At 40.3% G+C, this 72089-nt stretch overlaps 1 protein-coding gene across 1 annotated transcript; it reads left to right on the top strand.

Annotated features, from left to right (window-relative positions):
- The first annotated feature begins 13131 nt into the window (after positions 1–13131).
- LOC103478348 (eukaryotic translation initiation factor 3 subunit H) lies at positions 13132–47197 on the top strand. Its single transcript, XM_008432112.1, has 6 exons — positions 13132–13304; positions 21320–21419; positions 24726–24875; positions 39450–39570; positions 46324–46456; positions 46929–47197. The coding sequence occupies exons 1-6, from the start codon at positions 13148–13150 to the stop codon at positions 47021–47023; spliced, it is 756 nt and encodes a 251-aa protein (XP_008430334.1). The 5' UTR covers positions 13132–13147; the 3' UTR covers positions 47024–47197.
- The last annotated feature ends 24892 nt before the right edge of the window (positions 47198–72089 follow it).

The following is a 72089-nucleotide window of genomic DNA, read 5'->3' as shown; positions in this document are numbered from 1 at the left end:
TGTTGTTATAACATTGTAACATGATGCAAAGCTCAAAACAGTCGATTTTACATAATACTGCTCCTTTAAAAAAAGAAAATTTGTTAATCTGCTGTATTTTCGTATTGTTCAAAGAAGAGTTTAAGTATTGCACCTTTTCTGTCTTAATGTGAACTATCCTCTGTTAAAGTTGAGTGCAGTAGATCAGCTGTGGATTAAATTCACCAAAGTTAGGAGAGGAAGCCTGTTTGTTCCTCCGACTGAGGGGCCGCCAATCCGGCTCCCTTCACTAGGAACAAGCCTATTTTAAGGATTTGTGGCAGAACCGGAGTCCTTTCTGTGAATCCTGTCGAACCAGGGAGAAGAAGCCTTTCAGTGGCTCCCTCTGTGCGTAGGAAACTGTCAGTAGAAGAGCAGGAAAACAGTGGGAGGAGAGAGCATGGGTATACTCGATCCATCCCTCTGGCCATAAATTGAAAGTCTCTCGGCCTGCTGTCAGTCAGATCACCCCGATAGTATTTGTTTTGGTACTCGTAGTCTCTTGCTTGTCTTTATTTTTTTGCGGCCAAAACCTTGTAACAAACTCCCATTTTATGACATGAAAACATCACATAGTTTGTATTCAGTCAATCTTGAAGCTGTGAAAACTACATAGAACATTATCAGCTGTGCTACACTTGTCTTAAGAAGCTACTCTCGTAAACTAAGACTGACTTGTGTTCTCCGTTCCTGTCTCGAAGGAGGAAAGAGTTGTAGCAGGAAGTATTTGACTTAATTTGCTTCACTTGGCTTGCCTTGCTTGACATCGCTCGCTCTGAGACTGCTACACATTGTGCCGTGTACGCTGGAGCATAATGTCAGCTCTCACGACTAAACATATCGTAAGATGAAATATTGACAGGGACATCAAGTAAAATTTGTCTGCCTTTTTGTCCCTTCAAAATAGACGAACCGCAATACGTAGAGAACGTGACAGCATTTTCCTTTCCTCATCGTCTCCGGTTATAAAAACAAAACCGAGTGACAAGTGGGGCTGTCAACAGTGCATATGGTTAACTTGTCAGTGTTGCACGCACAAAAAAGCCGCCTTATGAAGCTCCCATTCTCTCTTTGTTGCATCCCTGAGAGTTTTGTGTGTCTGCTTGTGGTGCTGTGTGTATGTGTATGTGCATGCAAAAGAAAGAAAGAAAGAAAGGCAGCCCTCCACAAGGCTTGCTTAACTAAGATTAATTGCACCTAATCCACTGTTCCAGGTGGAACATGGACCCCGGTGGGGTACGCTGGCGCAAACACCCAAATAGACACGCACAACCCATTACAGCCGCTCCGCGGAAAATTAGCCCCGCGACTCTGCCGACACGCCGGACCAGACCGCGACTCGAAAGCACCATTTACTTCCCGACAAGTTGCTCACATTTATCACTGCTCTCCTGCTCTAGACAGATGAAGGAATGCGTGGACAAAAACGCCGTGGCAGGAGGACAAGCTATCTGCCCAGCTCACATCAGCACCAGCTGGCTCTGACAAAACGCAGAGCGAAGGCGTCTGTCCTCCTTTTTCTCCAGAGAGGGAAAAAGACTGCGTGTGAGACATTGGGATCCATGCTGTGGTTTCTGCAGCGACACACTGTAGAATTTCGCAATTAGCAGTCTATGATGAAGTCATTAAAAGATACAGTAATAAGACCTATATGCTTTGATATGTGAATTGATTTTATTGGTCTTTATTAGCTCTTTTTGTACCCATTACAGCTCTATGTTCTGTCTTCTCCTCGTCTTATTCTCAAGTTGGCTTGAGCTTTAGGTTTAATTACTCTGGTGGCCTTTTGGGTACAATTTTCACCCTGTCAAATGTTCTAAACTCACTGACCAAAAGTAAGGCTAGCTACTTGGACAGAAGTTTGGATTTGGGTAAAACGAAAGCAGAGCACAATGGGTTTAAACCATTTGATCTGTATGGAAGTGGTACTCCTGTTGGTGTCATACAGTCAGGCACAACGGCCAGCGAAGGTCACCAGATATGGAGGATATCGGTCCCACTTAATTTCAAGTACTCACCGATATTGAAAACAACAAAATGTTAGCTTTCTTCTCTCAGTTACACCATCCACAAGGCACTAAGATCAGCTTTTTGACTCTCCAGTGAGCCCTTCAGAGAGTTTGATGGTAGGCACATTGTGGGCTGGCATCGGGGCAGGTGGTGATTTGTCCTGGCATGTGGGGGTTACAGCTGTCACAACGGGCAAAGGGGTCTAACACACACAGCCATCCGTCATTCTGATGGAGTATGATGGTCTGCATGTGTGAAGGACATCCAAACTTGGTTGTTAACAATTAACACAGCTGGCCTTTTTTCTTTTTTCCCCTTTTTTGTGGATTTAGCCAGTTATTACTTATGTTAGTTATGTTTGGTGGCTGTTTTGTTTCTTACTGATACAGACATATATGTGGACTGGACTATGGCTAGTGTTTCTCTTTTGGTTTTTACCTCTCACAGCTGTAAAAGCTGTCGCTATACCTAGAAGCCACTATTAGACTTTCTATCTTCTAAACCCGACCTGCTCTGTCAACCCCTCATCACCCACTATTCAGGGCTTTCTGTATCTCGAAGGAGACCTTTTCCTCAGACAGGCAAGAACGTACTATAAAGGTAGTGCTTCTGTTCCGAGGTGCTCTAAAGAAGTCTGATCGCTTTCCTGGTGTTTATGACCGTTTGACACAAAGGATGGATCTAAAACCCCAGAATACATGAGCACAGAGCCACTTTAGAGGCTGTGAAAAATTCTCTTGCAGGAAAAAAAAAAGGCCTTTTGTACTTGCATTTATGTGAGTGTAAGGAAGCTATTCTGGTCATCTGAAAGTAAAGATATTTTTTCTCGATGGGGACATGGAAACAGATTCAGAACACATCAATAGAATACTTTACATCTAGTTTATATAGGTAGCAATTGAGCTTGAAGTGTTTCTTCAGCTCACAGCCTAAGTAGCATATTGTTTTGTGCCACTGGGACAGAGGGAACGCAACCAAGCAAATGTGGCTTAAGATGGAAATTGGCAACCCGTGGAATTATTGTGTCTATCGTGGCTGAAATAATACCTCAAGATGTTAGCGTGTTTGTCTTTTAATGGAGAATGTGTGTTCTGTCCTCATTCCTATTTACCGAGGCCACTTCCTCTTCGCTTTGGAAGCCAGTCGGCATTCGGGTCACAAACGCAGGCTTTTCTTTGTGAATGAATTATGTTGACCCTGAAGCGCACAGATTATCAATGAGCACTCTGAGGTGTAGGACTCTACAGATTAACGGGTGTTTGTAACGGATTCAGCAGCATTTAAACTCAAAAAGCCGCAAGTTTAAATAAGGAAGAGGAAACGGCACTGAAACAAGGTAGTTTCAAACATTTTATATGTTTGTTCGCTGTTGTAAGCAGTAGCAGTCAGCATAGTGTTTTAATTTATCTAAACATGAACGAAGAAAAGTCACAAATATATTTATAGAATGCTTGGCACTTCCCAGGGAGGCCTTTTAAAGGGGAGAAAAAAAAACAAAACAAGCGGAAGTAAACGCATAGATGGTAAAAGCCACTCTGTTTTCACCTTACAAAACAGATGGGAGTCTGATGACTTTAGGAAATAGAGTGCAGCGTCAAAGTGTGGCTTCAGCTGTGCTGAATGAATGGGTCAAGAGTTTAGACTCATTAAATTAGAGGTGATGTGCCGAGTCCTGAGAGTAAGATAGAAGGAGAAAAATAAGAGCTGCCGTGGGACTACACCGTTCTTCACTTAGCAGAACACTGGTAGAATGAGATGTCTTTAAATTGTAATGCGCCTAAACATTTGTTTTGTTATTCTTTTTTTTTGGCTTTAAAGTATTAATAAAGATCTACCATGTGCATGATCTGCTCTAAGCCTCTGAGCTTCTCAAACACACAATTCCAGCCCGGAAAACAGAATCGGTCTTTTCAGTTTCCTGAAACGGCTTGTTCTTTTGCTGTCGGAGGGTTTGTTAACATACAAGGCAGCGCTGCGATATTAACCCGATTGCAAGATGCTGCCACGTATAGAGATTTCTGTTCATTTGGACCAAAGGGAGTTTATATGTGGCGTAGTTGCGATATAATCAAGCATAAGGAATCATTACAGAGTAGAATACTCAGTAGAATACAGAACCCTGGCTGATTTAGATTTAAAATTATTTTTTTGTATATTGTTAATACCTTTCTCAATGGTTAGTGGAAAAATCTTTATTGGCATCGGTGACCAAACTTTATGGGAGATTTGATGATGTCTGCAAATTGAGAGTACCGGGTGACTGACTTTTTTAAAAATAATAAGCCTTCAAATATTATAACATTTTATGTGCAACATGCAATAATTTAATAAAACCAAGATGGTGGTTGGACTTTTCTGTAAAACTAATTCATTTTACGTCCAAACAAAAAGAAAGAAATCATTCTGTTGATCTCAAAAATATCTTCAGTGCAGCAGCAGGACTTAGAAATGAATCATCCTTCCATTTCTAAGATAATTACAATCTCCATGAGTTTCCAAACAAAGGTTTTACAAATAGCCCAAGTGTCTTTTCTTGAGTGAGCGAGTGAAGAATGTGTCCAGGTTCGTTCAGAGATGGTACACATGCCTAGAGTAGTCATACAATTGCCCATGTTTGTGAAGATGAATTTGACAATGTTCTTCCTGTTTTGGGGGTTTACTGGTCGGCAATACAAAAATCCACTCTATTTTGATCAGCAAACGCACCATGCACACTCTGGGTGTGTAGTTTCAAAGGCAACAGCACATAAAGTTAGCTGAGTCCAGTAGCTGTAAGGTGTACCTAATAAAGTGTCCAATGAATGTGCATACCAGCTCCCTTTCACATCATACTTTTACAGCACAATCTGTCATTTTATCCTGTGCAGGAGAGTCAACGTAGAAACAAGCTGTATGGTGTAAATATGAAAACTTCACTACATTTTTTTTAATGGATCAGTATAACACAACCGATGATCTTTAATCATCAAATCCTTTTTTTACAGGCTGAGCATCAGTTCAGCACTGGTTATTTGAAATCCCCATATTTAAATTAGACGACAGTGGCTGAGATCTTAAAGCACATTGCCAGTGTTGCGACCGCTGTGATGACAGAAGGGGGAATGGAGAGAGAGAGAGAAAGAGAGAGGAGGAGGGGGGGGGAACCAGGCAAATAAGGGATCAAAATAAACAAAATTCTAATTATTTTTAATTCAAGTCTGGTTGGCCCATCTGTCCCCCTTCTCAGCTGTTGATTTTCGGTTTCCCGCCCCACTCACTACATTCAGAAAATAAAAGCGGGAAACAGAGGGCGAAGAAAACAGATCTAAAAGTTTCATACTGTTCTACTGCTCATCTGCTCCACTCGACCTCGGTGGATATCAACTCCGGGCCGCGCTCGCGTGCGTGCGTTCATTTGTGCGTCTATGTATTAAACTGCTCAATGCTTTCCAGGCGAGGCCCCCGTCAGCTCTGTCAAGGTGGCGATTAGAATGTGTTGAGACACGCAGTTATGTGTATCCTCGCATTCAGACCCGAGCGCACACCAGAACACTTCTCGCCGCCTGCACACGGTCGCTGTGGCCTGCAGCAGCTTGCGAGGTCCATCTCAGTTCACCTCATGTGTCATTGAGTATTACAGCACAAACTGTGTGGTGCGCTCATGCCAGTGGTGCCGCGGTTGATTATAACTGTTAACATTACTACCCAGGGTGAGAGGTTTTGCTTCTGGCTAATAACGGCCGCCACCGCAGACACGGACAGCGCGCGCATGCAGCAGAGGCCATTTTCAGGCCGCACGCATCAAACCTGCCCTCTTTCCAGCGTGTTGTCATGGTTTTACATGCTCCCCTTTGAACACTTGCTCTATTTGTCTCTGTCACATGTAAGCACACCAGTCCTGCTCATTTCGCCGTCTCCCACACACACGCGCGTACAATCAGATGGCACTAGGGGAATGGGCAGACTCATTCCCAGTCTGGCCTCGGGACCCAGATTGATTGATTGGAGAGGCAGCGGGGCAGCAGAAATGAATGAGGAAAAGCAAACGGCGACGCATTCTCGCACCTCCTCCTCGCCTTGACGATATTGTTAAATTGACTGTTCTCGACCTAATGCTGCCGTCGTCGACAGAATATTGCCACCTGCCCTCATAATGCATGAGTGAAAGTGTCATTTTGAGTGTTTTGAAAAATACTATGAAGGTTGTCTAATCCTGCCCCGCATTGTGAGACCCAATACTTTGTTGTCACAAAGATGCCCTGTCGTAATGTTTTCAAATTCAGTTACTGCATATACAATGGCTGCTTGGCTATGACTTTAACAGAAGCACATTATAAATGGTAATGATTTTCAAGAGCATTATTTGTTTTTGTGACTAATTGCTGTGACATACAATTACCAAAGCGTTTAATAGTTCTAATCGTCCTTGTTATTCCTTTCAACATAGTGCCGCAAAATATCACGATAAAACTGAAATCCATATCATCCACACTTATTAGTAAGTAGTCTATAGAAATTGTCAATACATAAAAAAAATACAATAAAACTACGTGGTGTGTTAACCCACAATTACAGCTGGACGCTATTAGAAAATAATTTGATTGTAAGAAGAATATTGGTAAAATATCAGTTGTCATAAATCTATATTTTCATCAACCCTCTTTCCCCAGTTTTGGGCATTTTGGGATTTTCTGTACCTTGGTACCAGTACCCTTCCCATGTCTACACGCTTCCATCTCCACTTTGTGCAGAATTTTTGTTTACTTTGATTCTCCAAAACAATGATTCAAATAAATTTGTAGATTAAACCATTTTTGTAACTTTAAATATGAACAATGCCTTTAAAAGTAAACATTAACTAACATCTATTGCATGGCTACTGCAACCTCTAAAGGAGTTTTTAACGTTTCTGTATTCTTTTCAGGATTTTTTTTTTATATATCGCGCTAAAGATAATCTTCCTTTGGACATTTGTCATGTCACTCCACAGACTGAGATCTCTACTGGCTTTTCAACTTCAATATATCATGAGGTACACAAGTGTATGTCTGAGAATCTTTTTCTACTTTTTTCTTCACCTATAATTCATGGTTTATGAACAAACAAGGTAGTGATCCTGTGGCATTTACTAGGCTCTCTGCTTTGTATTAGATCTTAGGTGGATGAGCTGGCTGACTGCCAATAGCCTGTGTCTCCTCGGCCAACCAAATCTAAGTTCAGCTATCAGGCTGAAAGTCATTTGATTGTCTGCATGCCTTTTTGTTTATTTTTTTCCCCCCTGACCTGAGTACAGTGTGTAGTGGTTTGTTTGAAAGCTTGTCTGTCTGCTTGAGTGTCTTGTGAAAGCTGTAGGGAGAATTCAACACGGTATAAAATTAGGATTCTCTGAGCAGAATTCATGAATATTTTAACCAACTGGCCTGCACTGAGTATCATCAACTTATTGACATGTCGCGGGCAAATAATTGCCTCAGGTACCGGGTCTGGTTCCAATCTGCCGGGGTCTTTGTCTGCCGAGTCGGCCTGTTCTCCCTCCGCTTTTCAGCACACTCGCTGGTTTAATTGGTTCTAGCACACTTGTAGAAACCGAATGTGACCATCATACCAGGAGGAAGCGCAATTTACAACATTCGTCACATAATACACTGGACCGCCGTGCACTTTTGAACCCTCGAATATTTAGCGACGAGCTAGTTTGAGGTTATGTGACCACCGATGGACCTCCAGATGTATTTGGATGCCGCCAAACTAGAACACCGGCAACTTGAGCGTAGAGCAACAATTGGTTCTTTAAACCATTCTTGCATGTTTGCTGTTATATGGCAGAATGGATTGTTTTGGGGAAAGTAAGCTCTCCTTCCATGAAATTCAAACCTCTTTTATACTTATTAAACACTCAACATAAAACTGCAAATAGGAGCCTCTAACTAAATAGCCTGTCCAGAACAAGGGGGAAAACACAACTCGAGACGAGACAGAACTTGATGTTTTACACAATGCTCTTTATTTTGCCTACTTTAAATCCCAGTGAAACATTTTCAATATTCCAACATGAATGGCAAGATTGAACATAGTGTGACAGCAACTTTCCAACAAGACGTGGGCAGAGTAAAATTAAAAACGGTGTGGAGTGGGACTCAGCAGATGCTGCAGAGTTTTGCTCATAAAATTTGGATTGCATTAGCTGTTATAAAGGTCAAAACACACTGTGGTTTTAAATTGGTTTTATCCTCTGAGCATCACTACTGCATGAGAAACTACCTATGGCTGAAGTCCAGAGAGCTTTTCCATTTCTGCACACTTAACCTCACCCTTTCTAATGTGCATTGATGGGAAGAAATCATATGCATGACACCCGGTTTGTTTTTATTTATTTATTTATTTTTTTTCTTTTTAATTACCCCAACACGCCGTCAAGCAGCGGAGTCAGCTAATCCTTACTGAAGTTGACCATTATGAGACCCAGGCCCATCTCATTTGGTGGTTCAGAGGCAAAACATCCTCTTTGTTGCACACTGACAGGAAGAAGACATCTGTGTTCCTCTTAAGTGTTTTGAAAATAAGGCTACAGTTTCTATAAAAATAGTTGTACTTGGTCAGGAACAGTATTTAGGTTGGGTGTATGTGCCACAGTAGCCATCTTAAAAATGGAAGTGCCCCAGATTTCACTGCAAAGTCTTGCCCTGAGGCACCCCGGTGCTCCTGTCAGCCTATTCTGTTTGATCCTATTGCTGTGCCCTCCCCAGGTGGGGAGCAAACACAAACCCAGCTTTACACTAGGTGTAATAGGCTGTGTATTTTATCAGCCTCGTTCACCTTCTTCCATTGATATGCAATTCATTTAGGATGCCCATCTGTTCTTTTTTGTTTCTCTCTTTTTTCCCCTCTTTCAGCTAACCACACCGGACTGGCCAGCATGGGACCGCCATTGGTACCTATTACACAACACTAGATATTAGAAATGAAAAAAATAAAAAATAAATCTCAGACCCCCCTTTATCATTTATGACACGTCAAATTACAGAGCAAGAAAACGTAATATGTCCTTCCTACTGTCTGGTTCAGCGCCAGCTTGTATCTTGTTAGTCGGTGTTTTTCAGCTCACCTCCAGTAGAGAGGATACCTCGGCTGGTGTGTAATGAGATATAAATCAAGCTTTCTGGATCTCACGACTGTAACCCAAGGCTATAGGCAGCCTTTTCAATTTCCCTCTGATGTGATCAGTGGTACTCAGTTGAGTTTCCAGCCTGTAAAACTAGCTGCATGCGTTATCATTGGCTGTACGGAGATGTAATCTATTTCAATAAAGTGAGAGCAACGTGTTTACGTCCTAGATTGGTCTTTGCAGTGTGGATGTGTGTTGTTAGTTTGTTCTCAGATTCAAAGTAAAGTAAATAGTTAACTGTTCAGTAATCTTTAGTGGTGCCTTTTTTCTGTGCTGTAGAAATCTCACCACTTCAAAATGTTGTTTATAACCTTCGCCAGATCAATGTCTCTTCACAGCACATTCTGTGATTTCACGTCAGAGCTCGAGAAAAAAAACAACCGTATCACTTCTCAAGGATACACAGAAGTATTTTGACCCAGCGTTTCAGTTGAACACTTTTAAAGAAAGCACAACTTTTTTTTTGTTTTTATTTTTTTTTGTCTAAAATGACTTGATGAAACTGTGAGGGGCTTTGAGGCCTCTCTGAATAGACTAGAGATCATATGGTTCAAGAAAAGGCTTTATATGGACTATTACTACAAGTTATGATTAAGCAAAGGTTGATAGATGGAATAGTTGCCTTATATTTTTACCCTGCTTTGGTAGGAATGTCATTTAAATGCCCATTACTGCTCTTTAAATAAGTATCCTCTAGAAATGTGGTAATTAGCTGTAAATAACACTTCTCCTTAATTACTAGTTTTCTTTAAATCGACTTGCGATGCTTCCCAAAGATTTAAATCGCAGTTATATAGTCCTCTCTAAAATCATTTTAGAGTGTTACTTTGAGAGTACTTGAGCAACTCTCCAGTGTGTTCCAGCTTGCCTTGCAGATTGGGAAATGAAAAGACCAGAACCGTTTACTAGGTTGTTGTTTGTGTATTAGAAAAGGTTGTAAAATGGGCAAACACAAAAAAGAAGTAATACTGCAAAAGTGAAGTCATCACTTTATACTTTTTAAAAAAATAAAACACAAGGCAATCCTCTGCTCGTTAGAGTTAAGATTATAAACAACTATGCTGACTGGAATAAACAGTCTGTGGTTTTCTCCCTGCTGTTGTCAGTCTCTCAGCCTTCGGTTTCTGTCTGGGAGTTTTGTGCCCAATTTCCCTGCTAATGATGGGGTGTTGGGCCAGGTGTACGCTTCAGTGGCGACTGAGAGGTAAGAACTCCTACTGAGAGAAGCAGAAGTGCCGAGACAAATGGGGTGGTTAGAGCGCAAGATGCCTCCCCCCTCCGCTGAGCTCTGGTTTAGTCTGCTGAGAAGTCTGGTCATATTCTGGGCCCCTCTCCAGCAGACCCACTCTCAGTCTGTCACTTCAACGTTTTCACGCGGCGTTTTGTTAGCTTCGTCCTTTTCTTTCCCCGTTTCATTTTTCTTTAATCATCGCCTATATCTTTGCGGGAATGTTATTTATCAACTCTTTGCTTCTCGTCCTCAAATGCAGAATAACACGGATAAAATCCACCCAATTTTCGCTTGATTACTTCTGATTGCAGGTAGATGGAATGAATGGCAAAAATTTTGATTTTCTTCTTTTTTTACTTGTTTAACAATGCATAACAATTAGAAGAAACCTCCTTTTTAGCTATTAAATGATTTAATAAATAGCATGGTATTTTGAGGAGATTTGTTTTTTTAGGTTAGTGAAAATCAAGTAAAGGTTAGGGACATATGCTTTATTGCATAAATATGTATAATCCTGTAATCCCATCGCTGTCAAAGATCCTGCAGCACTTTTTTTTCCATGTTTAAGTTTCTTGCAGAAGTATTACGTTTGGCTTTAGCTACAGTGCTGGTAGGAAGTTACAAAAAACAAACCAGAGTTTTCTAAAGCTTGCTTACATGTGGTTAGTTATTGATTCAGCATTACCCAGTAAACAGCTTGCAGGAATACTTGATATTTTCTTGCATATATACTAAAACATCTATATAAAACTTCCCTTGCTTTAAAATTCAAAAGCAGCTACTTCTACTACTTAATGCTTTTTAGCAATAAAAATAACCCACTGTACAGTTGCTGCCTTCTTCCTTTCTGTGTGATGAAGGTAAAATCTCAGTTTTTAACGGCACTTACATCAAATGCAGTTTTATTGGAAATTCAATGTTGAAAAGTTGGACATTTTACTTTGACGAGCAATAAAAGTATTAAATCATTAATACCTTATAATAAAAAACTATTAACCATAGACTCACCCAGAGCTAACACTGATGCATTTTATATATAATAAACATCATAGCTTGGTACCAAAACCGATGCTCAAATAGATATTGGTTGTATTGAAGGAGGGCTAAACAATCCATCCAATCATAATTCCTATTGCATTTGAAATGTTTGCAGTATTCTGGGTTCAGAGCATTGCTTAATGCCATGGAAACGCATACTGCTGGTCAATTAAATATTTAGCCAACATGATTGACTCTTTCTGCCTTTGAGACCAACACTTGATCAAATATTTTACTAAACAATGTGCTAAAGATCACACAGAGCATTCAGAAATTATGATGCAATTGCATGTTTGCATAATGTCCTAAGTCTCATTTCAAAGTACCTAAAAGTCTGGTTATAATATGGACTTTTTTGATCGGCTCTACGACAAGAAATGCATTAACTACCATAAACCTTTTTCCCCAGACACAAACGCCTCTTGTGGTTTGAATTACACTCCCTCTCCTGCCCCTCATACACCGTGTCCTCCTCCGTCCCTGCCCCTGCCTTGTATTGCCCTGTCCATTCACCACGTGTATTTTTGTCTCCTGGACCATGTCAATCTCTAAATAAAAGGTGAGATTAAAAGGATAGATTGTTGCATCCAGCCCTCCCCCGCAGGACAGTGCATGAAAAGGGGGGTCTGTGTGCACGGCCGTCCCCATCCAGTCCTGGAGAGGTTGTTTTTTATCAGAGTGGTGTTGTTGTGCTGGAAGAGGAGACTCTTAGCATTGTGCTCCGGCAAGAGTCATTAAACAGTAAAGCGATGTTTGGCCTATGGCGGCTGTTTGTTCAGACGTGTTGCGGCAGAGAAGAAATGAAGATATTATTTGCATTTTATCAGGCTTATTTTCTTTTAAAAACATGTCCAAGTCTTTGAATCCGCTCTTTGTCACATGATCAAGTGAAGCTCTACCTGTTTAGCATAAAATAACTAATGGGTTCAGATTCAGGTCAGTAAAGAAGTTCAGTCTTCCCCTTTTCTTTTGTACATCTCCCCTTTCATTGGACTCATTTTTCTCCTCTTTAACATCTTCCTCCACTCTTCCAGCTGTCCTACCACTCTCCATCTTTGTTCTTTTTACCCTGAGCGTCTCACCTTCCCTCTCCTCCACCCTTCCACTTTGTTCTTGTTAACAGCCTCAGCAGGATAGGGTTATACTCTACAGACGGGGGTTTAGAGGCCACAGCTGCCCAATCAAGGCCTGATTTATCAACCTCCTCCAGCCAGCCTACAACAGATACTGTTTTGCTCGCTCGCCTTGGCCGTTATTTAAAGCCAAAGAGGACAGGTGTTTGTTTTAAGCTAGGAGGTGTCAGCCATAATGAAAAGACTCTCTGTAATGCACCTAGCCTCCTGCCCAGGAGCTGAAGCATGCCAGTGTATCTGTCTAGGATCTGACCTGATGCACGAGATTATTGCAGTTTTAGAAATCCCCCACAATCACTTGTTGAAAGAAGATACAGCCTTTCGTTTGCTTAGCTTTAACATGTTTGTCCTTCACATCTGAGCTGCTAATTTATTTCACCATATTTCTCTTTCTCGCTTTTTATTCCTCTGTTTATACTCCGTGTCCACTTCCAGATGGCCACTATCTAATTAAAGATCCAAACAAAATGAGTTAGGATTCCAGTGAAAGGTTCCTCCGTTCCTCCTAGTTTCCCCCTCATCACTCATGGTTTCCACCTCTCTCCTTTCTTTCTTCCTCTAGTCCAGTACCAGATGGAGATGATGCGTTCCCTGCGTCACGTCAACATTGACCATCTGCATGTGGGCTGGTACCAGTCCACCTACTACGGCTCCTTTGTCAGCCGAGCTCTGCTAGACTCCCAGTTCAGCTATCAACACGCCATTGAGGAGTCTGTTGTTCTGATCTATGGTGAGTAGATGAAGGTTAAAGTGTTCAAATCAATGCAATTGACATTTGTCACAACAGATGTTCTGTTTTGAAGAGGTCAAAAACATAATCCAAACACGGAATCGAAGCAATGATGGAACCAATCATTGCAGGCTTGTAATTTAAAAAAGATCAGTATAACTGAGACAAACGATGTTGGGGAAAAATGGGACTTGCTTGCACGGTGAAGCTGGGTTCAAGCATCGGTCAACGGAGGTAATGCCTACACGTGCTAGTCAGGTTCAATCTATTGCTCTCAGCGGGAGGGAGTGTTATATTGACCAAGTATAGAGCAAGAACACAGAGGTGAGATGTATCGCGGTGGTGTGCACTTGTCAGGCACCAATTCATAGACAGCCACTAATGAACAAGTTCATGCAAGTGGAAAGCAGTTCCTTAAGAGTAGGTCAGCAGCAGCAGTTTAGATCTGTACCTTGACTCCAAGACGTATCGTTGAGTCTTCAAGGAACGACTTCTGGAGGAAAAAGAAGAAAACTAACATACAGGTTAAAATTACAAGGTTTGTTTTGATTTGGTACGCTGTATTTTCCTTGGCTTCCACAAGAGAGCTGATGAAAGTCATTTACTGTTCATTGTCAGGCAAGATTAAAGAACCTCAGGACAAATTTAGTGTCTTTTGATCGCTATTATCTAAGAATACACCCGGAGAATGGTACTAATATATTGTGTTCTGGTTTTAAATGTTAGAAAAGCAATTTTCAGTTTTGGATAATAGATATTTCAGAAAAATATCTGTCATTTTGATGGTTACAGATAAAGAGCCTTTCAAGATATTAATATAATAGGAGTAGAAAGAAACACTTCATTCTGCCACGCTTTGTCATTTTTTTATTCACAAAAAAAAAACAAAAAACCATAAAGCATTGCATGCATTTGTATTCACTCCCTGTTAGTCCAACCTTTATCAAACCACCTTGTGCTGCAATAATAGCTGAAAGTCTTCTGAGATTTTACACGACCAGCTTTTTACATTTAGAGATGGAAATTGTTGCCTATTGTTGCTTTATGTTTCGGGTTGTTTCCCACTGGAATTTGATGTTTGTCTTTTGCAGGATACAAAACAGATTTTCTTCCAGGTTTGCATTGTTTTTACCCCCATCCAGCTTTCAATCAAGTCTGGTCAGTAGCTTTCTCTCTTGTGAAGTAAAGCACACTGCCACCACCATCGTGTTTTATGATATGTCTTTATTTTCAACAGCATCGTGTGTGTTGGACAAATGATGCTGTTTATTCACTAACGTTTTCTGTCAAGCCTTTGTAGAGCAGCCACATTTACAGAGACAAATCTAGACTGTTTACTACTAATGCCTGACTAGTGCAAGATTTTAAGATTGTCGGCCGATTTTCAAAATCTGACACCATAAGAAATGTTAGGTTTGGCCGTATAACGTGTGATGTCGAGCCACATGACAGGAGTAACCCTCCACACACAAACCGACTTCACTCACCAATATTCAGATGTTAGACGATAAATCTCCTCAAACCTCTCAAAACCAAATGTGAGTTCAGAGTAAACAAACATGGCCCACTGGGAAGAAGCAATGGCGAATGCTTGTGCACTACAGTTGATCAAAAAAAAAAAAAAAAATGAATACGAAAAGACAACCTTCCGAGTCAATCAGATCCCTCTTAACATACCAGGGATATCTCTTCAGATCAGCTTTAGGGACATCTCGATAACCAGGGCATCTTTAAGATCGTCGGAAGGGGGAAATGGGGACAAAAATCAACATAAAAATCTTTTCATTTGAACTAGGCATAAAAAACTGATTTGTAGTTTGTATATTAGTATACAATACACGCTTTTTGGATTTTTAATTTAAAAAATCCATTAGTGTCACTTCCACTTTACAACCAAGCTTCATTTTGTCTTTATCTATAAAGAAATCTCCATAAAATATATCGCCCTTGTGGTTGAGGACTCTTTCCAAATCTTTTTGGAGACATTTTCACACTGCCTAGATAATAGAGTGGTAGAGTGAGTGGGGGTGCTGCATATTCTTCCTGTTCCCCTCATAATCTTGTATCTGCTCAAGGCAACGACTGTAATCGGGTTTTTTTTGCAAAAGTATAATCTCAGAACGACCTTATGTCGGTCCAAATATGCACACTCGCCGAATTCTGATGAGCAGCGAGTAATAGCTGTACACAACTCGCATACAGGAAGGAATTAAGACTCCAGAATCACGGAGGCTGAGGGCATTAGGTCAAAGGTCAACTGGTCAGAGGCTAATAAAACAGCTCATCAATTGGAAATAAAAAGAAGCTTGACAGACACACCAAATCTTTCTTTGTAAAGACGCCCGTGACACAGAACAGGACTCGGAAATTAATTGCTGGGGTTTTGGGAGTAGATGAGTGACACAGTAATTACACTAACGAAATAAGTTTTTTTTTTCTCCTCCCCTCCCCTCCCCCTTACTTAATCCGACGTACTCGGTCTGGCAGGCAAGCGTCGTCTTCTCCAAACTCTTCAGTCGCACTAGTGAGGAAATGTTGTGGGTAAGGTACGGTTAACCTTTAAGTAAGGTCAGCCACAGAGAGGGAAGAAGGAAGACATAAACAGGATTAGCTGGGTGGCTCCTTGCCAATAACATGACACTAATAGACATAATGTGCCTCCATGAACTTCTTTGTGAAAATCTTTAAGAGCTGCTTGTAACTGCCACATGACAATGCGACTACAGAGGATGTTCATTTTTTCAGACACGGCCGTATTTAAACCAGCAGTACAGAAAATGAAAGCCTTTCACCAATAAACCGTGTTGGCCTTAAATCCCCTCTATGTCTAAATGAATGGTAATTTATGACCACTCCGAGTGGCTGAGTTCAGAGGAAGTGTTTTACATAAATTCCGTGGATATCTGCGGCTAATTAGATAAAAGCGTTCATTGGTTAGCCGTTTGGTACGCAACTCTGATGCAGATTATACACTTCAAAGGTTGGAGACATGTTGTCACATTTGGACACCAGGCTCTAATTTTTGATCATGTAGCAAACTTCTGTCTTTGTTGAGTTTTATTCCCCTCAGATTTATGAGCAGCTAAAGAAAAGTTGTCACCGTTACACAAAGATTAGAAATCTTTGATGAAGGCAGATTTTTACCTTCACAGTTTGTCTTTTACTGTTCAGGTGAAAGACAAAAACAGAATTGCCATCTTTATTTAAAAAACAGACAGCTTTGAGTTTCACCAGCAAACTCTGACAGGTTCTACCTTTTAAGATCATTTTCAGACACAAGATAGATTAGAAGAATTTTTCAGCTGCAAGTCTGTGACCAGTCCTGCCAGCCGGTGGCTCTGGCAGTGGGGCACCGCAGCCTTTTCTCATTCTAAAAGAGGCCTCCTGCTAATGTCAATCAATAATGCAGCACTTAACGAATCAAAGCACCCCAAAGGAATTTACATTATCTCTGTTTAAAGTCAAAGGGGAAACAAACATCGATTGCTTTTTTTTTCTTTCTTTTTTTGTTTTTGTTCTCTTTGTCATTAGCTCACCGGTCATTTTATACCGATGAAAGAATCAATCAGCCAGCCAACCGACCCGGTGTCCGGTGCCTGTACAGGACAACAGGTCGTTAAACCAGTTGGGTAAATACGTTGAACGAGTCGGTTTAATTTATCGACGAGGTTGACATGGACACACACAGGGGTAATTAGAGGTTTATGTTTTGAAGGTACTTTGGCTGAGAAACTGATTGGCTTTTAAGGAAATGATCACTTTCTCTAAATATCAAGCAGAATTGGAGATTGTGCTTCACCGTCAGTAGATGAATCCAAAGCTGCTTGACTTTGACCGGTTCTGATCGGTTTCGTCTCCATTAGCAGACCCTGTGTGCTTCTTCCTCGTTATTCGGAACCACGTCAGGGGCGGTACAAGATATTGCATTTTATTCTTTGTTTGGGTTTTCGTGTCCAATAAAGTTCAAGCGTGCATATTGGTGTACACCTTTTATCTAAATATAAACTTGCAAAGAAATAAAATGCCACAGTATAGATAGATCTGTACAGAGTGGAAACTAATCAGCTGATCTGAATCGTTTCCATTATGATTGCATCAGCAAATAATTTCCATAAGACACAATTAATCTGCACCTTGTAAGTTTCTCCTAAACTGTTAAATGAACTTTGCTTCAAAATCCTCTCAGCAGGACAGTTACCCTGTTAACAGTGCACCTTTTTTTAGATGACATTTTTCCTTCAACTCAACTTTCCATTAAGTCAATTGGAAATGGCACAGTTCTAATAAAAATCTTTTTTTTTCTTAGCAATAGAATATTCTAGAGGAATTTTCTGGGAAACAAAATTTTTGGTTTTCAGTCGCTGCAAACACAAACAAAATGTTATCAATATAAATGGTTAAATATTACACTGTTTATTGAATCATGCGTTTCATCATTTGATCAAAATAACTGAAATAAATAACATTTTCACTTATAAACTTAGATTCTACATTAAATCAGGATCGATCTTAAAATTAGATTGGGAAGACGTAAAATGCTTTTAAGATGCTCTTATTTGATTATTTGGGGGAGCAGTGAACAACAGCTCTCCACCTAATTTGTGTTATTTGGAAGCAACTGGCTTTTTCCTTCAGACCTTTTTCTACGCTCTTTGGTTGTCTTGATCCGAGTCTCTTTTTTGACATTTGCAGATCAAACATAAGTGTGTTCTGTTTTTCTTGCATACTGACCAACGGGACTAATGCATAAAATTATCTGTGCGTCACACGGAAAAAGCAGGTCTTTGTTCGCAGAAATAGATCAAGGCTTTGTGTCTGAATTCAAGAGGCTCTTTAGAGTTCAATCAGGATCACTCAGTATTTTAATTCAGCCAGCACACTTCCTGTGGATTTAAAGGAGCAATCCTCGTGTTGGCCTTCTCTGCTCTCACCGGGGAACAACTGAGACCTGCTGTCAACCGTCAGTCTTTATTTCGACTGGCGAATCTGTAGGCAAATAGCTCGTCACGGCTGACTTTTTGGGAAAGTGAATAAATAACACAAAAACTTCAGGTGAATTGTAGCCTGCTCAATCTCAGTTGGTTGAATCTCAGTTATTGCACCTGCTGCATAAAGAGAAAAAAAACTGATAGCGTGCCTCTAGTTTTTATGAATTGCCTGGATAATTATTGTAGGAATTTTGTTTTACTGTTACGTTTAAAATCATTTGTGGGATTTTGTACCTGTGAAATATTTCAAACCATCTTAGATTTCTTTCTATTACATTTCCAAGCAGAAAGACTTGATTGTAACAGTTTAATATTTTCTCCATCAATAGTTTTTCAAGCTTTCTGAAGGTCCTCTGACTTTTTTTTTCTTCTGTTTTTGTTTTCTTGAATCTTTTTGACTTTTTTTTCCTCATTTCCAGTCTTCTCCTTCAGAGGTTTTGAAGAGCATATGGATGCCATATTGCTTTTAAATAAAATTTGCTGAAACGGAACGTGTGGAGGGTGGTAAAAACAATCTTCATCCCTTAAAGACTGCATATATCAGAAAGTCATTTTGTGAGTCATGCGCCGTATAAGCAGGGGAAGATCTAGACACAACAGCTCTGAGGTGTAGCATCCATCTTTTGCTAATAGCTCTTTGGCATTCGTATTCACAGATGAGTAAATTAGATTAACACACTAGATTAACTGGATTGGCTTCACAGAAGTTACAATTTGTCACGCTACAACCACAACAACTCTTTTTGACTATTTTTTAGCTTGACTAACATAACACGCACCACCTTGATTGGGCAATTTTAAAACCTGAATCTGTTTTCATCTGAATTATTTTATTGCTTTTTTTTAACTCTTTTCTCTTGAAGAAACGAATATCTAGGTCCTCAAGCATGATCCTTCCACTGCCATAAGTTTATGTGGAGTTGGTCATATTTAGATGACAAGTGAAGGCAATTAATTGTGTTGGGTTTTATTTAGAGGAAATTGAGGAAAAAGGGCTGAATATTAATGCATGCCACATTTTTTTTATTTATTTATTTATTAAAAAAAATAAATAAATAAACCTAACCATGATATTCCTTCTAACTTTGAAGAATTTTGCACATTTTACTGTTTTCTCATTTCCTGAAAAACCAAATAACATCCACTGAAGCTGGTGATTTGTAAAGAGGCAAAATTTGAAAACGTTCAAGGAGTATGACATCTTTAGCAAGCCACCGTATTTTTCCACGAACACGCTATGATACAAAGTCTGAGTGCAGCTTAAAGTCTGGGTTCTCTGAAGAACACTTTAGAGATGAGTGACGGCTCGAGACTTCTCTTTCGTACTTTGTCACGGTTACGTTAGCAGCATTTCGAAACGAGTCTTCAATGAACCACTTTTACTGTCAGCAGGAACACAAGGCTTTCTGTGTTGGAGCTATTATAATGTCTGGCTGATGGTGTTGGGGACAGAGGGCAGATACAAACCTTTGTGTTTCATTAACGGAAACAAATCCTGATTATTATTGTCATGCCATTACGTTCCATTTGAAGATCCAGTAGTTGAACTTGTTTAATGGCAAGGAAGTTAGAAAGCAAGCTTGTGAAACTTCATCATTAAGCTTTTAGTTAAAGGGCATCTATAGAACATGGCTGCATCCTTGAAAATTCACTATATAGAGAATCATTAGCTGACATATTCCAACAATCTTAGATATATTAAATGAGCTGTATGTTCACACTTTGTTTTAACATCTAATTGTGACTGGACTATAGGCAGGAAATTAAATGCATACCAGTTTGAGATTCTCACCGTATCAAAGTTAAAATAAAATACATATATATCATGGTAGCACCGTATCATTACACTTTCGCCAAGAACTTTACAACAGAAATATGTTTTACCTGATTTTTTCTGAAGGTAATCTATGCAAAAAAAATAAAAAAAACAATGGGGTCAATGGATGCTAAGGCACTTAGTTCAAAGGTCAACAACTTTATGCAAAATCAATAGATACAGACTTTTGAACTTGATGTGGCCTTCAGATTAGAGGAATGAATGTAGAAGTTCTTGGATTTGGCTTCCATGACTGAGCAGCTGTATCTAAGCCTTATGCCACCAAGAGCATTGCAAAATAAGGATGTTTGATATCAAGAAAATATTTAGTTAAGCTGGACAGTTAGTCATTTCCACTGTCCAGATATATTTTCAATAAGCACAGAGTGAACATGTGACACTTGAAATGGACTCTATGCTGCATTTTATCTAAGCAGTCCTTTGCCTTTGTGATATTGCACTGATAGCTTTTTCATGCAAAACATTTGATACCGGGGATAAAGCATGTCACCAAGTGGACTCTAGACCAGTCCAGACATGTTCCCTGGAAAGATGAAACCTTTCTCTCTGTGTGGAAACCCAAACTGGGTTTGACAGCTGCTAAGCGAACTGAACTTTCCTGACAGATTAGTGTCAACTGTGAAGTTTGGTGTAGAGGGGATTATGATGTGGAGCTGTCCTTCAGGAGTTGGGACTGGTACCTCAGTTCCAATGAGAGGAACTCTGTAGTATTGTAAATGAAGACATTTTGGAAAATGTGAGACTCTTGATTCTGTGAGACGGCATCCCTGGATGGAAACGATGGAGAACAAAGCACAGTCATCAACCCTTTAACTGTCACCCTCAAAACGCTTACGAATTAATCAATGGGTCCATGAGGCCACCATGTGTCCTCAAGTCTAAAGAGCTGGGATGCACAGTTAGGAACACAACCAATACATGATGATATTGTCTTTAATCGGCAGGACAAGCTTTGTAACGATCAGCGATTGGCCAGAAAATTGCATTCGGTGCAGCAATAAGCTTGGTTGGCTGTCTGGCATGTCTGATAGAGTTCAACCAGTAGACATCAGAGATCTTTTGCTAGACTGATGTGCAAATCTCATCGTGTATGTCTATTGTAAGCTGGCTAAATTAAAAATTGGATCATTTAATCTATTATTTATTCATGATTCTTGTTTAAGAACTTTTTCCCTGCTCTCTGATCGTAGATCCTATAAAAACTGCCCAGGGCTCCCTATCCCTGAAAGCCTACAGACTCACGCCGAAGCTTATGGAGATCTGCAAGGAGAAGGACTTCACCACCGAAGGGTAAGTGACATCACAGAGCAACGCACTTGTCTCCATTTGTGTATCCGCTCATGGACGGCAAAAAAAACGTAGCTTTTTCGCCCCTTCTTGATTCTGTTTATTCAGCGAATGCAAATGCAGCACCGTGCTTCCACGGGGGAGTCATTTACTGGCAGTTGGAGATGGATGCTGATGAAGATGATGATGATTTATCAGCTCGCCCTTGCCCGTCGAACAAATGTTCCATGTTTACGCTTTTTCTGACCTCAAGGCTTATCGTAATTGCTTTTAAATTGCGGCTAAAAATGAATGTAATGAGGGGACTGTTTTCCTTGCGGTTCGGAGCAGTCCGAGTGCAGCCGGCCTCACATAGTATACAAACACGCACGTGAGGACACGGCGCACATGTTCAGATAAGTACAAGCGTTATCTGTCCAATAGTAAAACCCCGGAGGCGTTAGGTGACGGACTGTTCAGAACCTTCCGATTTGCATTCTGACTCCTACAAAGTGTATTTACAGACAGAGGGACTTTTTAACAGCTCTGTTTTATTGCTCTTTGCTATTTCTGTTATTTTTATTTCTCTATATTTTTGTCTTTGTTGCCCCCCAGTCCTTTCCTGAGCCAGCGTTTGGCCATGAGTCGAGAGCCTACTCCTTTCTGCAGCTTTTCATTAGTTCCTATGATTTGCTGTAGCTACAATCAGTGCTTTTAACAAGCATATGATTGGAATATGATGGTTAAGAATGATATCGATGCAAATTTACAGGATTTTCTCAGGTTTTTTACTGTCAAAATGAACAAGTAATGCAACAAAATCTGTGATTGTTGGGGTTGGGCTTTTGTGTCATTTATTAAATTCTTGTGATAAATTTGTTAAAAGATTTTCATTTATTGCATATGATTAAATGCAGTGTGTGACTTAGTGGTTCAATTCACAATTCTTTGTGATTGGTGTCCTAATGAATTATAAATGGGAATGATTTTCTAGAGCAGTATTTGTGTTTGTGGAGCTGTGGATGTTGTGCCATTGAGTCACATACAGTTACCTAAAAACTACCTAAATATTATAATGAAACTTCAAGTCCAAATTGTCCACCCCTAGTGATTTTCAACTTTTTTGTCATGCAAACGTGTTAAACTTCAAATGTCGTCTCCCCAATGTCAGGTTCAGTCAGCATAACCCCCAACCCCTCCATCTTTCTCATCTATATTTGAGGTTATATATGCTCGCAAATCTTGTTCATGTTTTTAAAATGGAAAAGCATCAGAGAGATGAGAGTTGAGTGGCCTGATCCCTTTGAACCTCCCTCCAGCTCCACTGGGCTGTGCAGGCAGTGGTCAATAGTGTCCACTTCAGCACACAATCTCCAGCATCAAATTAGTCGGCCCGTGTAGGGAACCTTTGACTTTATCCAGTGGGGCCCAACGTACAAGAGAGCTTGACATTAAGTGTGCCAGCTTCCAGTATGGTTGAGTAATTTGTCCTGCCTATGGTACAGCGCACCGTCCTTCTGTTTCCTTGTGGGCAGCATTTTATGTCACGCTGCAGACATTTGGAAAGGTCACATAATGCAGCAAATACTTTAAAGTACTCCAGATTGATAATTGTGTCAAATTCCTAAGCAGTATTTATGTAACTATGGATTTTTCCTACAGACTCTTATAATTTATTCCGAGGCGAGTTGTCCTCCGTTCTAAGCCTCAGGCAGAAACCCACTTTTGTGCGTCGGCGTCTCTTCTTATGTTTGCCTGAGGTGATGCTCTACTTAGAATATAAAAGACTTTTAATCAATATAATATCTTAAAAGAATTCCGTTATTTTTTTCTTCCCCATTTATGGCACAGATATGCTGGTCTGTGGTACAGTAAGCAAGGCAAAATAATGCAGTTATGTGTATTGATCTTAGAGCAAGGATCTACCAAGCCAATCTTTGACATTTGTTTGCAGCATGCGCGCTGAGCAAGAGTACCGTGGTGGACTATAGCAGATTGGAAAACTTCAGATTGTTTCCAGGTTTGGATGAATATTGGACAAGAAGACAGAACAGTTTCCAGTCTGTCCTTGCATCCATTTGTCCTCCATATATCCAAGTGTTTTTCCACAACCCATGTGTCTTTCTATGTGTCCATCCGTCCTTGTTTTTGTCAAAAGTGTGTCCTACTGTCTGTCTTTCCAGCAATTCTTCAATCCATTCATTTATCTGTAAATATATCCACTATTTCTTACGCATCCTTCCATTCAAATGTCCTTTTCTTCTCCATCCTTTTTCTGTCATTTATTCATCCATGGACAAATACAAGTATTTCTCCGTCTAGTTATCTGTCTGCTCTGTAGCCGGCCATGCATCCATCCTCCAATCTATCCGTCTGTCCATTTGTTCACCATGATCTCCTTGGTTCATTCTCAAGACTCCATTTGTCTGTCTGTCTTTCCCTCCATTCATCAATCTATTTGGTTGTTCATCATCCATCCATCGGTTCATTTTGCCATTATTTCTTATGCATTCATCCTTTCAGCCATCCATCTGATTATCTGTCTGTCATCCTGCCAGCCATCCCTCCATCGAGTCACTTGTCCATTATCGATCTGTCCATCCATTCGTTTGTCCATTATTCACCCGACCACTCACTTTTGGAATCCTCCATCCTTGAGCCTGGAGGCACATGTGATCTTCTCTGAAAACGTGTTGAAACTCTGTTTATTAGCTGCACACAAGATATTAACCAAAATTAAACCGAAGTCATTTCATTTAGTGTCACCAGGAGATCGGGGTAGGGGAGGGCCTTTCAGGGGCGTGTGCTGTTAAGCAGCTTAATCAAAATGCAATGTGTCTAAGATTTGTTTTTATTTTCCTTTTTCTTTTAGTGATGACATACAATTCTCAGGTGGGGAGTAACATTGCAAAACATTACCTTTTTTACAGTAAAAGGCAGATTTTGGGAAATGAATGCAAATGTACTTTGGTAGAAAAACAGCTCTCTTTAAAGGTTAATGTGGCTGGTTGTTATGGAAGCCATCCCCTTTAAAACAACCTCATGTCCTTTTATATATTTTTAACTCGGTTGACAGACGGTGTGCTTGTTTTTACCAGAACTTTTAGTGGATACCTTGTATAGATTGCTTAATGGTTAATCTGCTTTACTAACAAAAGGGCACATATTACTGTCAGTGATAAGATTCTACCCACTCATTTTTTTATTTTTTTCCATCTGAGTGTAAATGCAGACTAACAACCTGAATCTTAATGGTACCTCACCGCAGTTCATTGAATGTAAGCCAACTATAACATGTGGTTTTATCATCTTCACGTTCTGTTCCTCCAGCTTGAAGAAGGCCAGCGTCGGCTTTGAAAACATGTTCGAGGAGGTGCCCATAGTCATCAAAAACTCCCACCTCATCAACGTGTTGCTGTGGGAGCTGGAGGACAAGTCCACCGTCTCCGACAAGCACGAACTGCTCAACCTCTCCAGCAGGTCAGACATAAGCCCACGGTAACATTTAACACCAAGACTCGGGGTCGATACCTTTCGCCAGGATTTGTTTCTAGCAGGTTTTAAATCCTCCAGAGGTAAATACCTGCAACATGTCTCTGCACCCTCAACTGAGGGGGAGCGGGATTACTGAGTTTATTAGCTTGTTTCTTTTAACCATCTTGGTTGCCAGGAGTTTTTGATTGTAGTATTAACTTTGTAATTTTGGAGCTTCAAACACTTAAAAAAAAAATTCTACCAAGTATTTTTGGTCTAGTTTCTAGACCAAAAATACTAAGGTAAACTTATCGGTAACATATTTGAGCTTGTTTTAAGGCAATATTTCTTAAATATTTCACTTATAGTAAGACATTTTTCCTATAAGTGGAAAAATCTGCCAGTGGAAGTAGTCCTTTTTACTTAAAACAAGCTCATATGTCTTGATGAAAAAACACTAAGTTAGTTTCAAGTGTAATAAGATATTTAAAGACTAGACCAAAAACACTGGGTAAGACTTTGTTTTTGCACCGAACATATTCAAACTCACTTCTAAAGACCTTGTATGACATAGATTTAACTCTCAACCAATCAAATTCTCGTTTCCTTTTTCCAATATTTCAAACAATGCCTCAGCATTTCATAAACATTTCCAAAACACTACCCAACTAAAAGAAATCTGGTTGTTGTTGAAAGAAAAAGCATAATCCCCAAATGGCCCAACACTGAGCACACTGTCACTTTCATTAGATCCATTTGCACATAAATACCACCATAATGAGGGGTACTTCTGTTCCGAAGAAAGCGGGAATTTCTTAAAAGCATTGTTCAAGCATTAAAACTACATCACTGTATCTCTTTTTGAAGGCCGTAAGATGCATTTGCTGACATGGCCTGCAGCCTCTTCTAAATTAAAATTGATTTGACATTGGGGAATTGTTGTCAGAACACAACAGTGTTCTAAAAGCCATTAGAATGGAACGCAGACCCTGGAGAACCGCGGCGAAAGCCACTAAAAGACTGTTTGGAGTCTCCAGAAAGCATCCATTTTTCTTTTTTAATATCGTCTCGAATAAGTGGTGAGGGAACGCGTCCAACTCCAGCTTTGTGCAGTAGCAGTCGTTTCCTGAAATACATTTGATCAGTGTAGTTGGCCGGTTCTGCGTCGGCTTTATGAAGTATTAACTTTATTATAATAAAGTAAATTCACACCGCGACATGTTTATTTTATTTTTGCGTCGCTTATTAGCCGAGGAACTGACCATTAGAGAGCTGCCATGTCTGGGTCAAACTGAGATCGTTTTCTATAGTTTAATATGCAGGTGACGGTATCCATGAGGACAAGGTCACATTCTGTGCATCCGCCGTCTCATATAAACAACGCCAGACAGCAAAACAAAGTTTATTCTCCGAGTTAATGAAGGAATGTGACACCACTGCTCTGCCGGGGCTGTTTTCATGTGGTTTTAATAGTTTTAGAGGATAATGAAGTGCTGTGGTACACGGCCGGAAAATGTAAATGGGATAAATCATTTCTTCTTTTTAGTTTTATGGCAGTATTTGTTGACAATAATAATAATTTTTAAAAAAGTCATTTGTCTTGCCTCGACATTTAAGCCTTCTTTTTAAATGATTATGCAGAATTATCTTCATGTGGCAGCAGAATTTTAGGCACTTAAAATTTCCTAATCGGCTATCACTGAAGAACCATTTCAGCACCCTTCACAGTTATTGGCACCCCTAGTGAAACCATTTAAAAAGAATTAGATTCTAATTTTTTTTTTTTTTTTTTTTTTGCAGCACCACTATCACAAAAAAATATTTAATTTGAGTACATTTAGGGGTTAAAAAGTCTATTGTTTTACCAGAATCATGAATTCCACTCTTATTGGAAGCCTTAAAACTCATTAAGAGCTCACCTTGGGCAGTCCTAGATGCAAAGATGTGTGTCTTCAAGCTATGTTTAACAGAAAGTAGTTCTGAAGTTGTGCTGTTGTTTTTCATAAAATAAAAATTTCTTGTTAGCAGAGAATATCTGGTTCACATTAGAACTGTATCTGATCATCTATAGTTCACAATCAGAAATACTTACATTTTGGAGATTTGGGAAACCTTTAATCTATTGTCAGATTTTTCTAAGTAAGCTTTAAAGAAAAGCAATTTTGTTTGATTTGGTTAGTGTGGAGGGGTTGGTTGAACTTTTGACCTTTGAACTTTAATTAATATTTTGAAAACAAAAACAGCACAAACACATTTTGGGAGCACAACCAACACAAATGTAGCTCAGTTGATTGACACCAAATTTGTTTGATTTCACAAATGGGTTGACCTTCTATGACCTCCAGAAATGTGGTAATGTTTTTTTTTTTTTTTTTTTATGACAGCAGCACAAACAAAGCTTTTTTCTGCACAAATGTTTTATACCAAGTTTATTAGATTTGAGGAAGGTCAGAAGGCCAACTTTGCTCAGGTCGTACCGTGCTGTCGGTATTGCCTGGCTGACCTTGATACTAAAATTTAGGCACATTAAAACTGTCCCCGCTAATTTATTCAGATATGTGTTCAGAAATGGAACGAGCCATCAGACTTTCTCATATCAGTAATGAGCGCCATAGGAGCAAAGATCCACCCCTCGAATCTGCTCAGAGGCCCACTCTTTAAGTCTCACATTTACATCTCAGAGGAGCTCTGCATCAGTCTCGGGAGAATTTATCAGCAATCACTTATGGAGATAAACTGCTGCAAGTGGAGCAACAGCTGTGAAGCTGCTAATCAAAAAGCTTCCCAGGGGCAGGTGTGAGAAATTAGCACAATAACGACTGGAAGTGCTGATTTATACACTGTTTTGCTCCCATAGCGCACTGCACTTACCCGTACATTACCCAGAATCACCGCAGGAATCGCTATTCTTCTCCTCTGAGTCCTTCTGAGCATCCGAGAGTTGTGTGAACACAGCCTTTTTTTTCTTCTTCTTCTCAGAGTGCACGGCCAGCCGCTCCTAAACACAGATACAATCATTTGTTAAAGTTGTCAGGTAGACTCACTTATCTTGCATGTTATTTACTTTCGAAGATGACTGCTCTGAAGTCGAAGCACAGCTTTTTGATATCACCCCAAAACGAGGCGGGGGGAGCAGCGGAGAAGGAGGCCTCCCCATAGACTTTCTGACATGATTGCCGATGGGATGCCTTTCGAGATGAAATTGTTTCCTGAAGTTGTCAGATTGCTGTGCAGCTCTGTTCTGGTTTGGGATTGTAATGTCCATCTCTCTACATTGTCGACTGACAGCTCCACCCTTTTCTATTCATTTCCACAACTTCAGAAAAAAAAATAAATAAATGAAAAAAAAAAGAACCCAGAAACGATAATGGGTTTTATTTAATGTTTTTCCTTTTGTCTCATTTCCCAATCTGCTGGCCCATTCATCAATGTCATCTGTGTATAAGGCTGACTGAGTGCAGTTTCACTTCAGCAAGCAGGGTTGTTCTTACCACAGATGATGATGTTGATCGCGGTGATTGATTGCACGAATGTAAATTCATCTACATAGCCAAAACATCTTGGAAACGACTCCATGTTTGCAGTGTCGCAGACTGGAGTGCATTTGTTAAGCTTCAACATCACTTCCTGCTCAATCATCAGATGCTTGGTAGTTCATTATAAAAATAAAAAATAAAAAAAAAATGCTTTTAGCGTTTTTACTTTTTCTGTCTATTTAAGCAGCTGGCTTGGTCCATTACCACTTGTCTATGTGATCGACCTGAGTTGAAACGTATGTAAATAGAAATGCATTAAACAGTGCGGGCACCACAGGGCAAATTTTCCAATCATGAGAACAGCTAAGCAAGTAGAATACAAAATGTTCTTCTAAAGGTTGGAAGTCTTCAATTTTTTAAATGCCGTTACTTTTTTATTTGCATCTTTTATGGCCTCCGCAAGCCTAAAATGCAAAAGCGCTTGCAGGAAAGGATTGGACGCCCTTCAGGTCGGCAGCTGTCTTTGGCCTGTAAATGCTTTGTTGCCAACTGAGAGTCTTATCGGTTCATTTTCTGCAGATTTTTCTCCGATTGTTTCTGCAAGGAGGCATCTGGGCCGTTGTGGTAATTTAAACTTTTCTTTGGGATCATTATTCTTCCCTGCTCTTTTTTTTTTTTTTWTTGTCAGCAGTTTTTTTTTTTTTTTTTACAGATGGTGTGATGTTTTCTTTTATTGGCTTGATTCTACTCCACTATGAGTAAAATATGCCCCGGGCTACAGCACAAGCCCGAAGCATGATCGATCCGCCCCCTGGCTTTGGAACTGGATATACCGCTTGTCTTAAAATCAAATTTGGCACAGATTTTTATCTCTACACTTACTTTTCTCGCTGTATCTAAAAAAGTTTTATTTTACATTAAATTGAGGGGTTTTATTTTCTAATTTATGGCCCAATCTTCCCTTGTAGCAGGGCGTAAAGCATTTATAGGCTATAAAAATCTTTGCAGTTGGCCCACGTTAAATAAACAGGTTTCCTCTGTCAGCTGCTAAATGACTATAATTAAAAATAAAATGTAGCAAAGTAGCAGTGCCTTATTTGCAACTGAAAGGACTAGATAGTGGTTTATCAGGCACTTTTATGGTAATTCTGTCCATGGACCTAAACCTGTGTGGTTTATGTTTTGCCTCTTCTGTTCACATTTGTTTCTGTGAGTTGTCAAACAAAAGGTAAATACATGCAGATTCTATTCAGAGCTCAGCATTATTCCAAGGATGGTTTTGGTCACAGATAAGCTACTAACATTGATCTTTTTCGACATGCCCAATTGCGTTTGATGGTCATTTAATTTTAAACGTAGTTCCACTTAAAGCTGCAACGACTGCGTCTTCGCAAGCGGCAAAATGTTTGCAGTCGGGATGAGTTCTCTTGTTTAACCAAAAAATAGTCGATCCTGGTTGAAACTTGGCAACGTTTGAGTTACATCAGTTGGTGGTACAAGTAGCCTTGTGTGCACTTTGCAGTCTCTCAAAGGTAGTCCATAAAAGCTTTATGAAGTGTGCCGTGACCTTTTCCCAGTCACAGTTTGGGAATTTGGAAAACACTCTTCCCGGAGTGGCTGACGGTCTGATTCAGATGTGGAGTGTTGTTATCCAGCAACAGCTCGCCTCCCACTGGATTTCATTACAGGACGTTTTCCTTTAGGGAGATTTCAGCAGAGCTTCTTGCCGTTAAGCTGTCGAGTCGCTTAAAATAGGAGCGAGAGCCCGACTGCAACCGATCCAAACGGTGTTTACAACGTTTGCTTTAATTTTGTCCCAATGCATCTTCGGAGAAGCCATAATGATGGTACTCTATTTATGTCTTTAGTGTAAAGGTTTTTGTTTCTGTCAATGTCGCGTGGCTCAACTCTAGAAAACTGAGTCTAGAAAACTTTACTGTAAAGCTACAGTAAAGTTGCTTTACATCGAGACAGTAAAGCAGAGTCCTAAGCAGTTTTCTTACTTAGACGATAAGTTATTTTGTTCTGGCCTTTAGCTAGAACAAAATAGCTAAAGGCCAGAACAAAAAGAAAGTTTTCTGCTTCCATCATTCCTGGCCTTGACCCTAGCTGTGCCTATTGACTTTAATGTCCTGTTGCTGGGGGTTAGGCTCATGCTGTTATGGGATTTACACAGCTTAAGGTTTTACGAAAGTGCCTTGGTTTTATTGGACGAAGGTATTTCCACTAAAACTGTAAAAAGCCTGACTTGGTACAATTTATTTTAAATTGAAAAGAAACAGTGACTTGTACTGCTGCAAACATATTTGAACATGGAGTGTAAAGGGCAGCCAGCTATCTTACCAGCTGACTTTATCACCTGGCCCAGCTTCTTCCTCTCAGTGTCAGTGCAGCCAGCATATCAGAGAGCGATACCATACACCAGCACACTTTCAACAGTGGAGCAATTGAAGGTCACCAGCAGCATCCCCTCCAGTCCTTTCCATCTGAGGACTCTCAAGAAGTGGAATTGCTGCTGGGCCTTCTTCGTCCTTCTTTCCTGTGTGCTGCCCAGGAAAGATCTTCAGAGATAGGAGTCCTCAGGATTAAATGTGGGAACTCTATACACACACACACACAAACACACTCTTTATTTTTATGTTTGAGAATGGGATCTTTTTTTTCCCTCCTAAAATCCTTGACCCCCTTCATGATCTCTATATTCAGAGCCAAATTATTCCTTTGTTTCCACTTAAGCATTTATATTGTGCCGATCATTAAAGGTTTTTGCTGCTCTGCTCTTATCTTTCACCCAAGCTTAATAAGCTGATATTAGCTTGTTAATTAGTCAGGCTATCTGCTCAGGTGCAGCCTGCAAGCAGCTGCTTAGTGGACATAGCTGAACAACTTTAGTTTCACTTAGCAGTGATAGTTGGCCCGACGTTAGTTTCTGTTCCATGACTATCCTGCTTTATTGCAGATAGAAATATTTCTAAATACAGCAGACCTCCAGTATTTGCTGGGTGAATAGCTGAGATCCATGAATACGTGAGTCCCTCTTGAAAACACAACTGCCCATTTTAATACTGGAAACACCAAATTTTTCTTAACATGCATTATTGTGCTCACTAGAAAATTGCTACCAGAGAGGCTGACATTCATGGCCCTCCTTGTCTCAACTGTTGGGGATACAGCCAATATCCCCAACAGTGACCGGTCTTCAAACAAATATGTATACAGACATTTTCTGCAAATAATTTGCAGTGCTTTGTGATTCTATATCAGTATTCAGCTTGTAGTAGAATTATTTTCTCAGCAACCACTTGATGCTGGCATCCTACTGCCATCTGCATATATACACTGCTGCCCCAGGTCAAAAACAACCAATCAGAGCCAGGCGTCGGGTCTTACCACTGTCAATCACACTTGCTCACACCCAGTTTCTTAGCTTTCTGCTGCACTACTTGAACACAATGGAGCCTCCCACAAATGCTCAGGCTGGTTAGCATAGTGGATAAACAATTCCTGGAATGTTAAGTTGTTTCTCCGTCATTATCACAGCTGCAGCGTATACACGAGAGTTATTGACGGGGCTAAAACCCTCCTCCTGGTCCTGATTGATTGTTTTTGACCAGGAGTGGTGTATTTCTGCAGATGACAGTAGAACCACGGAGAGAATTTTTTTTTTTTTTTTCATAGATTATCCGTCTTATGCTGTAAAAACACAGCAACAGTTTTAGTAAATATGTAACACATATATTTCTTAAAAAGTTACTTACTGCAGCTTTAACAAGACATGTGAAGGTCAAATAACTTTTGTTTTGTTTTTCCTCTCTGAAGTCATCCAAGATATATTATACTCCATCCTATTTTATCTGTAGACATGTCCAAGCCCTTGCATGACACAGTTGCTCTCTCTGCTATCAGGCAACCCTGACGATGTGTATCCAGTAAGAGAAAGGGGCCGAGCGCCGAGACAAGCCAGAGAAATAGGGTCAGAGGAGGTGGTGATGGAGATGGTGCTGTGAATTGAGTACAATGTGGGGGGGGGGGGACTTGACAGACGAACTTGAGCCATCGCGAATGTAGTTTCAGAGCAGATATTTTGAACCAAAGCTTCTCATAGTTCCTTTTTTGCAATAAAATAATGACACGGTTGGATTTAAACATAAAATGAACTGAAGGGTTTGCACAAGGTTTTGAAATTTGGACTGACTTCAATGTAAATCTTTTTTTACATTTTTTAAATTTATTTATTTTTTTATCTTAGCTTTATTTTAACCAAGTTAATGCTGCACTCCACTGTTATATGGAGGGGGTTTCATGTCTCCTTTGAAACTAATTATGCAGCTATTGAAGCAAGCGATCCACTTTGTGCCCATCAGTTAAAAAGTCTCCATCAGAATAAAATGCTCATTCGGAGAATGGAAGTCATTTTCGCAGCAGCTTTGTTAAACAACTCCCCTCTGAACCTTCAATTTACTGAATGTCAACCAATTTCTGCTATTCACACATCAGTACAACTTTAGAGTTTGTCCTTTATTGTCCCACTGGAATTTGAGTATGTATGAACAGCCTGGCAGTGCATTGAATGTGGTGCCATTGAAGGTGACCTTTAAATAGAGCGAGTAATGATTGGAAATACCTAGTCGGTTCTCGATTTCTAATACAATATTGATCAGAAAGCTTGTGGACCGGTCTGAATAATTTAACCTTTTGGAGTTGTCAGCACAAGCTGGCTGATCTGAAATGCATAATCCTGATGTCATTTAACTGCTAATGCATAGTGGAGGGGAAAAAATGCAATTGTATATTAAGACACTTAGTGTCATGCTTGCAACGTTTTATTTTTAACTATTTTAGAGGTTGTTTTGCGTCCTCATTCCTCTGGTTTGGTTTGTTCCTTCCCTGAAATTCAGGGCTCCAATTGTTTTATAATCCTGGGGACAGAGGCGATTGTTTTGGTGGTTGAGGGAAAAGCCGACCTCTTCACCTTCTTAGTTCCACTGATCTCACCTGCGTGTCCAACAAAGTTGCTAACTTTATCTTTTTTTCTGTGACAGATAAGCAGCCACAGACCCATTCGACATGTTCCTATTGAAAATCTATTCTTTTTTTTTTTTTAAGAAAACAAAACACTATTCTGGTTTTAAACCCACGATTTGAAGGAATAAACAAAAATAAATCAAATTTACTCCTTGTCTAATATTTTTGCAAATTGTCCTGAAAAGGCTGCCTGTCTTAAGAGCAGAACCATGCGATATTTTAGTTTTTCTTTTTTAATATTTTTGCAAAACAAATTTCTACATTCCTGTTTTTTTTGTTTTTTTCGTCAAGATGAGATGCTGAGTGTGCATTCATGAGAAATAATATGAACTTTTTTGATTTTAGCAAATGGATGCAATGAAAGAGTGAAAAACTTAAAGGGGTTTGAATACTTTCCGTACCCGCTGTGTGTCTCGCTAATGCCACATAATGCATAATCCCACTCATATTGAAATGAACCATCTGTACTCCGTCTGCAAGATACATAGCAAATTTATCTTTAATGCATCACTTGACGCAATATGCATATGATGAAGAACTGCATTGGCTGCACTAAGTGAAGTAATTAATTAACTACCATACATTCAGATTCTCGGACTGCAATATATTTGTGGACACTTGCTGTCTAATGCACCATAGAATGTTTTAGAAGGTAAAGAGGTGGTAAAGTGGTCAAATCAGGCAGCAGATGCCAACAAGGCCTAATAAGAAGGTTTAATTTCTTTTATTTGTGGTTATATGGAGGGTTCAAATTAAATTGTTAGTCATTATATGATTAAAATGCTAACTTATAATTGCCAATGCAGATAATTAACAAAATGCGTGTTTGATTATTTAGTCTGTCCTGTTCTTTTAACGTCACTATGAAATAAATATATCTGTCAAACTTGTTAATCGATCAGTTCACTAATTTAGCCACAGTCTTTGAAAATCATGGAGGATGTAATGATAAAAATTTAAATTAAAGCGTGTGGAGCAATTCTGCATTATTTGGATAGATTTTAATCATGTTTGTGAGTAACTAATATGCAAATTAATTTGCTGCTAGATAAGTTTGAAAATGTTTTACTTCAATTAAACTCACATTTCTAAGAGTTTTAGTCAAATTAAGAAAAATAATTCTTATTCAAATAAGGGAATTGGATTCCTACTGCTCTGTTTTAGCCTTGACCATTTTAATTGGATGCAAGTAAAAAACAATCTTCAGTGTTGTTGGCCCATAAACAGAATAATAGCATACATTTAAAATGTTTGAGTCCAGATTCCTCTTCCTTGTTATACATTTTAGACCTTACAAACTCAGTTAAACTATTACTGATTAATACAGTCCAGTGTGAAGGATGAAACGGATCCCCTCCATCACAACAGATGCATCTTCTGTGTTCCTAAGCAATAAGACTGACCCACAAGCACCTTTGTTTTCTGATGGCATCTGGTTTATCCTCCATGTTCTAAAGAAAAACATAGTTTGTGGTTAAGGCATAACATGTTACTAAAATGGGAAGAAACTTTTTAAATATCTTCTAACAAGATGACATGGAACAGTTTCCCTGACGACCACAGTAAAGATGTTTTGTTAATTGTTATCGACTTTCTCAGGGTTAAAAAGTTAAACTTGCTGGCAAGTTCAACTTGGACATAAACTCGAATTTGTGTCTAGACAATTTTTTTTATCACAAATATTAACTGGAAGTGTTAGTTAGTGTATTAATTCTTAATACAACCCATATAAACATATCAGCCGTTGTTTTATAACTAATTAAAACCATTCAAAATTTTTAGTGTAACATTTTTGATTTCTTGAAAACTTCTCACCGATCCATCCTCCTAACCTTATTTAGCAGATATAATTAGACACAAAAGCAAGCTTAAGAAAGGGGGGGGGGAACCCAAACTGGTAATTTTTTCCCACACCTAAGATTTACCGTCTCACACATATCGACTGGTTTGAAACAGAAGCGAACGGTGCATTGATGACTCCTGTTCTGACTGCATGATTATCCATGCATACAATATTTAAACATACCACACGTATTAGCCATCATATCGATTTAATAAACCAGTTTTAAGCATGCCGTTCTTGGAGGGAGCCGTTCCTTACGCAGTTGGAGGGCCACAGCGGGGAAGCGCTATCCTGTGATTTGGTCTCGAGCCACTGAGTTTTCATGTAGGAAAGCCAAACTCATCACAGCGCCCCTCACTGTTTAACACGACCGGACTGGCACCAGATCAGAATGCAGAAATGACTGGCATTCCCAACCATTGTTCATTTTGAAAAGCTTTTTACTCTTCAGTTCAAATTGCAAAAGTGAGCATCCTGCTTCAGAACGGGCTAAAACTGCGGCTCGCTAATGAAGTGCGCATGCAGCGTCCTCCTTTTGGCAACAGACACCTATCCCTTTAAGGAGATAATGTAATCACAGATATTAGCACGCACCTCAAGCAGGTGCAAGATTTTAATATGGGTAGTGTCACAGATAGTTGAGGCATATGAAAATAGCACCCCATAAATCATCATCAGCCTGCGTTTGCGTAATTATGCGCATGCCCGTGGTTACTTGCAGTGCATGTTTGCATTTTAATGTGATTAAGGTGTTAGCGGTGGAAGGAGGCTGACGCTAAGCTGAGATGATCCAGAGCTGTCTTTAGGATGTGCATATTTTTTGAGAGATGTGGGACAAGGGGTTAATTTTCATGCAGCAGTGCGGTCGTTTAGTTTCTCTTTCCTGTGTGGACTCTGGCCAAACGATTTATACGTCTGACATTTTGCTCATAGTTTGAGTTGATATTAAAAGAGCAGGAGTCAGAACAATTGTGCAATATGCTTGCACTGCAGTATATTCTTGTGCCTACAAAAAAGGGACAGGAAGCATAGCAGCTTTTACTGCACACTTATCTTGCTCGTCTTTAGTAAACTAAGGATGAGGAGTAGATATTGATTAGGAATGCTAAGTAATGGGAGTAATAGAAATGCTATTTTGTTTCTTTACAGATTGCAGAAAAATAACGTCAAGTTGCAAGTCTGCCTTTCTTGAACATTCTACCAAAATGAACACAATTTCAATGAGAAAAGTGCTATAAAGTGCTTTTGCTAGGACTTTAGCCTATTGCTAGGATCTTTGGAAAATTGCACCTAATGCAATTTTCAATTAGCTGTCAATTTGCTTTTTGACTGTCAATTAGCTTTTTATGGTAATAATGCTACTAGTAATCACTAGTTCTTACAACCTTAACATCAACAATGTATTAAGAAACTCACAGCCTCATTTTATTCGCTCTTTATCGTAGGTTGTGTTATGTAAGTTTAACGTTGCAACTAAGTTTCTATGGCGACACTATTTAGTCAAAACTTTTTCATAGCCACTAGTAAAAAACGGAGTTTGAACTGATAGCATAATCAGAAATAAAATGAAGAGAATTGCTACTTCATGCTGAAAAGTTGAAATTAGGCTTGTTTAATATGCATGTCCTGGGGAGATCCATGTTTAGTCTGTCTCTATTACAAGACTAGAGATTAAATATTGTTGGTTATTTGATCCAAGATGTCTTTGAAATATGAGAAGAGAGACGTTTAGCAAACTAGCGGTGTCAGGTTGGAAGCTCGGTTAGCTGGAAATTCATGACTTTGGGCAGAATAAAGCTTCCAGCTCTGCATCAATATTTTGTAACCTTTTGGAGTTCTTTTTCCATATTTCTTTAGTTTTGGGTTTTCTCTTTGATTTCCGACTTTGTTCCCGCAAGAGTTTTTTTTTCCCCAAATATGTTTATGAAGCGAAACGTAACTTTCCCAGACATCTAACTTAGACTTAGACTTCAATCAATGACTATTTATGTTACGTGGAGAAATGTAGGATCTAAAATAACCTAAATAAAAAAATCTGACCTAACAGCATGATGAAATCCATCCAGTTCAGAAAGCTCTGACCTTTGTCTCTAAACTAGTGGGTTTAGATCATCCCACTCTTTTTTTTTTTTTTTACTTTGTTAGATTCCTTCCAGAGAAAGTTTAAGGGGGAAAAAATGGCAGTGGATTGCATGAAGCATCTATCTGTCAACAACAAATCTATCTGACAAAGCACTGAACCAGTTACTGAATGAAAAAGAAAATCTCCTGCTGGCAGTACGGGAACCTTGTTAGCCTGAATTTTGATATTTTGGCTACAAAACAAAAGAAAAGTTTGGAACATAGCAGCAGGGATTTTTTTCTCCTGGCTGTGATTACGGAAGAATCCATCTGTCATGTAAGGTAAACTTCTGCTCCTGTCGAGCCAAAACAAACAAAATTTGTTGCCAAGAAGCATAGCACTGTAGCCCCAATAACTCTGGAAGAGATAGCTGTGGGTTTGTAACCCTGATGACAAAAAATAAAATAAAAACAGTGTTACCTCTGCAAATTCCCCCAAACCTACACAAAGACGGGTCATCCTGCTAGAATTTGTCAAACGGAGGTAGGAATATGTGTTTTCACAGTAACATGCTGCATTGTGTTTCACCCAAAACCTTCATAAATGAAACAACGTAATTCAACAGAAGAAAACATAAGAGGGATTCAAGCTATAAGCAGAGCCCTGCAGCCTTGTCAAGGTTGAACTCAAGGTGCAAGGTAGAGAGACGTACTGTTCCTAAAAATCGGACGGGAGACGACTGGCATTCTGTTTTGATGTTCTTCTTTTTTCCCCTCTCTCTGACATTTCTCTGTCTGAGAACGACACATGCACTGTAAAACCTTTTTTTAAGCCTCACTCAAGCTAACAAAGAGACTATTGGAGCCAATCCATTTTACTATGTAGACCCCAGACTCGATCAAATGTGAATCTCTCTAAATCGGAGAGATTCACAAGGTGGTTGAGGCTCAGCAGGCAGCAGCTGTTATTCCGGGGAAATGCATCCATCTATCCTGACATTTCACTGACACTGACCTGAAAATGGGTTCATACTGTCAAAGGAAATGTTTTTTTTAGTAAAATTAGGTTGCATTAGTATTGTCAAAGTAGGTAAAAAGCATTTATGAAACACTTTTGAAAACCACAAAGTCACTTTACTGGACCAAAAACATGGAGGACATGGACGTTTAGAAACAAACATAAACCAACAGTAGTCACATCATAGAAAATAATAATAATAATAAAAAACAACAAAGAAGAAGTTTTAAATCAAGGTTTTGATTAAAATTGGTTTACGTTTTCCCTGGTATGACACACATTTGTTTTATAAAACATAAGAACCATGTTTAAAATTTTTAACTCTATCCCTAAAGACACATAAAAAATCTTTTTTAGTTCTACTAAATTATTTTTAAATGCTTCCTTACATCTTTGCTTTCTCTGACTCCAGTTTTCAACTTACTGATACTGAAAACGACAAATGTTAGGTTGTCTTCATTCGGGAACAGCTTCCACTCTGATGAGTGTTGTTGTCATTGTGACCTGGTAACACTTGGTACCGTGCTTTTTATGTTTGAGTTTTCGAAAAGTCTTATCGCTCTTTTTAATTACTTTTTTTGTTTAAATAGATGAATGGCAATTTAAAATGCAACTAAAACCCAAATTATTCATTCCCCCAGCAGATTGAGTTTCAAAGTTAAATGTAAATTTACCCATTTGGAGCAGGTCAGCCACAGTTCAGACTTGAATCTGACAAAAAATATAATATTTTCTTATTTTATACGCGACACACATTTTATCCATGGTGCTTATGAGAAAGCTGCTGAGTCATACATCCCCATGATCCCGCTGGATCGATTTGCGTGATGTTAATCACAAAGTAAGTAGTGAAGTGGGATTTGTGACGGCATGTTTATTGTGAATTTATGGTCTGAAAGACTCTTATTATGCCTGAAAAAGAAGCAAACATTCAACTCATAACCAAATATTTATCTAATGCTGTATTTATGAGGTGCAACACGCTGCGGCTGTAGTTATAAAGTCTCTATATGCTTGGAAAATCTCTTTAAATTAAAGCTTAATGGAACTTGTCAATAGAGATGAGGGACACGTCTCGGCTCTCGCTGATGTTTCTCACAAATTTTGTCGGGCGAGACAAAAAACCCGGCCTGACACGGTTTGTCATCTCATTCCAGCAACCACTTGGAGAAGAGTCTTCAGCTTCTGATGGACAGGGTGGACGACCTGAACCAAGACATTGTCAAATATAACACCTACAGCCGCAACCTGAGCAAGCAGCAGCAGCAGAAGCACCAGGTAACTCCTGCAAGCAAACTCACACACGGCGAGGCTTTCAGGGAAGCAAAGTGCCCACACCACCCACACAGTGAGCCGGCAGGAGCAGCAGGCGCATCAGCGTACCAGCATGCACATAGAGACTCTTTCGCTCAACTATCACACGTATTCGCAAACAGATGCACCCACAGTCCCATTCTTAGCAGGAGCACAGCAGGTTTGTGTCTGTAGGATGTGGACACAGCCAAAGTGAAGCTGTAATCACGGCAGGAAAGATGCAAATCCCCAGATCTGAACATCTCGTTGTGAGTGTTGCATAATTGCGCTTATTGACATCTGTGTTGAGTAAGCATCAGTTTTTACACCAATTAACAGCAACAAAGATCAACACTTCTTTTTTTAATTTATTTATTTATTTTTAGATATTTTTATCTGCTATGAAGCCAAGGTCTGTTGTTTCGACACATTAAAGTAGCTGACAGGATATCACTTCAAACTCAGCCATTTAAAATGTGTTAGTCCGCTGAGAGCAGGATTTTAAAAAAAAGGCAAGATGTCTAACTTTTTCCAGACAAATGAGCACCACCATGACAGCTTTTCAGAGCTGTGAACTCCCCTTCAATGTGACAAAGAGAGATATTTCTCTGAAGACTCTTATTAGCGTAATAAACTAAATGAGTGTAGAAGAAGCAAAGCGCCAGCAATGCAAGTAAAGGCCAGGCGACGGCAAACGGTCGTCACGAATCATTTCTGTTACCTTGAGTTTAGTCTGATAAGGTCGCATTGACTTGTTGTAGCTGTCATAATGCAAACATCCCTCTTCCCACTGTAGTTACTCATGTGTGTCCACAGCAGAAGGTTAAATACTGCAGGTGAGGTTCAGAAATCATTAAGAGCAAGGAGAATTTTTTGGGTGCAGGGCTGTGCAAAAGTATTCATTCCCCCAGTACTTTTTATGTTGTTTACAACAACAATATTCAATGTACGTTATGTGGCAGACCAGCACAGAGTAGGAATTAACTGTCAAGTAGAAGAAACTGAGTAGACTTTTTTTACATATACAAATCTGAAAAGTGTGGCATGCATGTTTATTGTTTGGAAAACCTATTGCGGGTCTGACTGCGTGATTTTACTTTATCATCTAATTTATATATTACACAGTTCTTTAAAACAAATTTCACCTTAAAAAAATTAAAAGTAATTTTTTTATGCAAGACATTTTCTGCATCCTACAAAATTAGATGCAACACTTTAAAGAACGAAGCGTGTGTTTAGTGTCACCTTAAGCATGTCAAAAGAGTAAACTCACAGATATGCAGGATCTACATTTGCATTTATTTAAAACTAGTAATGATATTAATAATGATAAAAACTAATAATACTAATAAAATAATAGTAATTTTAATTAACTGTAAAATAATTTGTATTTATTGGATGTGTTTTTCAGGAATTTTATTTATTTAGATACAATATTTACCCAATTAAATGTGATTAAAGTCAAACGGAGTATACCTTATTTGGGTTCCTGAATACGTCTGCACATTAATACCTACAGGCAGCATGTATGGAAAGGGTAGGAACTTGTAACAGACAAATTGTTGTCTGTTACAAGTTCAGAAAGCATTTAGGACTTGGAAAAAATATATTTCAATCTCTTTTTTTTTGTGCTCATCCTCAGCTTCGAGGAGTCTCTGCCCCTTCTCCACTTTGCTGCTGCGGTTCATAATGAATCTCACCAAGAGGCCAGACCTTCCATATAATCTCTTAACTTGACGTACTTTCATACTTTAGACCACTCTAACCTTTGAAAACTTTTCTCTTTAGAGAGTAAATGCACACTCTGCCCAACATGTTTGATTTGAAATGGTAGCATAGATGGAAACAACTAATGGCTCGAGCCTCACTGGTTTGAAGGTAAAACACGCACATTCTGCTGCAGACTGAAGCTCTGCAGCACAATGGAGGAAAACTGTTGTAACTTTTAGCTAAATAAAAAGATGAAATAATGAAAAAGTTAGCTATACGAGTGATACGGTGAAATCTATTGGGTAACTGAATTCTTCTCGAATACAAATCTTGTTGTTCAAGATTAAAACCATGTATTCATGTCTTTCCACTTTTCCGCACGCCTGTCCAAAAACTACGTTCACGTTTCAATTTGTAGAATGACAAAAGGCGGAAACAGTTTCAGGAGAACGAAGACTGCTAAAAGGCTCTCCGCAAAAGCCAAGCTTGCTTTGAGCAGAAGGTGCAGCCACATCACAGCTCCGACTTGGCTTAAAAGCAGGAGCGAACGCAATTTCAGAAAAAGTAAATTCACTAATGGAGTGACAACATGCGCACACACACACACACACACACACACACACACACACACACACACACACACACACACACACACACAGTCTGGGTGCACATAGTGCCATCTGCAGCTACAACCTCCGCCAGTTGCATCATAAACATCTGGCAGCAAATGGAAGCCGCCAGCGTCACGCGGCAACGTGCAAACATTGTTCGAGGAAGTGGGAGCATAGCAGCTCACTGTGACTCACTGGTTTGTGCACAAACATACACCTACGTCGGAACGGCTACATTATTCAGTCATTAGTCTGTGGAAGTGGAAGCGAGAAAATGTCTGAGGTATTAATGTTGATCCGGGCTGAGTCACCGCCATCGTTTTATCATCAAGTAGGGAGATAAAGTTACAGCCAGCTTCTCGCCAAACCAGGCAGTCGGATAAAACGGGGATCCGTAACTATAGGCAGAAGTTTACGAACCCCCAAGAGGAAGCAAATGCGTTTCATCCTCGCACTTTTAGAGCATTTGAATCCATCATTCTCCATGTTTCTCGTCTTATCAGTCTCCCAAGCTTTTCTTCTTTCACTCTTGCACCCAGACTCGTATACAATATCACACAGACAAGCCCTTCTTTTATAGTGTCAGCTTTTACACATTTCACACGGTACCCTATTATGAACCAATAAAGCACACAGGGAACAGGAAAGTGAGCTTCTATTAAACCTCTCAGACATCTACGCTGCATGCCCCTTGTAATCTTGTGCTATTGACCCTGCTGCTTCCCGGACAAATGGAACCTTATTAATCATCATAGAAAGTTGCAAAAAGCCATTGCACTGAGGGGGCTCCATTTTTCTCCCGTAGCCTTCTGTATTTGGTAAATAACAAGATTCCTCGGCATGCGCGATCCGCAGCCAAGTTGGGTCCTTTTGTTGCCGGGAACGTGCGGCTCGCTCTGTTCTGATTCATTCGCATCCAAAGGAGCCTGCGCCACACTTTGCTGTCGATTAGGTATGCTGCAGTGTTTTAATCCGCTGAACTGAGGAAGCATAAATTGTGCCTAATAGAAGATTTCAGCGACAATTAAAAGATTTACCAAACCCGAGGAATTTTTATTTTTTAAGAAACGCGTACAAGGCGAACCAGAGCAGCTGAAGAAGAAAGCTTTGCCAAAGAGAGGTCGTAAAAAGTTCATCGGTTGAATCTGCCGTGACGTCTGGGTTGTTGTGCCAAAAGGAAGGTGGGAAACCAGCGGGAGGATGTGTCGGCAGTCTGAAGGGGAGGTTGTTGGTGTAAAAGCAGAACACAGACGATGTGTGCTGAAATGAATTTTTGAACAGAAAAGACCTGGGCCAAAGGTGAGCGGAGGGTAATTGGGCTTAATCTAAATTGTGGCTGATGTAAACATGCCCTTTGAGATGATCAGGGATACGATATTCACCTAATTCGTAAGCAGCTGTTGCTAGAAGAGAACTCAAAATATTCTTGTTCGAACCAAAAGCCCGTTTTTAAGAAGTAAACCTGAGATTGATGCATGTAATATACCCGAGGTCAGCAACCTTTATGAATTAAAGAAACATTATGCTTTCAGGCCAGCCAAAAAAATAAATAAATAAAGACTTAGGGTCACAAATGTCAACATGACCTTTTGAAAAAAGAAAAAAAAACATATTAATTTAAATAAATATCTTTAGAAAATTTTTTATTTTAAAGAAGTATCAATTTATCTCTATTTTTAGAACTAAAATAAAAATAACATTTTGTAAGAAGAGTATGGATATTTTTTTCTGTTGCATGGAAAATAATGAAGTGATGGAAAAGCACATAGATTCTAGTGTGACAAGAAAAACAGATCTGAAATCTTCCAGTGTCTTTTTTTGTGAAAATTTAATGCAAATATTTGCAGGGGGAAAAAAACTGTTAAAACCCTGCATATGTTATTACATCTATATTTGGAAGAATAGCTGGTTCTTTTTATGTTTCAGCCAAAGTTACTAAGAGCCACTGTGGTCGGTCCAATGAGCCACATGCAGCTCCGGAGCCGCAGGTTGTAGACCCCTGCATTAAACAATGAATTTGTAGAAGTTACTAAATGACTTCTGCTCTTCTTTCTGTGTCCAACTCAAATTCATAAGATGTTAATTTTCTGCTGTATAATTCAATCTGGATGCTAATTGTAACTTGAAAGCTGACATTGGCTGCAGTCTGAACAAGACGATCAGAGGCTCTCTCAGCTGCAAGAGGGCATTCTGACTGGGCGAGCTGACCTAAAGGGAATGCACGAAACGCGGTGTGCTTTGAGAACGAAGCTGTAAACCAAGCATGGTTTAGATCTGTCCCCCCCATTCCCAATAATAAGAAATAAAAAAATGCACCACTGTTTTTACCTTCTGCATGTGGTGTTAAAAAGTGTTTGCCCCTTTCCCAATTTTCTGTCTTTTTGCACGTTTGTGACATTTCAGTGTTTCAGGTCATCAAACCAACTTAAGTAATAGTCAAAGGCAACACAAGTAAACACAAAATGTAGTTTTTAAACAAAGATGTTTATTACTAAGGCAGACGCCTGCATGAGGAAGTTCAAGTCAACCGTTTTGTTTTGCCTTTGTTCATTAGGAGGAGCTTATTGAAACCAGAAAATCTTCAAATTAAAGAAATTATTTTCAAATTTTTTAGATGAACAGACTGTAGCACTGCCGGTCAGATTAAATCATTCTTGACGGATGTAACAGGCTGAACATGGGATTATATCTCATGTCTTTGCTGTGTTTGTATTTGTACTACTTAAACCACCGGCGAGACCGAGGAAAATTAGTTACTTTTGTATTCCTTAGACAACATTTATTAAAATGCTCCACACATAAGTATTTAAATATGTTGGTGTTATAATTCATTCTAATGATTTTTCACGATCCTATTTATTTATTTGTGTCCTATGCGCAGTGCGCTATGCATGTGGGCTCTTCTCTAACCACTTCAGGCCAATTGAATTGCATAAAATATGCCAGGTAATGACTACTGATCAAACTGAGATAGTTGGTAGTTATGGACTCTCACAAGCAGATTTCCTTACAGCAGGACTACTTCTCGATCGGAGAAAATTACTTGAAATTATTGGTCATTAAAGCAGGTACAAAGTGTCCTAAACCTAAAGGGGAAAAAGTGGTTAAGTAGGTAAAATGGCATCCATCCATTAGCCAGTGTAGCACTTCGTTACCATGGGGACCTGACATAGAATGGTAGATGGAAATTTTTACTGGCCAAGAAGTCATCATAATCTGATTTCCTCCTGCTGCCTGGGCATCGAGAGACATGGCAGATGCCATTTGAAATTGTAAAATCTGAAGGAAGACTCTACCATCTTGATATGATTTTAACAATAGAAACCAGATCATATTTTACTGAGGGTTTTTTTTTTTTTTTTTTTTTTTTTTAGAAAAGGGGGTAACAATAATAAATTACTGTTTACCTAGTTGCTTCAGCACTATAGAAACATTCCAAAACAGTCTGCAGACTGATAAAACTGAGAACATGCCATCATGCCCAGCAGGTGCTTAAATGCTTCTAAATTAACAGAAAGATGTAAACACTACAAAATGCAAGGAAAGATGCTGGAAGATGATTGCTTTTCATCATCAGATATGAAGCATAAACTAACAAGAGGCTCCAGTCGTTTCGTCAATGACTTGGTCAATGTGCTCTTTGCAGAGCAGATTGGGTGAAAAGGCACTGAGGGCGTCTCCTTTGTTTTGCTGACATGAACACATGTCAGCAAAACACATGTCGTTCGGTATTAGCGCCGGGCTTTTTGAAACTTTAATTTCCAGTAACGTGTCGACACTTCTCGGGAACTGTAAAAGCAATTATGCGCAGGATAAGGGAGGAAGACGTGCAAAAAGTTTTTGCACATTTCCATTTCAGTGACGCAGTCGTGCTGTGCCACACAGAGAGGAGGAGGAAATAAAAGATCAAAAATGTTTCTGTGTTTATCTGATGAACCTGTACAGGTGCATTGTGGGATGTTTGGTTGAAAGTACTCGACTTGCTTGAACCCCAGCTACTTCCTCTGTCTGCTCCAACCTTCCTCCTCTTCGCCTTCATCTTGCCAAATTAACAAGGCTTTTAGAATCTCCGGAGACGTGGCACCTCGCTGATTTACCGACTGTCAGCCCGCCACAAATCACTCCATTCCTGTTAGCACGTATAACTCTTCTGTCTCTGTCTCCCCATCTCTGCTTTCATCACTCTGTTTTTTGACTTTTCTTACTTTGTGCTCTCCCACTTTACGCCTCCCGCTACTTTTTTTTTTCCTCCTTCTACAGCTCTCCGCTTCCTTACCTGCTACGTTTATTTTATTATTTCTTCCGGTACTCCCACATCTTCTTTTCGTCATCTCATGCTTCTCCCCCTCCCCCCAACCTCCTGATCCCGCTACACCTGCCCCCACTAATCCGCTCCTTTGTGGGCCCCTCTCTGCAGTACCTCCAGAGGCGGCAGCAGGAGAACACCCAGCGACAGAGCAGAGGGGAGCCCCCGCTACCGGAGGAGGACATCAGCAAGTTGTTCAAGCCCCCCCAGGCACCACCGCGCATGGATACACTGCTCATTGCAGGTACGCACACACACACACACCAACACTGAAGACTTTTGTCACCGGCATCAGAGGACCACCCCCACCTCTCCTCTCTAAATTCCATCAGCCGCCTCTGCTCTGCTCGCAGCAGCTCAGGTTCTGTTTAGCAATTATCTCTGCCATTATCTTAAAATTAACATTAATTTAAAGTTTATTGGCTGAGTCTCCAGCTCAACCGCCCCTTTTTTTTCCCTGCTGTTTGACGCCTTTCAGCTCTCCCCCCCTCCCAACAACAATCTGATCCAACCGTTTACTCCGTTCACTGCTAATTTGTTGTTGTGCTGCTTTTTTTTTTTTCTCTTCCCCTCCTCCGCATGTTTGTGTTTGTACAAATGCTCATGTGTGTTTATGTACATATGCTTCCGGGGTGTATGCGTTTACGTGTGTGTGCGTATGTTTACGTGTGTGTGTGTATGGGGGCGTGTGAATGCATGTGGCAATCCTCCAACAGGGCAAATTAACAACTACTGCCAGAACGTGAAGGAATTCACCTCGCAGAACCTCGGGAAGCTGTTCATGGCCGAGGCGCTCCAAGGCCACAACTAGAGGAGAGACGAGAGCGAAGACGGCGATAGACAAAAAGCCACCTCGCCGCCAGCTGCAGGAGCATCACTCATCTTTTATTCTGTCAGCAGAAATCTCCAGTTTTTTTATGCTTACATCTGGGCGAAAACTGTGTCTGACACGTTGTTTTGTTTCAAATAAAATCCTGCATCTCTACGTTTCCTGCCTCCTTGTGTGTTGTCACAATAAACCATCCTCTTCTAATTGGACCGACAGCAAATTGTAGAACTCAAACCTCGGGGATAGCTCTGCGTATGGCTGTTTTCCTCCAGAATGTTGACATGCTAAGCTGGAGCTCCAAAATAATTACACAGGAACATTGAAGTTGCTGTTGTTGTTGTTGCTGGGTGCTTTTTGTCTGCTGCTCAAACTTTACGAAGGTGGAATCAGTCTGTTGTGCTGCCTCCTCGTGTGGGAACAGCAGATGCCTTATAAAAAGAACGGAGGCAGAAGCATGAGTCAAAGTTGAGTGTTATTTCCAAAAGAAGTTTTAGTTGAGGCAAAGACTTTAATGGGAAAACTCCATAAATTATTAAACAGGGCAATGTCTTCACAAATGGCCGACAGGGGAACTTGTGCAACCTTGTGGAATAAGTCATGACTTCCACCATTAGTCTGTAATCTCCACTACTATATCTATCTATATATATATATATATATATAATTTTTTTTTTTAAATCCTAGACTATTTTTGTGACATGTTTCTATGAAAATCTGACCTCCAATTTTAGACATTTTGCTTCAGTTTTATTGGTTTATGAAATCCATTCCACTCTCAATAAAATCCAAGTCTGGAGAGTTTATTGGCCACGAACCCAAAATTTCAGTGTTTTGTTTTTATCGCCAATTTGTTCTCGAGTTGTTGGCCAAAGTTCCTCTGCATTGCAGTGCCTTTTGGACAACATTGTGAGTGAGTCCACTGTCTCAGACAAGAGTTTATCCCAAACTTAGGATTTCAGGAAGCTTCACTGTTGGCTTAACATGAGACTCATAGCGTTCCTTACGCTTCTTTATTTTTTTTTCTGTCCCAAACTGTCTGAATGAGGATTCAACAGAGGACATAGCCCTAAAACACTCCTTATGCAGAATGTCAGTGTGTTTTATTGTACACTGACGGTGTGACTTTCTTAAAACGAGGCCAAGATCCACATCTAAACCTGCCTGCTGCCATTCCTGCTCCGGTGGCAACCAAGTCCTTTAGTTGAAAACTACTGTGCAGACAATCCTGACGCTTCCTGGTCTTGCTTTTTAAAAGTAACTGAAGCTCATGATGATTTCACTAAAGACTGATTTGGGTTTAAATTTTGCAAGCTGTGTCTGTGTTCTGGCCTGTGAAGTCCTGTTGATGCAAACAAAGTCTGCATGTGTATCTTTGGACCAAACCAGTTGACAAAGAGGTGTTCAAGCACCACTCCATTAAAAGTGGCCACTCTCCTCTTCTAATTCAGTCTGAATGACAGAAATATTAGCAGCCTTGTCCTTGATGACATTTTCCCCTGAATCCATTGAAGTGATGCTATTAGGTAATTTTTTTTTTAGCAGGGATAAGTTGGTATAAAGTTTTTTTTTGTCCCTTAAGTTTTATTAGCCATGAAAATGTAGCAGTTAAGATGGTTTAACAAAAGATTTCCAACATTTTTGACTTTTTTTTGTAACTGACCAATTTTAAAGGCAAGAATAAAATACTTATTATAGCCATCAAAACTGACAACGTAGATGCAGAACGAGGGTTTTTATCGGTTTGGCTCTGAGCCTGATTAGTTTGTAAAGTTGCAAGGATGCGTTCTAGGCATGACCTCCATAAGATCTTAAATGTTTGGCAGTAATTTATTTTGCTGTTCCACATAACAAACCAAATCAGTGTCATAAATGGATAAAAACATGAATATTCAGGCTGGCTGTTTTTTTTTTGTTTTTGTTGTTTTTCTGCTCCTGTGAAAAACTTTACCTTGCTTGCGCACCTCCACCAGTTATAATCACAAGTCATCTGCCAGAGTTTCTTCTGGGCTGGATGATGAAAATGGTTGGAAACCTCTACCTTACATATATGACTCCTGCAGAGTTGATCCTCCGCTGGCTTCTAGTCCTGCTGCTTCATCTCTGCGTGAACTCGGCTCCAGCCTTGTTTCAGCCGGTTGAACCAGTTAGTGTTGCTTTCTGTAGCACTGAAATTTAGAAACTCCCAGTGAATATGGTGAAAGACTGGCAGATGTTTCACAAATCTGTCATTTTAGGACGCGGATGTTGCAAAATGTTTGAAAACTTTATTAAAATCATAGGGGGAAATACGTACTTGATACCCGTTTTATTTTTCAAGGTTGCACGTTCACAAAAAATGGAGAGGTCTGTAATTTTCATCGAAGGCACGCAACTGTGGTAGAAAATAAAGAAAATCACATTGTGTTTTTTTTTATTATTTGCATTTTACTGCATAAATTAAGTATTTGATCATCTACCAACTTGTCCACACACTCAGACTCTTAATTTCTCCACTACTGCGAAGACCAGAGAACGATACGAGGGACTCGACTGTAAACTTGCGCAAGTCTTGGATGAACTATGGGACAGTAGGCAAGCAGCCTGGTGAGAATGACCAGGCTGCAATTATTAGAAAATACAAGTCAAGATGACTGTCAGTCTCTCTTGGATTGGGGTACCATCATAAATCTTGCCTCATGAATGATCAGCAATCGTGTTAAAGGTGAGAAATCAGCCTTGAACCAGGACCTGGTCACTGACCCAGAGAGAGCTGGGAACACCGTCTCAAAGGTTACCACAGTAACACACTACGCCGTCATGGATGAACATCCTGCAGCGCAAAAGCAACGTCCCTCTGCTCAAGCCACCACATGTCCAGGCCCATCTGAAGTCCGCTAATAACCATCTGGACGATTCAGAGGAGGATACGGAGGTCCTGTGGTCAGATGAAGCCAAAGTAGAACTTTTTCTGTGTAAACTCCAGCTCCTCTGTTTGAAGGATGAGTTCAATCTCAAGAACAAGCATTGTTGTTCTTGAGATCGAGCATCTCAAGGTTAGGATACCTTGAGTCACAAGGTGGAAACCGACTGTTCTGGAAAAGGGAGAGGACAGATGGGGACATGCATTGCAAAATTTGCGGCAAAAACCTCTTTCGTCCAGCTTGGTCTATCAGCATGACAATGACTCAAAGCACAGCCAGTGAGAACTACTTCAACATTCTGTAATGACCAAGCTCGTCTCCAGACTTGAACCCAATAGAAAAACCTCTGGAAGGAGCTGAAACCCCCAAACCTGAACGATCTCTATATTATAAAGCCTTGCATTTTGACACCTACCTAAGATAATGGCCTACATCATTTTTTTGCCAAAAGGGATTTTTATTCAAAAATCACATTTTTTGAATCCCAAAAGGGATTTTTATTCAAAAATCACTTTTGGCAAAAAAAAATGACTTGGGTCATCATTTTAGAACGGTGACAATTTGATTTGATATTTTAAAGCCCATTTTTCCAACAAATACTTCCATTTCTCCTTATGGGTCCCAAAGCTTGGGCCCCATAAGAAATGCTGTTTATGGGTTAAGGGTTAAGTTTAGGACAAAGATGTACATTGAGTTTAGGTTCAAGAATCCCTTTGAAGGCAGAAAGACGTTCTGCGTGGGTGTGCATCGGTTGATCTAAGAGTGTCTACATCTTGTCAGCAATATTGAGTTTCATTGATCTGAACAGGTCTCTGCTTCCTGTGGGCGACCAGCTGGCTTTAAAAAGAGCTGCATGTACTTAAAAAGTAAATTCTTGGGACTGTAAATCACGCCGAAATAAACTTTAAGGATTTCTTCAAAGAGCTGCGATGTGGATCAAAGAGAAGACAATCTGGTGGACCTGTACGCTTCGAACACGAGAAAAAAAGGGGGAAGAAAGAAAATCCCTCAAACCTTCTCAAAACCTTCTTCATTCTCAACTTTCCTGGCTGATGGAGGCAGCATAAAACCTGCGATGATCAGTAAACCAGCCTGTCAAGTGTCCTTGAATATCGCATTAAACCTCCCTGCATGAGCGCATCGGCTAAATACCTCAAATGTAAGTAAGTGTAAGCTGTTCTTACGCTTATCCTCTGTAGCTTGCCACACATCTGAGATTTACCCCTGAAGCTATAAACACTCCTCCTCCTCCTCCTCGGAGCTCATCACCAGTGTCCATCCTGGCAACAGGGATCCTAAAACCAGCTCATCTCGCACCCTTCACCGAACAATCTCTGTTCAGTCCGTGGTGTTATAATTACCCTCCAGCGCCAGATATCCGCATTCATGCGCGCGCGCGCCTCTCTGGACCTGCATTTAGACGGCATTGTCCCAATTCAGCGCGTGATGTTGTTTTACTCGTCATCGGCTTTGCCAAGACAAGTAATAACTTGTAGTGCTCCTGCCTGTCACGGCACAATGTCATTAACAGTAATTACCAGTCAAGCAATATGATAAACGCTTATTAGAACAGTGACATTCGAGCCGGAAATCATTTCTTGCCTTAAATCAGGCTGGCATGAAGGAAAAATATTAATTTACACCAGAGGGCTTGGCTGATGTTCATTAATTAAGCTTTCTGCTACCTTGACAGGCGCACCTGTTCCTGTGATTGATTTGTTGTGTGATAAGATTTTCTGCATAAAGAAATTTTGTGGAGTTGTTTTCTTTTTTTGAAAAGCTGCGTTTGAATCGTCTCCATCTGAGTTAGCACAAAGAGATATTGACCTTTAAAAGGTGAATTTACGGTTATCTCACTCTGCATGAACCTTACGTCTTCCCCCCTCATCCCACCATCCTCTAACTGGACCAGTGTCATTATGTGAGGTCACGCAGACAGGACCCCCTCCTGCTGTGCACTGATGACAAGGCTTCAAATGGTATCTAAGCTGACAGCAATATAACTTAACTTCAAAGTAGTTTGTGTAAACCCTGTAGTCACTGCGGGGGGTCAAGGGCAATAGAAGACGACAAGCGCAAGGTGGTAACAACACCTGTGTCCAATTTTATCCGCCATTCATGAATAGGAATCATGATATTGTTTCGTATTTTGGGCAGCAGAGCTCTAACTAAGCTTTGCTTTAGCAAGTGTGAAAGACAAATTTGATCATATTTTAAAACCAGAACACCTGGCCTTTTTTTTCTTTTTTTTTTTAATCACAAACTACCTTTTCACAGTTTTTTTTAAGGGCTTGTACATCTACTTACAATGGCAGAAAAAGAGGCTTTGGAGACACAAGTACAGATGAAATTGTGATAACATAATGCGTGACAGCAAAACGTGGATGTCAAAAGAATTTTTGTCCTTGACAGTTAATGACTACTAATGTAAGGGCAACACACAAAAAGGAGAGAGTAAGCACTCTTATGTTCTTCTTACTGTTAGATCCTCTATCCAGGAAGTCAGACTGAGTTTCATTAAAGTGACTGGGTGACTGTAAAACAATTAGATTCATGGCTTCAAGAGAGGGAGCAACTCAAAGCTGTGGGATGAAAACACCATGTTGCAGCAACATCAGGTGGAATCAGTAGCCAAGGTAACTGTAGGTGTTGTTTGTGAGCATAAAGTTTCTCAAGTACAGAGTACTGCGTTACCTTGGTTTTTGACAATTTTTAAAAAATGAATGTCTGACTGTACATCAGTGCTTTGACTTCTCATCCAAGCCCTTAATTTGGATGATGAGAAAACAAATTACAGATGGACTGCTGCCATGTTTCATGCAAACACTGCATGTTAAAGTTTGTCTTCCTTATGGAAAAATATGTCAAATCAGTCCAATGCTGACATTGGCTAAAGTTGGACAGCATAATGTATTCATGTCTGACTTCAGTGCCCTATACATTGTCACTCCGGCAATTTTCCGCTGTGTGCTCAGTCGCCTCGAGCTTGTTCTTTTCTTTTTACTTTACTCTTTTTAACATTCTTCTTGACTTTAGCCATAAAAAAAGAATGTGACTACCACAGTGTGAGCTACAAGCCTAAATGCGCTGAAAAAGAAAAGGCTGTAAAAATGCTAAACAGGACGTAAGAGGGAGACGATATGTAGTTGATCAAATGACGGTTCCTGTTTCACATGATATCCGTCCAATTCAGAGAAATCTATGTATACATCTTTCTTACTGACAGCCGCACAGTCATGAAAATGCAAACAATTTTCCAAGAACATTTCAGTGAAAGTTATCCACGAGGTCAAGCGTGAAGTTCTTCTCGATAATACGAGACTTGGGGAAACTTTAAGGGCGGAATTGTTAAATGCGGTTTATAACAACGTTCATCAACTTACTGGATGTTTCCACAGCTGTAAGTCAAATCCCTTTGTCACCGTCACTGTGTTACCTGCTTAGCTGCGAGCGAAATCAGTTCGTTGATGTGATGTAAGCGCATTTAAAGGTGAAGTCACTATTGATTTCTTGACCAGTGCTTTGTGTGCCTGTCTTGGTTAACTGCGGTTCTCTGCGGGTCGTGTCCTTGGAGTCGAGCATTGTAGTTCCTGTCATAAAACGTTTGTACTAATATTACTCACATGCATCTTGCTCGCCTTGGGGGGTTCAATCCTTGCGTTTTCGGATGAGCCATGGAAAGCAGGACTACATAAAGACTCCTGAGACAGACTCCAATCAGTCTGCAGAACATCCTGGCCTTGGGCACCGTTGGACCTTCCCACAGGACAGCGACCCTAGAGAAAAGCTACCAACACGTCGGAGTGGCTCAGGCAGATGTTATGCTCTTTTCAGAAAGTGTGACGGGAGGAATACACCTAAATGAAACATTTAGGGGGCCGGTCGGTCTTCCGGGGCCGGCCGGGGTCTGCCACACTCCGGCGTGGCAGACCTGAGCCCCCTCTCTCCTCCCAGGGTCTGGTTTGATCCTGCCTTACCAGGGGCACGAGCCTCCAGGCCCTGCGTGCTGTCAAGAATGAAGACTAAGAAGATAAAAGAAGGCAGGAAAAGCACTTTTTTGTGCACAACAAATTTGCATGTAAAATACCACATCAAAAATATTTATAATAATTTGCCTCGTAAAGATAATGCCTTATTGGTTTTGCTGCTAAAAAGTATTTGTCATAAAATAGCTAACTTAAAACAGAAAGGTGTTGAATGTTAAATCTGTTAATGACATAAAAATGTTTTTTTTGTTGTTCTGTTTTTTTGTTTTTTGTTTTACTTTTTCCAACAAAAGAAGAAACTATTTTTTCTTTGGGAGTCAGGCAAAAATGACAATCTAATTTATTGCAGGACCAAAGTACAAGTGTGACCAAACATGAACTAAAGTGTCAGATTGTCAAAACATTACATTTTACTCCAGAAGTTGGGGGGGGGGGGGGGAAACAACATTTCTTTATTTTGGAGAATTAATTCAACTTTTTTCCCCCCATGATTTATTCTAAAATCAGGTAGTGCATTTTAGTTCAGTATTTAACAGCACTGTCTATTGTTTCTCCCGTGGAATTAAGTGTTGCTAACAAACACTGCTTCTTCCCTAATAATGAAAACTGTCCTAATTTAATTAATTTATTCATATTTTGAAGCAGAGTAAATGTTATTTAAATTCCTGTCAAATAACACTAGTGAGGGTTTACTGCTAGTGAAGCACGGTGGTGGTGGCATCAAGCTCAAAGGTTGGCTACCTGCCTGATTCAGCTGCACACAATTGAAACATATGTAATTATTACATTGGATGGTTGAGACATAACTATAACCACACCCTCCAACAAAGACCAGGATTCCATTAAGTTAATATTGAAGTTGGAAATCTTTACCTTTTTTTGGAGCTCGACGTGTTGAGCTTCTTTTGAGAGGGAAACAAATTTAGCCAAAATCTACCTTGACTCTGTCGACCAAAATTCTGCCGAGATATTATTTATGGTTTATAAAAGGTGTTTGTTTTGGGGTAAACTCAACCAAACACAAGCTGCTCTCACTTCTACTCTTTGGGTATTGATTGTAAAACATCCATCCTCCTCTCTGACCACCGTAAATATTTCAGAAGACAGTTACACCCTACAAACAAGCAGCAGAAGTTAGGAGATCATGTATAAATACACTCCTTCTGGCCCAATTTTAGTTACTGGGTTGTGTTTATAGCACAGGGCATTTATCATTTGCTGGATACACAGCATACTACCAAAGTGGGGCAGAAATTGGGAATATGCTCACACACACACACACACACACACACACACCTACGGACGTGAACCTCTGTAAAGCCGCCGTTAAAAAGTTAATATACACATTTAGTTACTGATCATCAAATTCAGTCCCAACTTCTGCTTCCCCTCTTGTTAATTTATTTTGTGGTTTTTGACAGGTCAGCAGCATCACGATTAGCTGCAAGTTTGTTGCAGCACATATGCCAATCAAACTGACATGACTGACTTGTGAGACCCCAAGGTCGAAGAGATGTTGATTGCTTTGACATGATCTCTCCACTGAGGACGGGTCCCCTCTGCTGCACGTCAGAGTCATCGATTGTCTTTATGTCCCGCGGCAATTTTCAGGATCTTAAACCGTAAATGCGGTGGCTTGCAAAAGTATTTGTACGCTTCAGTCAGATCACAACCAAAAACCACAAGAAGCACATTGCTATAAAAGGAGGAAGAAAATTAAAGTTTTTACAAAAAAACAAAACAAAACAAAAAAAAAAAACTTTGTGGCATGAATGCATAATAGTTTTTAGCTTTTAGCTAATTGTGGAGCAAAAATAACAATTCACTTTGCTTCTGCATTGAAGGTGACAGCATCATGCTATGGGATTACTAGTGTTTTGCAGGGACAGAAAAGCTGTTTAAAAATGATGAGAAGATAGATGAAGCTAAATAAAGGGCAACTGGGGAGGAAAACCTGCTAGAGAGCAAATAAACACTAGAAAGTGGGACAGAGGTTCATCTTGGAGCCGCTTTTGATTTGTAATCAATGGAACATTTTGGTTGTTACTGGTTCCTCAGTGGATGAATGTTGCTTTTATGACGCTTTGTTTTTGTGTTTTTATGACGCAACCTGCCTTGTTGCTGAAATGTGATTTATAAATGAAACTGATTGATTCTGCCTAGACATTGCAAATAAACTTACAGAGGAGTACAATAGTGAATCAAATTCATGTTAGAATAATCTGAATATAGATCAAAGCAAAACATGAATGCAAAAACAAATCGGTGATCATTTGGCTTTTTCTCTGACTCGTCACCGAATGGATTAGACAACCCTAAACAACTTCATATCAACAATCATTTATAATTTCTGTTCCATCATAAGTGCTAACCGTAGTAATGTAGCGTATTGTCTCGAGTGCCTTCGCTGGAACGCTCAGTCTTCGGCTCCTCGCGCTCTTTGGGTGTCTGCTGGTCCCACTCGAGGTAATGATGTGGGTTTAGATGTGCTGAGTGTCTTTTCCTCGTTGTGCTGCTTTGTTTTGAGACGCTAAACTGTTTGCAGGGGAGATGTACACTCAAACTGATAAACAGCAGCTGCATTTGAGATTTCCCTGTTCCTCCCACGCTATATCCTGCCAAATAGACCGTGAGTCTACTGTGACTTGGTGAAAATGAAAATCCTCAAATATCAGGCAGAAGTTTCTCTCTCTCTCTCTCTCTCTCTCTCTCTCGCTCTTTTTTTTTATTCCTCCTACTTTTTCCCAGAAAGACCACAGTAGTTGAGCCTCTGGCCTGCTGATGCAATAGTTTTGAGCAAAGTTTGTATATATGAAAGTGATTCCTTATGCCTTCCCAATGATTTTTTTCCCCTCCACAATTTTCAGGTCAGCTGCTCTTTTTTTTTTTTTTTTTGGTGTTTGGAGAGATCAAGCTAAACCACGTGCTTTGAGCCGATCTTGGAAAGGAAGGCTTTAGCCGGGTAAACAGCAGGAAAACGGTTGGGGAGGAAAAAATACTTTAATTAGGATCCGGGGATTTGTCTGTTTAGTTTCCTGAGGAGAAGGCTGGGATGGGATCTCAGACATATCAGTTTGGGCTCATTTAATCAGTAAGCGCGGCCCGCAGCACCTTGACCCTACCAGTAATCTATCACTGCTCATACACAGCTCTGCCACCGAGCTGCCAGTGGTGATAGAGAGAATCATCTGGCTCCTCATAATGAAACCCGTTATTTCCCTGTCAACTGTGAATACTTTTTTCTTTTTTCCCCTCTCTTCCCTCCCTCGTTCTCTCCAGTTTTTTTTTTTTTCCCTTGCCCAGATATTGCCATGGCAACTGTGGATTCTGTATAGAGTGGCTGTTGAGGATGTAAAGTAGTTCCTGTCGAAAAAAATAATCTTGCAAATCCCCAAAACAAGAGCAGATGCAGTTGTAGGAAGAGATGTGGGTTAGGGAATTTAGCATTTCAGGGATTATTTACGCAAAAACCCAACGCAGCAGCCTCTTAATGCGTCTCTTCACGTGGCGGAGCTCCGCGCATACCTGTCACGGAGACAGCTCTTTATTGGCCGTATCTATCCTTCTTCTTTTTTTTTTCTTCTTTTTTTTCGTTATGGCCTATAGATCTTCATCTTTGACTGGCAACTCCATGGTCTGAGCACTGTGTTTTGGGCTGCGATTCGCCTCTGCCTGCCACCCAATTTGACGGCTGTCACCCAGCAGTGGCACAAATCCCGCAGGCCATTATGAGGCTGGTTTAATCCCCAGAACGGCAGCAACAGGAGCCTTTCAAGAAAGGTTTCAGAGCATGATACCCTGTCTGTCACATGCATCCGTGGGCTTCAGGCGAGGCTGCAGTGTGTCGTCGTGATCCCACTCCATCGTTAATGTCGCGCCTTATCCCCAGCCCTCTGAGGGCACTACTGCTCAAGATCAATCACATGCTACATGCGGTGTTCAGATACTTTGTCTCTTAGTTACTGAGTCTTAGTGAAGGCCGCAATTTCTTTACAAGGAATGTTTTTTTCTTCTTCTTCTTGTTTGTTTGTTCTTCTTTTGCATGCCAAGTTGTATTTTTAAAGGAGAAACTGGCACGCCTTTTCGTATACAGTGGTTTTGTCTGTAGATAATTGCAAAAATGTCTGAGCAGATTTAGTTCCAGGCCGTGACGATGTTTGTTTCCGTCAGCGTGTGGATGGAATGTCGGTCAGAGCTGATTGGAGGAGGGACGAAGCTAAACCCTGTTTTGAGTCTTGAAAATCGGGTCAGGGTTCACCTAAAAATCAAGCCAGGAGGAATAGTTTGTATCAAAGAATGTTAGAATTGCCAAGTGAAAGTCTAGATTTGCATCCAATTGAAAATATGTAGAAAGATTTGAAAATCGATATGGTCTGGTCAGATGTCTGTAGAGGGTGTACATCTGGCTACATGTTAGCTTAGCATCAGCTACAGAGGCAGCATGAAGAACGGAAGACTATTTGCTCAGTGTTTTTCTCCCTCTGCATGTTTGACAGTGAGAAATACAACCATGTATTTTTTCTAAAGATGATTTCCTTCCTGCTGCCTCATCAATCTTATCTTCTCATCCTCAGCGGGTAAGGGCAACAGTGAATTTCCAAATCCAAACTTTATTTGCATTTAAATTCAGCCTGCAGTTTGTGGGAACAGTTGTTGTTATCAATCAGCGCTCTGCAGTCGGTTTGTGACAAGCATGGCAAAAACAAGCAAAAACAAAACCAACGCTGATGATCTTTAGCTGTGGATTCTCAGCATTCACAAACGGACTAAGCAGCATCCCAGCAGACGCTGCATACAGATGGACGCCGTGGATACCGACCAGTGAGGAGGCCACTTCTCTGAATACGCACAAAAGAGCTTCAGATAAAAATCCAAAACTGGATTGTTTGTCCTCAGTGATCTTGCATTTCACCCCAAGAACACTTTCCTGAGGGTCAAATGTGCTTGTGGGAACATAAAGCAGCTTTGTAGATGTTTCACAACATGATGCAGAGAACTTAATCAAAGTAAATTGCAGTATAAACCAGGGCAAAAGGGTGCAAATCAATTTAGACATGGCAGTTTTTGAGCTGGTGTAAATCAATAAAGTGCAATAACACTTTCCACAGTGACACCCCTTGTACATTTTCTTTTATTTCTTATAGCATCTGCCAGTCCCACCTCAAGTCAGACAGCAACCGTTGTTTGAGAGACAACAAAAACTCCAACTCTGCCCGGTGTATGAATAATTTTGGGCCTAAATGTGTACACCACGGGGGTGGCGGCTAGCTCAAAAGTTTTAGAAAACCGAGTTGCAGCTCCGTTTCTCAGGTGTCTGTATATGACAGGCCTTGAGAAAGACTGCCACTTTGGGTCACTGAAGCCCAGCTGACTGTGTACAAAAGATGGTCATAGCCTCCGGGTTAAAAATCTAAAGCAAAAGCAGAAGTGCCTTGGAGGGAAATCCCACTGAGGCCAGCTGGGAGTTTACTCAACAGAGAGAGAGAGAAAAAAAAAATCAATGCCTGTAGTAGGTTCTCATTCAAAACCACCAGCGTCTTTTATAATAAACAGTTTTTCATTGAATGGTTCAGCTGAATGTGGCTTCTACTGTGGCCATTTTTTCAGTGGACCCCCGCCGCCCTCCTCGACACCATGTGCAAAGTTTCCCACCTGCTCCTAGAAAGAGTAGCTTCTCCGTTTTTCCCCTTTAATAATACATTTGTGTCTCCATCCATGCTCACGGTACTGTATGATAATGTCTAATATTTGGGGTTATCGCTTGCCATCATTGATGAAATGTCTGCAAGTCTGAGCCAATTGGCTGCTGGCTGCAGACCTGATAATTTACAGTTATGAAACTTGTATGGATTTTCTCATCTTCCTTTTGACAGGACAGTGAAAAGGGCATTTCTTAAATGCCACTGAGGTATTTTACAGCGAGTCAATAAAAACAGCTCCAACAGCTACTTAAGTTTTAAAAAGGATGGCAGGATAGTGATGAACACTCAAAACATCCCCCACAACTTCAGTTTTCTTTAACTTTCTCCAGCAAATCATTGCTGGAGAAAGTTACTGTTGAGACTCTATGCCCTAAAACACCTTTGGAAATTTATTTTTCTTATTACGTTCTTACTCCTACACAGAAACTCCATTTGTTATTAAGCGGTGTTTGTCTAACGGAGCAGACTTTGTCAGCATTAGAAATTAAGAAGGTTAAGATTTTCAGTGCATCATTCCCTCATGGAAAAATATCGCAGAATCTTAAAACATGTACGTTGACGAAACTGTTTGTAATTCAGTGACAAAAGGGGTGTCGCTCATATACCGTTACTATGACGATATGTATTTTTCTCATTTTTCCTCACATTTCTTTCTTCAGGGGTTTTTTACTTGTATTGTTTCTCATTGCAGCGGATGGATATCAACCACAGTTTTCAAGCTTTTGATTGCAGTGCTTCAGAATCCACAGACCAATCTGTGCGACGTTGCTCGTCGAGTGTAACGTTCACTAAAGCCAGCAGACCGACCTGAACCTCATTTCTTAGGGTCAATTCCAGTTGTTTACCTCCATTCTCGCTGTCCTCCATCTGTGCCTCCAAGCCCCTTGGACTAAGCATGACCTGGATGCTCACAGTGCAGAAAGAGCAGATGGTTTGTCAAATGCACGTCTGAAATACTTTTTATTTTCCGAGTTCCTACTGTGAAAACACGTTTTTGTTGCCCACCTTTTAATGTTAATTGTGTGTAGTTAATAGTTGAAGTACTGTATAAATGCGCCAATGGCATTTGACTTTACTAAGACAAGTGGCACTAATCAGGCACTAGTCAGGCTATCTGCTCAGGTAGCAAGAAAATAAACAGACATGCCACTCAAAGTTTCCCGAAGCGTAGCTCAGTGTAACACAGCTCTAGCTTAACAGGAGTGATGGGTGATGCTCCTAACATTTTTATACCACATCTGTATTTTTTGCACCTGGAAATATTTCCAAGCATACACTATTTTTTGTAGGTGAGCAAAAACCGTAACGGTCAGCTTATTGGCAGCAATAAGGGAGGGAGGGGCAGCTCTGTGTTGGCTCTATGCGCCATAAAGCTTCTTCCACGTATTTCACTTGCATCCGATTAAAAATATTTTGATGTATAATTGCAGTTTAACATTATTAGTGCCTCTGAAACCGGTAGCCGACCTATTCCTGCTCAGCAAACTGAATCTGTTTACTTTTCATTCACTTCAAACAAATGGCTATTTCGAAAACTTTTAAGTGAATTCGCCCTCTTTGTTGACTTCAACAAAAAATTTTCCCCCACTAATGAAGAAAACGAGGATACGCAAGAGGAGCCATCTATTATAATTCCTCGTCGTCCTCACTCTGCTCCTTTTAAGTCTGGCGGTGCCAGGTTGCCCCGGGTACAGTGATTGATGGGCCGCTTGTGACCTACGATAGACAGAGCCACAATTAAAGGGCGACTTATCTACCAGCTGTGAATCTCAAAGATAAATGCTGATAGCACTCGGCCCTTTGATGTTCAATCATGCACTCCACGCCTCGGCCTCAGCTTGTGTCCCCAGATTGACTGATGCACATTTGAATATTTCTTTCCAGCAGGTAAACATTAACATTCAGCTCACCTCCTCGCACACTCCTCCTCACTCTCGGTGTAATGTCGTCTGTCTGTTTCTCAAAATGAAAAGCAGCACCTAATTTAGGTGTGTTCATCCCCCCACTGCGTGCCAGTAAGATGGAAGTAATGAACATCCCATTATTTTTGAATTATTCATCTCTCTTGAGTTTCTTCTTCCCTTTTTTGCTTTATTTCCTTTTGCTGTCTACGCTTAATGTTTCATTCTTTTTTTTTTTTTTTTGGTCCATGTTTTTCACTTGGCCATGTCCCAAATCCCTTCGCTTCGATCTCTTCTGGAGTACGCCACCGTTGCCTGCTAGCTCCTCTGGGGACATGTTTGGTCTCAAGATTGTTTTATTTGCCCATTTGGTTGTTTGCATCTCCTGCCATATTAGGAGAACTACTCTTTTTCCAAGGTGATTGAATCGATTTGGATTCTTTCAAACACTGTTACCGGTGCAGTGCCGGTCCTGATGCTCGTCCTTGAGGGAAAGACTTTTTTTTTTTTTTTTTTTTATTCCGAACTTTTTTTCTTTTTTATTTGAAGCTAGATAAGTTATTTTAGACCTTTGAAAAGAAACTTCCCTCCCCTCCGTTACACATCCACTATATTCAGCCTGAACAACAGGCATCCATACTGATTTGATTTCCTACCTTGCAGCTTATTTAACAGATTTTGCTGGTTAAATGGGCTTTTTCTGCACAGTTATCTTCACTTATGGACACGTCCGTTTCCACAACTCCGACACTAATGTCAAAAATGTGGCCGAGGTATTGATGCCATTTGGTTTCAGACAAGATTCAGAGCGGTCTCAGGAATATTACAGTTCAGGGTCAGACTCATAGCTTGCCTGCTTTACTGCAGGCGCACTGATAAGTACAGAGTTCAGATCGATAAACTGAGTGTTCACACAAGCAAAAAAAAAAAAAAAAGAACATGTGTGATGTCTCCCAAAGACCAACAGATATTAAAAATGGATGTCTGCGGCATGTTTTACTGATAAACGAGCATGTGTGCACCTGTTGCTTTCACTGAACCAGATTCAGCTGCAAGAAAGATACATTTCATTTTAGGCAAAACTGAGTTAACACCATATCAGTTTTTGGCAATTAAGAGAGATGAGCTGGCCTGACAATGTGTTTGGACTCGTAAAAGGAAGCTCGTGTACCCAGAGAGGTACGAGAAGAACATGGGAATCCAGGACCTACTTTATAAAAAGTGAAAGTGTTAGGAAGTTCATTACCATTCACCCATTTTTAACAATCTGTCAGGTCTGATCAAAGTATTCAAATTGTGAACAAGAGACAATCCATTCCAGATTTCTTTAGCAATGGTAAAATATTATCAGAATTAGATGCCAAATTTCTGCACAGCCGTATTTTCTTACCACACTTACACTGATCACAAGTAGGGAGAGGGAGTCGATTCCTCACTGATTGTAATGCAAATAAGCAGCAGAGGACACATTTGTTGTCTTTTATAGAAAATAACATTTGGATGGCCAAATTTCCTTCTCAGTAATTAACACTGTAAAAAAAAAAAATCACAATCTGCCTTTTGAGCATTATGGTTGAGACTTTAAATTTAAGATAATTATTTAACAAATTAACAAGTACATATTCAAAAAACAGATGCCTGGCTTCTCAGCCGTCTTGTCTGGTGTTGCAGCAGCTCATCGACAGCTGAAAGCATCTGGCTGGACAGGCTTATCTCGAAGGCCAGCGCTGTCATGGAACGCTCCCTCAACCCAGTGCAAGAAGTGGGAGACGAGAAAAAATAAAATAAAATAAGAACGTCTCCCACCCCATTAATGACTCTGGAACAGGAGAGGTTCTATGGCGCGCGGCAGGTGAATCCTGAATACACATAGGAACGTCGCTGTGGGTCATTCCTCCCAGCAGCTGTTGGACTCTTAATGTTATCACTGCTCTCAAAACCCCCTAAAAGTTGCTTAATACTATTCTTGGCACAAGGTTTCTGTAATAGTAAAAAATCCTGCTCAGTTTGCTCAGTTACATCAAAGAAATGTTTGTGTACTTTTCTATTTAAACATGAACGTTTTGTAGAATTTTCAATTTGCATAGTTATTCTTATCATGTCAACCTTATTGTTCAGCCTATTATTTTTACTGCTTATTTTATGTGTGTCAGTTTATTACCTAGTTTTATTACCAGCTTGTCATTGTTGATCAGACTTGGTTAGACACCACTAACCAACTACCTGTCAGATAAAAGGTTAGTGTTATTTGAAGCTTAACTCATATTGATGTTATCATACAGCACCATTTCTCTTCTTATGATTTCCTCATTCCCCCTGAGGAAGAGGTTCGGTGAAGTCTGATGAGGTACAGTTTCAAAATGGCGGTCTGGGAAGAAGGAAGACATTCCAAATGTTTGGTTTTTATCCAACTTTTTTGCCACCAGAATAAACCCAGCATTTAAAGAAATGACACAGCAGTTTTTACTTCCCCAAAGGGGTTCATTTTCTCTCTCTCTGTAGTTGACAATCTCCTTTATTTTATTTTTTTCCCTCGTGCTTTATGCCCTTGCTCTGATCTCAGAACCGACACAATAAAATGTTGCATGTCCTTCAAATTTTTCTTCTCTAAAAAGTTTCCAATGAGTGCCCCGCCACTTTACGTTGTGTGAAATTGCCTCCCCCTCTGCGCCTCTCCCTTCCTTCATGGCCTGTACCCGACGACACGTGGGGTCCAGCAGACTTTTTTTTTGTGTGAAAATGATTAATTGAGGAAGTGTCCACGAGCGCTCATGTGAAATGATGAAAGCGAAAATCGGCCACACAAGCGCAATTATTCGCGACCGCCGGGATTTGTAAAAGAAGAGCAATTTGCACGAACGACTCTGGACTTCTGCCGAAAGCCGTCTGACTACGCGAGCGCACGCAGCTTTGGTCGAACATCTGCACATGGATTTCATGCATATCAAATAAGTAAACAAGCTCCCTTGCCGCATCTGTTTTTTCCATTTTTCTCTTGATGTAACGCAGAAAATCCAGTGAAACATCATTAGATGTCTGAAAGAGAGAAAGAGAGACAGAGAGAGACGTTGCGACGTCATTTGCCTTATTCGATTGGAAACCACTCAAAAGGGGAGGCTCTCAATTATGATACTCCATTTGAAAGGGTAATGAAAGTACTGCTCCATTAGTATCTTTTGGGGAGTACTAAGTCCAATGATGATCTTTTTAGCATTGCGATGCCCTCTGAATGCCACTGAAATGTTTGTATACAGGGGCACATCCAATGGAAAGCTCTAATCACGTCTTTAAGTGCTGGACGGGGTAATGCCCTGGATTGTATTATCATTTCTACTTTCACCCTTCAGCTTTTCATCTGCCTGTCTCTTTTCATCTCTGTATGAAGCATCCCCCCCCCCCCCCCTTGCACATTAGAGGGATTCAAGACTTTCCGTCCCTCGGTGAGTTTTATGTTTTGCTCTGTCAGTTCAGATAATTTCACTGCCTGGCGCTGATGTTGATGAAATTGAGTGTTCCCACTGACCTTTTGGATGAGTCCACTACATTATCTTAGCAGCTTGAGAAGACAAATTATTTCTTTTCTTTTTTCTTTTTTTTTTACACTTCTCCCCCACTCGCTCCCTCTGGACTCGGATTTTGACCATAACAGATGCGGGTGCCGAGGCGCTGAACTTTGTCATTTGCTTCGGAATTATTTCCTTTGAGAGTCGCATCGACTTCCCTGACATTCAATCACATTATTTTGCTGCAATGATTTATTTTTTATTTTTTTTGCCTGCCACCTGTGACCTGAACCGCACACACACCGCAGCGCATGACAAAATGCTGTGTAAATCAAAGCCCCAGGACGCCTCGTACCTATCTGCCAACCGCTGCTCGTGTCGAGAAGGGGCCGTTCGGCGCCAGAGACGGTGGCTTTTTGGTAAACAAAGCAGACGCTGCTGAACATGCGGCACGGCGCTCTCACTCCCTCCTACTATATTTTAATTTGATTTCTTCCATGCCACCTGCGGGGGGTGATGCTCTAGCACTCAAATGCAGCTGACGACCTGTTACTGTGGGGGTGTGATAGAGTGTAAGCTTATAGCAGCCGTAACCGTTTTCTTTTTTTTTATTTAAGGGCATGATGGCCCACAGGTAAGTGATTTACAGAAAATCAGGTTGACGCTCTTGAATCCCCCCGCTGGAGAGGCATTGGCCAAGGACAAGTGCTTGTAATTTTTTTTGAAGTGTCAGCGTTTCTCCACACAGTTTACCGTGGGCTCTACAGGGATAAATTCACACACAGTTTTTCCACGCTGAAATAGCTTTTTCCAAACGCGTCTTTTGACTCCAGGACCTTTCAAATTGTCAGAAATTGCTGTTTGCAAGCTTGTCTCAGCATAGCTTACTTCCAGCCTCACACATTCACATCGGCGGGATGTTTTACCGCGCTACTGATTACGGTGTGCATGGCTGATTTGACTCGGTTTATGGGAAAGCATATCTTCTGAATTTATATTTAACAGATATTTACATCAGGAAAATGCGTAGACCTTAACTTATCTATTAATTTGCCTTTACTTTCCATCACTTTTATAATGTGAGATGATTCAAATTACTGTACAAATCCCCATGGTTACTATTGAAGCGAGAAAAAAACCTGTAAACAAAACCAATAACGTGATCATAATACGCAGTATAAACTTTGGAAAAAAAAAAACTTACTAGAACTCGCTTTGATCCCAGCAGCAAATCTGCTCACCATTTAAAGTTTTAAAAGGTTTCACAAGAAGTAACACAATAACGAAAGAGCAAAGGGAGACCAGAGATAAACCGGAACCTGCAGACCCCCCACTGTCGTTAAATTTCTTAATTAAGAATAGACTGATACAGTTCAAGATGTATATCGGAGCTGATATTGACGTAATTAATCTACAGATTCACACATAGGGCCAATGCCATGGTTCTGAGTTACAGGAGGCAGCATTTTTGAAGGATTTTTCTCCTGAAGCTACCTGCACGCTAGAATGATAAACAGTCATAGTGTTCTTATAAATTCAACTTATCAATAGAAGTTTTGTTTTTATTATTCAGGAAATACATAATACTTAAATCCAAAATGAGCAGGTAGCGCTTAGAGGCCTGTGGAGAGGGGAGGAAGGTATTTTAGTGTTGACAAGAAGAAAATACAAGATGGATGTTTGCTGTGCTTTCAATATTTACAGCTGTGGAAGTTTTGTTTAATTTTTTAAAGAATAATAAGTGATGAGTGAAGCTTGAACATCTGCAGAGGAGCAGCAAAGAGCATCAGAGCCAACAGGATTACAGAATGTTGCCTCATTTCAGGGTACTGAATTTTCAAACTCTTCTATCGTGGGAGATGCTGCATTTGGAAACAATGGCAGCCTGTTGGAAGGACGTCACACAAGGTAGGAATATTTAAAAATCAAGAAAATACAAAAGAGCTGTTTTAGTTTAGTGGTGTTATAGGTAACTTTTTTTTTAATGTCCCTTTCTTGTTTTGCACCTTGTTTCACCAAAGAAAAAAACTTGTTCATGTTCTGAGGTTCCTTGTTCTTCACTGTCTTCTGCGACTCTGCAGCAGAACAAGACAAGACTGTAGAAATACAATGAGAATTCTGAGGATTATAATCGATCAGTTTTGTAAATATAAATATAATTAAAGACATTGTCACAAATTGCGGTCTTTTTTCTCCCCACCATGCCTGTGTGGTTTGTTCATATTTGCATACAGAACTTTGGAAAAGCATATGCCCTTTACTACAGATTTCCACTTGTTTGCTTTCTTAAAAATCATTTAACAAATTTAAATAGACATCTAAGCCTGCTTTTAATATCAGAGGTGTTCACACGTCGATAACTTGTTCAGGCCATTTATATGTAAATGGTGGCATCTGAATCAGGTTTAAGTTCAGACTTTGATTAGATGTTGTAAAATGTTGTATTTCCCATTGAGGCCCCAATTACAGACATGAAGATAGTTTTATAATTTCTTTAGATTGGGGCGTAAGGTGTTGCTTTTGTAGATGTTTTAGCCTAATAAATAATGTGTTACTGTTAAAGTCCCATTAGTTATACACATTTACGTATTTTTCTGTAGTGTCCGCTAGTCAATGTTAACCAGTAACGTCTCGTTTCTTTACAGCCTGGGTTCCACAGAGTGAGGAATCGAAGATGTGAAAAAGAAACAATAATCTCATGTCTAAGCATTAGGATTAACGCATTCAGCAGTCATATCAGGACGAAGCTATGACAGCACCAAAGAATACAAAGCTGTTAGAGAGCCATTTACACACCTTAAGAAGAATAATGGTGACATTTTGCGTTATAGCGACGGCCTTACCAGAATGCAGTATGAGGAAGAAAAACCCAGCTGGAGCAGGTTGGGTTGTGTGCTCCGGCAGACAGAACCGAGCCCGCAGTCAGCCACAAGTCTGGCCCTGTCCAAAAAAAAAAAAAAAAAGAAATTCACCTCACTGCACCTCCAACATGAGCAGTTCTACGGCAGAGAGCTGCTATTTAAAGAAAAAAAGACAGAAGTCGGTGGGAGAATTTCCAGCTGTCAAAGGTGTGATGGTACGACACATGAACTGTCCCCCTGACCTCCGCCTCCTCCCCCATCGCCCAGCTGTGTGAGAGAACCGTCTGCCAAACAGGAAAACAACCAGCCGGTGGCGGCGTACCGACAAACAAAAAGTTACAGCTATACTCTGAGGATGGAGGTGTGTGATTCAATCAAAGAAGGTGAGAATGTGGCGGTGACCAACTTTTTTTTTTTACGTAGAACCCAACAAACTTAAAGAAGAGCTTTCAGGTCCTCACCGTGGATTGTATTGTCGTATAAAGGTTTGTAGGGCTGCGCGGTGGCACAGTTCATTCCCCCCATGAACGTGCTGCGTCCTCTGACGTCCTCCCACAGTCTGAAAACATGCCTGTTAGGTTTGCCTGACTTCATTACATTAATATTTGACTTGTACATGCATTTGTAAGGCTTGTCAAATATACTCGCTGTATTTAATTATGTAGATGTCAGCCATTAATAACAGGAGAGCATTTTAATCATTTTTTTTGTGCAACTGGATTCAAACTTTAACCTGTAATGTAACCAACAAAAAAAAAGAGGTGAGTAATAACACAGCCTTAGAGGAAACACGGAGGTTCGAAATAGAAGCAATAAATCATCAGCCTACGAACAGTGAACTAAAATATAAACGCTTTTGTTTTTGTTCCCTTTTTTTTGTTATGAGCCGAACTCAAACATCCAAACCTTTGTCTGTATAAATAATAGACCCGTTTCTCTCAAATATTGTTCACAAATCTGTCTAAATCCGAGTGAGAGAGGACTTCTGTCCATCCGTCCCTCTTTACAGGTGTGGTGTATCAAGATGCTGATTAGACAGGATGAGCACATTGCTGGTCTCAATTAAAGGTCAATCTGAAATGTGTAGTTGAATCCCAACCTGGGGTCTTTATTTCGGTCCTGTTTCCCCCCCCCCCACCTCCCCGTGTGTTAGCTAGTTGTTGTCTGCTGGTTTTGGTCTTGCACATTAGCTGCGTATTATTCACAAAGTAGCATACATTGTACCATTACAAAGCTGACCCCACACATGCAGTGTGTGTACCTTTTTTGTTTTTAAAGTTATTTTTCATCATGTTGAGCTTTTTGAAACACACCTGTGTGGTTTTTTTGGTGGCCGTTTGCCACCTTGCCACGACACTATGATGAAAGATTCAGCTGTCATTTGGCGCCGGGGTAGGTTATGATTTGTTTTTCTTCAGGTTAGCTGCCTGCCAACAGTTGGAGGGGTAAAAAAAAAAGAAGGAAAAACTCATCTTGAGCCAGCCGGCTTAAAGCTCTCTCTCTTTTTTTTTCATATATTTCTTCTACTCCTGTGCAATAGAAAATTTGATGGCACAGGTGAAAACCCGTTATGTTTATCGACTGATATGAGCGATACTGATCTGAAAGCCGTTATTTTCTCTCCACCAGGCTGTCATTTGGCTGGCTGTGTGAATTCAAGCTCGTGCTGGATTCCATTCTTTTACTGCCAGGCGGCTGCGTGATTTGTGCTGCGGCAGTCTGGACTCGGCAGCTCAGTGCTGTTTCCCGATAAAGGGGTCAGGCTCAGCCTCACACCCACCGCCGGCCCACAGTGTCACTTAGTAGTCTGTTTCCTGTCAGTCTGCTCCCAGTGAACAACAAGTCGCTCTCCCACCTTTCTTTTTTTCTCCGACGGGTCTTCCACAGAGTTGCCAATCCATTAACTAAACCCCTCGTGCTGCTGTGTCCTCTCTCTCTCTCTCTCTCTCTCTCTCTCTCTGTGAAAACTGCCGGATGGATTTTAAACTTGTTGATCAGTCTGAGTCAACCTCAGAGCTAAAACCGCTGTAGTCACGCTTCATCCTCTGCAGAGAGACACAAGACCACACAGAGGGGACAACAAAGGTTTAGTAAAATGGAGTTCAGATCAGCAGAAGACATAACTTTTGTAGGTAAGAGCGGAATTGGAGAAGCACTGCGAGATGAAACGGTTTTGATCGCTGCATCAAAGATCAGACTTGTAGAGCCTGGAAAGCTTTTCTAAAACCTAAAAAAACTAAAAAAAAAAGATGAAAGGACTGAGATTGGAAAAGAAATGAGCTTCTTATCTTTTTTTCTTCCAAAGGATAATTTAGCCCTGAGATATTGTTCTAGTCAGATTTTGCCGGAGTCTGACAGACGTTTCAACATCAAATTTTGAAAAAGGTCCGTCTTGAAGAGGAACCACAGCAAGCCGACCAAACTTTACAGTTTCCAGTTAAAAGGTTTCCTCTTGATTCTGCCGTGTTTGGGCTTCTTGTTTTGCTCCGTTTAAATAAGTCGGCTGGCCTGGGAATTCTTGACCCGGGACTAAAACTGAAGATGGATGGATGGATGGATGGATGGATGGAGTTTTTACTTGTCTCTTGTTTTTACCTCAAACGCTCAATAGAGGGCACTAGTCTCACACCTGTGCATTACCCAAGTGAAAAAGAGAAGAGGTACTGATTTCTAAAAACGAGCGACTGAAGTTTCCAGAAGCAGGAGGGTTTAGCCGCCATCTTGCTGTTTGGTCTGAACTGCTTGTCCTGCAGGAGCTGAATTTATACGAGGACGTCAAATAAGCTTATATGTTAAAAAAGGATACTCCACTCAGTTATTCTATTCATCTACACATTGATAAAACTGATCTTTGGATTTGACTAAAATGACTAAACATCATGACTCGTGTTTATTTTGAAAGGGAAATATGTGTGCGATACATTTAAAGGTTGCAAAGATCTAACACAACTTAGAAGAACTCAAATGATATTTGGGGCCTGCCCATAGCAATGCATAGGGAGAGCAGTGACCAAGTCAGTCACTGCCTCCATGCATTGCATGGCAGGCACCTATTGTTCTACACCCAATAGAACGCCTCTTTATTAGGGGCATGCCATAGCAATGCATAAGGAGAGCAGTACTGACTTGCGAAGCAAGTCAGTACTGCCTCCATGCATTGCATGGCAGGCACCTATTGTTCTACACCCAATAGAATGTCTGTCTGTTTATTTTTCTTCCGTCAACCTTAATGCGGCTCGTACCGCTTCATGCACCCCCACAAAAGTGGTATCAAAAGGTTCAGCTTGACACCAAGAAGGGAGCTATTACTTTTAGTGGGATTCTGAGTTCAAATGACAACATAAATTAAGAAAAAACAGAAAATTTGAGGCTGAGTGTCTCACAGAATCAGTAATCTTTCTCTCTGAAACACACACACACAGCACTGTGGATTTCTGACTCCAATACTCTATTTAACTCCCCCTCATGGTCACAAATATCGTCCTATTGGTCTCAAAGTCGGTCATGATATGCCTGCTCCCATAAAATGTTTTCAGAAATTTGCTAGGGCTTATGGTTTTTTGTCAGGGTCCTTGAGACCGACGCTGGGTGTCTCCCAAGTATAGAAACTCCAGCATACTCTCTGACAGAGAAACAGAGCCCAGGTGCAGATAATTAATTACCATAGCAGCGGGTCCCAGCCAGAGGCAGTGACTCATAAACAGCCGCAGAGAGAGGTCTTACAATGCATTGTGGGAAGAATACATATTTCCTGTGACTATTCATATTTTGGTTAGATAAAATTATTATTTCTCGGAATTTTTGAGTATGAATTAAAATCCTTAGTATGACGGCTGAAAAAGTTTCGAGAAATAAACAATTACCGAATGTCTATTTTTTTATTTTGGACCGTGAGTGAGAACCACATGTGCGAAGCTTATAGTCGTCAGTCAAGATTGAATCAGTAAACAGTAAAATGTTTTGCCATTTTACTGTTGTAGTGACTCAGATCAGCTATAGAATTATGATCATGGATCCGGCAAGAGCTTCAGTCATTGGATATTATTGATGAACTAATTAAAGCTTATTAACCATGTGTGTTTATGCTTCCTATTCATTTCAGGTGTAAAGAGCAGTCCAGTTGTGCCAATTATAGCCAAAATGTTTGGTTCAAGCTGACGGGCACACTTTGGCAGGCCCCGTAAAATTTCTGCAG

The sequence above is a fragment of the Poecilia reticulata genome, linkage group LG16 (genome assembly GCF_000633615.1).
Source record: "Poecilia reticulata strain Guanapo linkage group LG16, Guppy_female_1.0+MT, whole genome shotgun sequence".
Taxonomy (NCBI): Eukaryota; Metazoa; Chordata; class Actinopteri; order Cyprinodontiformes; family Poeciliidae; genus Poecilia; species Poecilia reticulata.
Note: the sequence above shows the minus strand (reverse complement) of the source record. Positions and strands in the feature narration are given on the sequence as shown.

Excerpts from the sequence above, each read along its gene's own strand:
- LOC103478348 (XM_008432112.1), top strand. The coding sequence starts at position 13,148 with ATGGAGATGATGCGTTCCCTGCGTCACGTCAACATTGACCATCTGCAT. Across the intron at positions 13,305-21,319 it reads GTCTGTTGTTCTGATCTATG|ATCCTATAAAAACTGCCCAG; the intron begins GTGAGTAGATGA and ends CTCTGATCGTAG. Across the intron at positions 39,571-46,323 it reads AGCAGCAGCAGAAGCACCAG|TACCTCCAGAGGCGGCAGCA; the intron begins GTAACTCCTGCA and ends CCCTCTCTGCAG.